Genomic DNA, 65,404 nt, shown 5'->3' on the forward strand with positions numbered 1-65,404 from the left:
ATGGTCCCTTCCAACTCTACAATTCCATGTTTCTAAGATCAACCCTGCTGGATCAAGCCAAGGGCCCAACTCATCCCACATGCTGTTCTTCTGGGATTGTGCCCTTGAAGTCACTCAATTGGTTTTTAAAACAATTTTTAAACTTAGTTTGTTTTTTAAAAAACCAAATTACAATTTAAAAAATTACAATAAAAAAACCCACAACCAGAAAAATAGAGTGGGGCTTGTAAATATACATCTCAGGTGTGAAAGGCCAGGCTAAAGAGGAGCGTCTTCAACATTTGCCCAGAACTGTATATTGAAGTTGCCTGTGTGAAGTGAGTGCTACAACTTAGGGGCTGCCACAGAGAATGCCCTCTCCCAGGACGACTACCCAGCTTCTGAGGGCAGTGAACCACCAAGAGCTGAAAAGGCCTGAGGAGAGGTAGTTTTTTCAGACAGTTGTGACCTGAGTCATTCAGGGCCCTAAAACAAGCACCTTGAACTGGGCCCAGCAGTGCACATTCCCTTTTGTTAGAATAACTTCCCTTCCCATCAACCCGCCCACCTTGTGTTATCAAAACCAAATTACAGGGAAATCTTAACATTACTCCTGCTGGAGAAATGATGTCACTTACCCTGATCCTTAGTATGCCCTCAATCAGCTCTCCCTGTCAGTACACTATTATGGAATATTTCCTCTAATCCCATCATTTACTGCTGATGTGAATCACAGCAGGACTGCTGGCAAATCCACCTGCAGCCCTTTTCATTCTATAGATGGGGCTGCCTTGCAGGACACAATCAAAGGAGCTCCTGTGTGCTGCAAGGGCCAAGGACGGTGTGCCAGCAACACTCATGCCTAAAGCAAGTATGGATTAAATTGCACCCTGCTAACACAGTGTGCACATTGTGCTCCTTTGTTATGCAAGTTATACCAGTCGCATTCTCTTGCAGAGGGCATGCACTAGCTCAAATAAGGGGTCTTTGTTTTTTCTCCCCCCTTAAAAAACAAAAAAAACAACCCTCAAACAGTGACTGAATTGGAATGTGCTTCAGGTTGTAATCTAAACCTCTAGTCATAAGGCTCAGAGAGGAGGCGAGAGGATTAATTTAATCTACATGAGATATTGCTCGTAAAGACTTTGGTGCATGCAAAGTTAAAGCCCTCAAAAGGTTCCACAACAAAGGAGAAATGTTAACTGTGCTTAACCCATCTCAGACACTGAAATATCCTTCTTCACCAGCTCATATAAAATTTGCCCCTACAAAAGGCACTGATGGCCATCGACTTGGATGGTTTAAAAGAGGAGACCAATTCATGGTGGATAAGCCCATGGATGGCTACTGGCCACAATGGTTGTGTTGTCCCTCCTCTTTCAAAGGCAGTATACTTTTGAATACAAGTTGCTTGGGAATTGTTTCAGACATGCAAGGCACCATTTGATGTTACTGTTATGTACAGGCAAGCATGAATTCCTTATGGGATTGTACTTGTTTGCTCAGAGTTTCATAAGAGCCCCATAACTGTGTGCATCTATGAATGATATGCAAGCAGATCTGCTGCAATAGTCCTCAAATTATTGGCATCTTACAACCCTACTATTCTATGATTCTACATGCTACTGTAGGAAGGGTCTTCAGACACTTTGGGACTCCTATGTAGATCTTCTCACGGGATATACTTGTTTAAACAAAGGCGCCTGGGGCAAGACTTGTGAAGACTGCTGTCACGAGTTCCACAGAGATGGCTGAGTTGGTCACAGTGGGGAGGGAGGAATGGGCCAAGAGTTCAGAAATGGTACCTAGAAAGGGGCCTAGGAGCTACTGATCTATATGCTGGGGAGCAGGTGGTCAGAGGAGAGGCCCACCTCAGTGACAAGAAATACCCAGTTTCAGTTAGTACAACTAAAAGTTGTTAGGTGAGTGCACCTGCTCCCTGGCAGAGCCTTCCATTTAAAGTGATGTAATGTGTGCTCAAGGAGACCAGGCTGTGCATTACACCAGTTCTGTTACTATTTAGTACAAAATTTTCTCATTAACTGCATTGCTTTTGTATGACAATGATTTATGCGCAGACACGGGTCCTCTTCTGTTTCTAGTTGAGAAAAGCAGTTAAAGGCCACAAGCTGAAGAAATGGGAACACAGGATTGTTTCAAATGTTCACCCAAAGTGGCAACACAGGAAACTAAATGACTTACTTATCTATCGTCACTTCCAGTTTGTGGGTGCGCATATGCGCAGATAGGTTGTTATATTTGAGGGAGAGTGTGCATCTTGACGCAGAAGATACAAGCATCTCCCTCTCCCCTCCTTGCTTTGCTCCAAATTTGGAAGCAGCAACAAAGGAAGCATGGATCAGTCTTATAGCCTAAAGAAATAAAAACGGACTAAACGAAGGCAGAATCATACTGAGATGGTTTGACATGTTTCTAAAATATAACAATTATTTAGGTGAAGATCTATGTTTGAAACACACATATATACAAATAGTATTTAAATGACTATTTATTAACAAATAGAAAAATATATAAACATATACACAGTTGTAATTTACAGTCTTCGTCCACCCCTTTGAATTCCTGCATGTAAAAGAATATTGGGAAAGCATTTTTGTTTGAAAGCAAATAGTATAAAAAATTCAGTGTATGTTTTCTATTGGCATATACAAAATTGCTTGCCATAGGCAACATAATCAAGACCAATTTGGTTGAATCAAACATTTTGTAAACTGCATTTACACAATATGCACATTTTAAAATCCTGTTCTTGCTTCAAATTTTTGATCTTCATTACAATGGGGCACATACCACAGGCCTTTTGAAAGCAGTTTTTAGAGGTAAACAGTAGTCTCCACGCATAGTCTTAACCATTTTGCAGAATACTGAAATGCACATTGGATTATTTTATTTACAAAGTTTACACACATAAATGGTTCTTCATGCAAAAAGTATACGTATTATTTGCAGGTTTTCACTATCGTATAAAAAAACGTGAATTTTGTAACATTAGTTTTCTAACATAGTATAATTCCATTGGATGTTTGCTTGAAACTTGAAACAACACGTATTTTTTAAGCAGAGATTGAATGGCCTTCTGTCATGGATGCTTAGTTGGAAGGGATTTGACTAGATGATCCTCAAGGTCCCTTCCAACTCTGATTCTATGATTCAATGAGGCTTGCTTCCCACATTGGTGTGTATACAGGAATACAGCCTTATTTTTTCAATGATACTAAAGGATTCTCCACTAAATATAACACAAAAGTCTCGGTTCTTTGTTTCAAAGTTTAAAAAATATACAGGATATAGTTTAGCCAAAAGCAAACACTTCAAGTCCTCCTGGTATTATTGTGAGAGTCAGCACTACTCAAAAGCATTCCAAATGAAATCAATAGGACTTAAAAGTATTTAGCTTTCCTGCCAAAGTACCCACAGTTTTAGCACACCATCATAGAAATGCAAAAAAATTATGGGAGAAATATCTGGCTGGGAGTTAACATCTTTTGGTAAGCAAAGTTGCTGCCACATTAGAACTGCACATGTATCTGGGATTATTCATCACTGAATACAGTGGGACTTAGAATTCTAAGTAAACATGCATAGGACTGCACTGTAAATAGCTGTGAAAAAAGCACTTTAGTATAGTCTTGCAGTTTTCACAGCATGTTTTCTCCACACAAGTATTTATGCATTCTGTACTGTAACAGGCAGATCCCAAAGTTCCCAAGTTCCCAAGGAAGTTTCATTTTATTATTTTTAGGTTCTTTTTACTGTTGTATATTTGGCCTATTATGTATTGACTCAGTACAGCTTGTTGAAAATCCTGTTAAATGCTTCCTTTTGCCAACAGAAAAATGGACAAACAAACACCTGCTATTAGTAGCCACACACACACACACACACACACACACACACACACACATTCTATTGCTCTTTATATTTACATAATCTGCTTAGCAGTAAGATCAGTCCACCAAACTTTCCTTGTGTCAATGAGACACAGAAGCTTGCTGTTCAGAAAAGAGACAGAGTAGCATGGATCAGCCTTTGGTCTTTTACCAAGCTGCTCCTTGAAGTTTTCTCATACAGCTGCTGTATTTCAAATGCAACTGCCTGAGAGAGCTTTGAAATGCTGCCAATTTAGTTCAGCTGTTTCTGAAACCTTGTAACATCGAGATCCAGGCCACATTCCATCCACAAGCATTCAAAGAGAAGCACGTTGGGAAGCATTCAGTTTAAAGGCTGCCAAGAAAGGTCGTTTAGATTCCTAAAAGAGAGCAAGATAGCAGGGGTTAGCCATATGCACAGAACCTACAACTAACCACATTCTAGATGTCACTGTCGTAAGAAGATGCCTTTGTCATTTTTATTATTTACTGCTGAACACAAGCTTTTGTATACTAATTATATTCTAATTAAGAGGAAAAGTACTTTCAGTCGGTCAATTCCAATCAGAAACATTGGGAAGAAAAATATTTTCAGCCCACAGAGCAAGTCTATACTGCTTCCCCAGCTCCCTCTGGGGACATTCAAAGTGTCTTATGACAACCGCACCCCGTCTCTGTCCTGCTGTCCCCTGCTGGTGGGATTGTCCAGGAATCAGCCTAATCCCTGCAGCAGCCTTCCTAAGTCCGCCATCTTGTCACTATCTTATTTAATTTCAGGTCCTATACATTATAAGCCTGCAAATGTATTATACAGTCACATTCTTTTTAAAGTTATAATAAATATAATATTGATATAAAGGGCTTAAGTATTATTCAAAAATAATACAATATAACAATTCAAAACAGGAATATGGACCAGTGTTCATCCAGATGAGATGCGTTCAATTTCAGATGCACAGAAATGATCCATGCCCTCCTCGGGAGCTCTTAGTTGTGAACACGTGATTGGAGCTGGGGTCACAGACTAATAGGAATGGCTACGCAAATCTGAGTAAGATTTTAAAAGCGTTAGGAATTTGCATAAATCTGCTTTTATAAAGCATGCAAATTATATACAAGAGGAGGCAGAATTATTAGTGAAGGATCATTGAGACACCAATTGCAACCAGACAATTTACAAACTATCCTAGATAGTATTAGTAAAAGTTTAATTGATACTACATAGTACTTCACCTGGTAGACAACTAATGTTTTGTTCTTACCTGGCCATCAGTTTATAGAATCACTAACTGTTTTGTCAAGCTCTGTTGTTGACAGTGGTTCAGCAGTTAAGAACTGGTTTAATGAAGCAGTGATACTGGAAGGACTCTTACTGGAAAGTTCAGTTGATTCTGTCAAGCTTCCAAAATGAGATGTTGTAGACATGAATACCCTTAAATCCTGTTCGTTATCTGAATCCACAATGGCTGTTTTTTCGGTCTCTAGGCTGAAAGAATTTTCATCTTCTCCCGTTAGCTCAGGGTATGACTCACAGAAAGAAATACTATCACAGCAAGCTGGATTTTGGATAAGAGGCCAGGCATCTGAAAGATCTCCACAGGTTGAATGTGAAAGAGAACCGAGGAATGCTGGAATCATTTCCCCAACAGAATTAGAATTCCTGTAAGAAGTCATAGGAAATAAAGGACGACTTTAATAAGGTTCAAAAAGTAACACTGCAAATCAAGAACTAGTGTTCTTATGTTACTCGTTATTCACAGGTGTCAACTCTATGGGATGTTGATCCCTTCAGCTCCCCCAAATTAGGGTGGGCAGCCCCCTCCAATATTTTATGCAAGTTAGCACCTCCCTCTCTCCCTTGGGCAGCCACCAAGTGTCACCCTCTTTTCCCAGCTTTCCTCCTGACTTTTGCCGCCATTTCCAAGTGCGTCTGAACCAGGGCAGCTGGGGAGAGACAGGTAGGCAAGACGGTAAGAGAGGCAAGCCCGGAGGAGAGGCAAGCAGGTGAGTAGGGGTATGGGGCAGGCGAGGCAGGCAGAAATGTATTGTGAACAGGTGGAGGGGAAGGGGAGGCCTGCACCCAGTTGCATGTAATGGAAGAAGGTGTGCTCCACAGAAGTGTGGGTAGGGGGAAGAAGGGCAGGTGGGGCCCAGCAATATTTTGTTCAAAAATGGCAGAATCTGTGATATGCAACCTTGTTTCATGCAGCACTCTCGGCTGCAAATGTCTGCAAACCACGGTGAGCAAGAGATTTGTATTTTCTCACATGACAAAATCATGTAGCTTTAGTGGTGCAAATATGTAATAGACTTGCAACAGAAGTGCTACATTGAGCTAAGATGTCTGCAACAGTCAGCAAGCAATTCTGAAAATTATTGTTTGGAAACACTCTTAGAACTTCAGTTACCGGCAATAACATTTTTTCAAGCAAGGTGCCTGTTAGAATGAGTATGCATAGTACTTTATGGATCAAGTACTAAGAAATCACCTCAGGGTCTTCAAAGGGGTCTATGGATACCAACCCAGAAACAGATAATTAACTTATTTTAACTTGCTAGCATTCACACCACAGAAAGTGGCCCACAACCAGTTTTTATTTAGTGAGCAAAAGTAATATTGATATTGCCATGAATATGAATTTTCCACGAAGCTGGCAGCAAACATGTGTCAATTCAAAGTTTTTCACTTCACTCTTTTAGTTCATTTAATATTTATTACAGGATATAAGAACAGAATAGTTAGCAGCAGACACAAAGAAAGGTCCTGAATTACCTTTCATGAAGTGTATTCCGAGAGTGAAAAGGGCAGCTATGGCAGCTGTGTTCCAGGCTACATGTCTCATCACAGCACAGGGATGGAATCAAATGCACTGGTCCTAAAAATAAATAAAACTTTTATCTTAACAGTTATAAGATCTTTTGGGAACATGTGTTGGAACACAATGTGCAACAATATTCATATGCACAAGCAGAGCCACTGCTTATAACAGCTCTACACTTTTTGTGGGGGCGGGGGGAGCAGGATACTGTTAGCATGAGTTACATAAAATTGGTCACCTATGACAAGCCAAAGCTCACAACTGCCCCTGACAATGTGTAGGTCTTTGATGCCAGTTACAGCCCTATGTGTGCTTAAAAGTAGTACCTTAACATTTTAAAATTTCATATTGGATTTTCTGTTTAAAAGGTCATTCAGTGTTATTCTATCTACAACCATGAAGGATGACACCTAGCCATTTCTAGATGAAAGACCACATGAGCCATGTACACAACTATTTAAAGGTTCTCTTTAGCCACACTTAGGGAATATGATTGTAAAGCATAACCATAGCCAGGTCATAGCTAAAGTGGCAGCACTAACCAGATAACCCGGAACAAAATGATGTAGTATATCCTATAAGTTTACAGAAGTACAAAAACTCCCTTGCCCTGCCACTGGCAAAGCAATAACAACAGTCCAATGAGGGCTAAGCATGTTTGATGGGCATGGAATGTTGGTGTGGGAGGACTGAAAATCAGGGGACAGGAGGAAATAATGGAGTAACTGGAAACCTGTGCAGGAGAACCACACGCTACAATATTTTGCTGCAGGTTCCACTTGTAGCATATAACGTAACAGCTGTCTCAACATGGCAAACTTTGAGTTTCATTTTAATCAGACACCAGAGACCCAATTTCTTCTTTAATTAAGAGAAGCTGAATTCCAATCCTTAACTGCTAGAAGAAAATCTAATGCACAGTCTCTTAAAGTGCTTGCCAGTAACTTACGTAGTACTATGTCAGGGAACTGCCATCAGAGCATCAGGTGGTGGAGGGACTCAGGCAGGATGAAAGAGACTCAACTGCTGAAGCAGGGACCAGCAGGGGGAGGAGTGGGTCTCTGAGGGAATGCGAGCAGGAGGGAGGGCTCAGGGAGGCTTCCAGCGAGAACAGTGGGGAGGTATCGGAGTCTCCCATAGGCAAACCCACACCTCGCAGGAAACTGTCACGCCGTGAGTCCAGGAGACGCGTTTCCGTTAAGGAACTTCTTTGCTGGAAACGCTTCCGCAGACAGCCACTGTCGGACTCTACTAGTGACTAGAGCAGACATGTCTGAGGAGCTCCGTCACACACGGAGTTTTGTGGGGTCGCACAAACTCTGAGGGAGCACGTTTTCACGCACAAGCAGCTAATCAAACCCTCACAGCAGTCCGACAGTCTTTGTACGCTGCCTGTGCAAGAGAAGGCATCATGAGCGAACCAACCGGAACCGGAGGAGCAGGGGCTGGAGCTGGTCCAAGCTTGGAAGATAGATACCGAGCGTTGGAGGTTCAACTGGCCCTGCAGACGGCGAGGTTGGAGGAGAGAAGGGCTCAGGATGCAGACAAGAAGGGGAGAGCCACGCAATTCCCCAGAAAGGTACCAGGATTGGTGCAGAAATTTGGGGGGGACCCCAAGGACTACCATGCTTTTAGGACAGAGATGCAATATGCCCTTAATGTGCAGTTCGATGAGTTCCCTGATGAGGAATCGCGAGTTGCTTTTGTAATTGGGCATCTTGAGAAAGGGGCTAGAGACTGGGTTCGACCCCTAATGGCAACGCACAATGACATACTAAAGGACACAATGAAGTTCTTTCGTGCAATGGATCTCATGTTTTCCAGCGATATTGAGGAAGGGGTGGTGCGCAGACAGCTAATGGCTTGTAAGCAGGGAAGTCGATCTGTCCGTGAATATTGGACTGAGTTTACCATGCTGATTCACAGACTGAGTTGGGATTTATCGGCGGCTCCCGTTCAAATGCTATTTGAAGAAGGTCTTTCTTCGGGGGTGAAAGACGAGCTGGCACGGAGCCCCAGGGCGGAGTCTATGGATCAGCTGACCAAATCTGCGCTGACCATAGGAGCGCGGCAGGAGGCAAGAGCCTTGGAGAGGCGGGAAGGGAGAGGGGAACGTTGGAAGGAGTTCCGCATTCCAGACATTCCTGAGCCAGCTTTCCCGCCGGCAGAGCCGATGGAAATCGGAACAGCGCGCGCGCGCGCATTTTCAAAAACCAGCGAGGGAGCTAAGAAGGAGGGAAAGGGCCCCCGGAAATGCTATCTCTGCCAACAGCCAGGCCACTTTGCCAGAGTCTGCCCCCAGAGGAAGGAATGGCAAGGGATGGTGGGAGCTGTTGAGGGGGGAGAAGAAGGGGGAGCGGAGCAGGTAAAAGCCAACGCCTGGTTGCCACAATTGGGGCACTGCAGCCAGGCCAAAGAGCAGTGAAAGTGCCCGTGCCAGAAGCTCCTCGACCTGCTCTAGTGATTGAAGTGTCGCTAGAGCTGCAGAATGGGCACCCCCTAAAAATAAAGGCGCTATTGGACTCAGGCAGCTCCTGCAATTTTATGAGCAAGGAGTTTGCTGCTGAACACCAGATACAGACCATCCCTTTAAGCAACCCCCTGCAGGTGACCACGATTGATGGCAGGGAGTTGTTGGGAGGAGGAGTCCGCTTGCAGACTGTCCCAATGATAATGAGGGTGGCAAGGCACACAGAACTGATAGCGTTTAATGTGGCCACCCTGGGAGGCGCTCCCATTATTTTGGGAATGAGCTGGCTAGCTCTACATGATCCGCTGGTTGGCTGGCATCAAAGAGTGGTGTCCTTTGGTTCAGCACATTGCCTAGAACACTGCAAAGGGGAGAAGGGTTCAGCAGGGGCCCAAGCCACCCTAGCAGGGACTGAAGTAATGGAGAAGGTGAAGGTACCACCACAGTATGCAGATCTCAGCGACGTGTTCAGCGAGAAGGAAGCTGACCAACTACCACCTCATAGACCCTTTGATTGTCAGATCAATTTACTCCCAGGAGCACAGCTTCCCGTGGGCAAGTTGTATGCCATGTCAGACAGGGAAATGCAGGAGTTGCGAGGGTTCATTGACAAGAACCTGAAGAGAGGCTTCATCAGAGAGTCCAAAGCAGCAGGGGGGAGCCCAGTGTTCTTTGTGGACAAAAAAAATGCGGACAAGCCGAGACTTGTATGTGATTTTAGGCGGCTGAATGCAGTGACTGAACCGGTGGCGTTCCCTATGCCCAGAATTGATGATATTTTGACCAGGGTGAGGAAGGGAAAGATTTTCACAAAGCTGGATCTAAGGGGGGCGTACAACCTGATACGCATAAGGAAAGGGGATGAATGGAAAACCACCATGTTTACCCCTTTGGGGGCGTTTGAATACCTCGTTATGCCATTTGGATTACAAGCAGGCTCCGCGTGTTTTCAATCTTTTATGAACCACGTGCTGGGCCCTTTGCTCTACAAGAATTGCGTTGCCTTTCTAGATGATGTGTTGGTGTATTCTGAGAATGAGGAGCAACATGTGAGAGACGTCAGAGAAGTGTTGAGCAGACTGCAAGCCAACAGGCTGTGGGTCAAACTGGAGAAGTGTCGGTTCCATACCAAGGAGGTGGAATTCCTGGGGTACCGCCTGTCAGACAAGGGATTGGCCATGGATCCCGGCAAGGTACAGGCAGTGCTGGAATGGAAAACACCCAAAACCAAGAAGGATGTGCAGAGGTTCCTAGGGTTTGGAAACTTTTATCGTAAGTTCATCCGCAACTTCGCCCATCTGACGGCGCCCATCACTGACTGTCTCAGCAGTAAAAAGAAGTTTGTATGGACGGCGGAGGCGGAGCGAGCGTTTGAGGAACTGAAAAGGGCCTTCGCCTCTGAAGAACAACTTCTGCATGTGGATTTACGAAAGAAGCTAAGGGTTGAAACAGACGCATCTGACAGAGCCATAGGGGCGGTGCTTCTTCTGCAGCCGGGGAAGGAGGAGTCAGAGTGGCGTCCGTGTGCCTTCTTCTCGCGGAAGCTGAACAAATCCGAGAGGAACTACACGGTGTACGACCGAGAACTGCTTGCTATTCATGAGGCGTTCCGGAGATGGAGGCATCTGCTAGTTGGTGCACAACATAAAGTGCAAGTGTGCACGGACCATAAAAATCTAGAGTACTGGAGAACGGCGCGAGTGCTCAACCAAAGGCAGTTGAGATGGGCCCAAGAGTTCTCCAAATTTAACTTTGAGATTTGTTATGTGCCAGGCCCAGAGAATGTTAGGGCGGACGCTCTCTCACGCAAACCTGAATATTTGGAGGGGGAGGGAGCACCCGAAGAAACCCATATCATTCCAGAGGACCGCTGGGTGTGTGGGGCGACTTTGGTGGGGCAAAGGGAATTGGTAGAGGGTACGGTGCAGGATGCATACGCCCAGGGGAAACTCAGGGATCTCAGAGGGGAGGAAGACAAATCCGGTGGTTTTGAGGAGAGAAATGGGGCATTGTTTTATAAGGGAGCGTTATATATACCTGAAGGGGAATTGAGGGAGAAGGTACTCAAGCAGCTGCACGATAGCCCCACAGCAGGGCACTTTGGGCAACACAAAACCATGTGGCTGGTTACCAGGGAATTTTGGTGGCCCAAGGTCAGGGAAGATGTGCGGGAGTATGTGAGAGGGTGTGAACAATGCCAAAGAGCCAAGGGGGAGAGGCGGGCGCCGGCTGGTTTATTAGAACCACTGCCCACACCTGAGAGACCGTGGGAAGCAGTGGCAATAGATTTCATGACTGATCTGCCAAGGTCTAGAGGGAAAACAGCCATCATGGTTGTAGTAGACCTGTTAACTAAAATGGCCCACTTCATAGCCTGCTCACATGCGGTTACAGCAGAAGAAACCGCCAAATTGTTTGTAGAGAATGTGTTTAGGTTGCATGGCGCCCCCTTGAGGGTGGTTTCAGACCGAGGGAAACAATTTACTTCCAGGTTCTGGAGGAAGCTCATGAGCTTACTGCATGTAGAGGTTAATTTCTCGACGGCCCGTCATCCTGAAACCAACGGGCAGGCGGAAAGAGCAAATGGGGTTCTCCAACAATATTTGAGGTGTTATGTTAATGACAGAGAGAATGATTGGGTGGAGAAGTTGGCGTTGGCAGAATTTGCCTACAACAATGCAGAGAACGTGTCCACGGGGATGAGCCCCTTTTTGGCTAATCACGGGTGCCATCCCAGAGCCTTCCCAGGGGGGGAGGGGGAGAACTGGAGCGTTCCAGCTGCAGAACAGTTCGTGGAAGAAATGGAAGCGATCCATCGCCAGCTCCAACTCAATTTAAACAGGGCTAAGGAGGAATATAAGAGGCAGGCAGACAAAAACAGAAGGGAAGGCGAAAGCATCAGGGTGGGGGACCAGGTGTGGCTGTCAACCCAAGGGTTGCCATTCAAAGGAGGTTGTAAGAAATTAAGACCCAAAAGGCTGGGTCCGTTTGAAGTCATACAGCAGGTCAATCCAGTGGCTTTCAGGCTCCGGTTACCGAACCACATGAAGCTGCACCCAGTTTTTCACAGGTCGTTGCTGTCACCGTATAGAGGAGACAGTGAGGGGAGGGTCACTAGGGGACCAGCAATGGAGGAGAAGGAACACAGCTACCATGTAGCGGAGATCCTCGATTCCAGGTGGAAGGGAGATCAAGTAGAGTATTTGGTAATGTGGGAAGGGGAACCGGAGTCGGAAAACACCTGGGTTAGGGCAGAGGATGTCAATGACGAGGTTTTAATAGAGACTTTTCATCAGAGGTTCCCACGTAAACCTCAGCCGGTAGCGAGGTTCCGAAGGGAATACTTTGCCACCACCGACGAGGAAGAGGAGTTGGAGGGGTTCCCAGATTCTGAAGAGGAAGAGGATTCAGCTGGCCAGGACGACGATCGATGGAGAGAATTGTTCGAGACGTCAGAAGATGAGGAAGATTCGTTTCGGGGTTTTAGCCCTTCACCTCCCAGGGGGGAGGAATTGGGAGGGGGTGAGGGGGGCCCTGGAGGGGAGGTGGATGTCAGGGAACTGCCATCAGAGCATCAGGTGGTGGAGGGACTCAGGCAGGATGAAAGAGACTCAACTGCTGAAGCAGGGACCAGCAGGGGGAGGAGTGGGTCTCTGAGGGAATGCGAGCAGGAGGGAGGGCTCAGGGAGGCTTCCAGCGAGAACAGTGGGGAGGTATCGGAGTCTCCCATAGGCAAACCCACACCTCGCAGGAAACTGTCACGCCGTGAGTCCAGGAGACGCGTTTCCGTTAAGGAACTTCTTTGCTGGAAACGCTTCCGCAGACAGCCACTGTCGGACTCTACTAGTGACTAGAGCAGACATGTCTGAGGAGCTCCGTCACACACGGAGTTTTGTGGGGTCGCACAAACTCTGAGGGAGCACGTTTTCACGCACAAGCAGCTAATCAAACCCTCACATACTATTATATGCTACAATTTTATTATGATTTCTTTGCCAGATACAGTTTGAAATTACAGCATTCTCCACTACCCTCAGAAGAAATGTGTTAATATTTTTCTTTTTTCCATTCCCTATATTCATATAGAATGTAACTGCTAGGAAAGTTTAAGATGTAAGGCAGGTAAAAATATGCTCCTGAGGATCTACACAGCGAACTGTACTCAGAAGTATAATGCCAATTGTTTTTGTTATGTTAGAATATTAAGATCCATGTAGCAATGTTTGGTTACAGAGATTCAAACTCCTATGAAGAGTATTATTTCAGAATTTGATCATTTAAGTTTTCTCTTTATCTCTTATGTCCCTGCTGCTTGCACTGGTCCTTTCCCCATAAACTTCACCCAAAATGAATGTACTTACGACATATCTGTGATGGGTCCTGCTGACATTGGCAGCATGTTCTATGAGCATACACGTTAAGTTGTGGTCTGTCAAAACATGAAAGCTCAGAGCCTTCATAGTGAATATCCTGTGATCGCACAGACCCTTAAAAATAGAAAAGACATTTCAAATGGTTAAACTGTCTCAGTTTTGTTTACAGTTTTTTCTAATCATAACCAGCATAATTTCACACTCATGTACAAAATTTATTCAGTGACGAAGCACTTCATTATGAATCATTTAGATCTCTCTGCTTTTGGGTCCACAGTTAAGATTCGAAAGCATTGTGAAGTAACTATCTAGGTTGAGTATGCACTATACCTTTAAAGCACATTCAAAGCGCATTTTGCTCCTCAAAGAATTCTGAGTATTGTACATTACCCCTCACAGAGTTACAATTCACAGCAACTCTTAACAGTCTTAAACCAGAATTCTTTAAATGTGCTTTAAAGGTATAGCGTGTACCCAGCCCTAGTCTGGCAGAAGTGTAATAGAAACCATTTGCAGAGGAAGAAAGCTGAAGTTCTTTCCAATCAGAAGTACAGGGTAGACCCCAATTCTAGTGTAGAGCTGAAAGTAATCAAAAGTTGCTGAATAAGAAGTGGTTTTTGTCTGCTTTTTCCCCTATAAGAAAAATCCAGGCATGGATCACTTTTGGTTGTCTGATAGGAAATTATGGTCCACCTGCTGCTATTTGAAATTGCTAATTTAAAGAACATCTTTCACACATGATTTTGGTTTGGGTCATTTTTTGATGCATGTTTAGTCTTGTGAATGGGTTCACCATGTGCCAGGCAAGACTAACAAGCATCTAGACATGCGGTGGTTGGGCGTATGTTCATCAGATTCACACAACAACCTTTCAATCAATTATTGTCTATGATGTAATCACTCAAGGTGAAGGAAATGCTTTGAGAATCAGCTCCAAAGTGTAATAAGATGCTCATTATGAAAATTCAGGTGAAAAAGTTATTGGTTTTAAAGGCAAAGAAAACAAAGGCAACGTTATTAAACATATATTATGGAAAACTTACAGCTTGGCTTCTTTTCCATGAATTGCCTCTTACAATAGATAACACAAAGGATGAGGAGAGCTAACAGTACAGTTGCCAGTGCACTGCATATCACAGCAGCTAAAGCAGTGTCTCGTGGACTGGAAGCAGTTGATGGGATTTTCACCAGATTCACTTTTGTAGTGCCTAAATAAAGATAAGTACATATACTTTTTAGCTATATGAAATCAGATGCAAGGAACATCCAAGAAGCACTTGGTTGCTTAGAGGAACAACATCCTCAACAACAAATATAACATGAGCATATTTAATACAGCTTATTCATAAATGTAATGCCAGACATAAGTTGTTTTGACATAACTGTTTTCCATACAGCTTGGGGGTGCTCCTGGATTTAACCTTGTTACTTCAGAAATTCAAGTGGTCCAAAATATAGTGGTCCAATTACTGATTTGAGTTGTATTTAGAACTCATATGACCCCTGTATTATAACAGCCGCACTGGCTGCCAGTTCAAAGCCCTAAATTGCTTAGGCCCCCAAATACCTGAAAGCCTACCTCTTTCCCTAAAGACCCTCTTAAGATTCACCAGAGTAGGACCCTCTTGGTAGTTCCACTGTTCTCAGAGGTCTGGGGTGTGGGGACCCAGGGGAAGGAATTTTTCTGGCAGATCCTAAGTTGTGGAATTCCCTTCTCAAAGAGGTGTACTTTCATTGTAGTTTTCATCACATGCTTTAGACACACCTCTTTACTCTGGCCTTTGATACTTATTAGGACTCAAACTAGTTGTGACTGTAATTTATTTTAAACTGGTTTTAATGCTGTATTTTATATATTGCTGTAACTCTTCCCCTGGGACTTTCTGGTGAAGGACGGGTAATAATAATAAGAGACGGGTAATAACAACAACGTTATGAGAAATACAGTTCTATAGTGGTATACGAAATGCATGTTCTATTGTGGAATCAACTTATATGAAAATTCATGTCATAGAATCTATCCACTGATTTATATTGCTTAAATGAAGAATCAGCCAAGCCACAAAGCAACTACTTAAATATCAAATACAATGGAAACAAACCTTTGAGCACAAATTCTATTGAGTGAGCAGAACTGAAAATATATATTTGCTTTCTTCTCTACTTTTCTGATGTAATAAGAATTTTTAAACATGTTTTCACAGCAACACTGTAGCAGACAAAGCCTCCTAGCAGCTTTGCCCAATTTACACCATCATAGAACTAAAGAGTATTTAGTGATGGTTCAGATGTATCAAGTATGAACCCTGTTCTCCTTCCTCTCATGTGCTTAGCTTAAAAAAAAGGTAACTTCTTGGGTTGATCAAACCATAGCCTGCTGCTACATCCAAGACAACAAGCCTTATTGTTTGCACAGATTTTCCAGGATCAGGTTACTGATTGCATCACTGGTTTGGATTAAGTAATTAATGGTTATAAATGAAAAATAAAATATTTCAGCAATTAGAACAGTATATCTGCTAAAGGTTTTCTACATCTGGCATATTAAGTAGAGTCTGCCACAGTATGTTTTCCACAGCTTTTCTTTATCACAAATCACTATTTATTAAAACTTAAAAGTTTCATTTTTAAAATGTTCAGATATTTTGCCACAAAGTTAACCCTGAAGAAGAAACAGCATAGAAAAGTTCAGAAAAAGAATCTAAGACAGAAAATGTATTTGCTTTGAAAGCCTGTATGCACAGATACTTAACAACTAGAAGGATTCATAAGCCACATAGCTGATGAGTGTAACATACATATTTTCCATGCTAAGGAAACTTATTAAAATACTTGGGATGTTCCAAGAGTCATTTTGTCTTAAGCTGCAAATAGAGATCAATGTCCTCAGAAGGAATTCATCCAAGGACCTTTTGCCAACTTTGAATACTAATGATCTGGGCCATTCAGGGAGTGGCCAGAAATAAAGGGGGTTATTATTTTCAGCGTGCCACAAACAACAGGGGCTGAAAATGTTTAAAGCTGGGAACAGAGCTTAGATCTGAAGTTGTTCCTCAATTCATGTAAGGGAGCGGCAATAATCTGCCTGCATCCCATACCATTCCCAAAGCTCTTTCAAGACCCAGCATCAGATTTTCAGGGCATGCAAGGGTCTGCAAAGGGAAGGAGCTGGAAAGCTCCATTCTGCAAACGTGAACTCTTCTTGTTGTTGTCAATTAAAATGTTACAGTGTTAAAACACAAAATAGTGTTTTTTAAGAGATCAGTGAAAGTAGTTTGAAAAGCATTCTCTCTCATAATAGATAAACTAGTATACTTGAGAGCTGCAGGCAATGAATCAGACCGAAAAATGGCTTGAATATAAATAGCAAAGGACTTGCTGCAAAGATGACTGAATGTGTGCTAGAGCACGCACACACACACACACACGCACACACATACACACACACAATCATTGCATGCTACTGCAGACTGAAAAGGTCTACTTTTTAGTTTCCTTTGCTTTGTTAAGTAGTCCAATAGAGCTTTTCCAGGTGTAAAGCAATGGACATTGATTTGGTACGTGAGGGTTTACAGACCTCAGAGGCATGAGTGACGAATCCGCAGAGGCACTTTCAAAGGCAAAATTGTTTGTCTCTGTAATGACTTCAATGCCACAGTTGTGACAGGCCATTGAGAGGTGTCCAATGCCCCATTTGCTCAGACACTGTAGAATTATTTTCATTGATTGAGGCTTGAGGCTGTGGATAAGGCTGTGCTTGTATCTGTTCAGCCAACTTGATGTCTTGATCCTTCATTGCTTATTTGTACTTGCTGGGGGGTATTATCCAGGTAGGTCCAGGGAGTTATGAAGGTGTCATTTAATGAGGAAGCAGCCATCTTGAAAAGGTAGTGCAATGACGCCTGCTTAAAAACTCCAACTCTGGACCACTTGTGAGAGTGGTGACAGCGCAGCTCCAGGCACAGGCTTAGGCCTGCTTTTGGGACTGAATTGGCCTTGGTCACTTAGATGAGCTTTACCAGGAGAGGGACAGAGGGAGTTCAACCCCGTAAACTCTTGCTGGCTCTCTCATCAGCTTTTGATATCATTGACCAAGGTATACTCCTTGACTGGTTAAAATAAAAAAATTCCTTCCAGTAGCACCTTAAAGACCAACTAAGTTAGTTCTTGGTATGAGCTTTCGTGCATGCACACTTCTTCAGATGCACTGAAACAGAAGTTGCCAGATCCTTCTATATAGTGAGAAGGTGGGGAGGGGTATTACTCAGAAGGGTGGTGGGAATGGGTGATTGGCAGGTAGCTGAGATGAGCCTGTTGACGACTCTTAACGACTGCAATAGGTCTTACAGGAAAAGGTCTTACACAACCTTGACTGGTTGTGTAACATGGGAGTTGGGCACACTGTGTTACAGAGGTTTGACTCTTATCCACTAGACTGGTATCAAAGAACATTAAGTGACTGCACCTCAGGCCCCTGCCACTTGTATTATGGGGTGCCACAGGGGACTATACTGTCCTCCATGCTACTTAATGTTCATATGTAGTTGCTGGTAATGATCCCTATGGAAGTTTGAAGCATAGAGTCCGCATTATGCTGATGATACCCAGCTTTATTTGTCTGTTATACACTGTGTACTGGCTTTCAGTAATGGGTTGAGTGAGGGTCAATAAGTTGAAAATGAATCCTGGCTAGACTGAGTTCCTGTGGGTGGGTGGTTTCCAGGTTTGGGGGTTGGGTAATGTGCATGTTTTAGATTACACAGGTACATAGCTTGAGAGTTTTCAGTTCTTATTTGTTCCTGGAAGCCAAAGTGGCTTTAGTGGCTGGTATACCAACTATGTGAAGGAGCGTCTCCACCCCCAACGTTCCGCCCGGACACTGAGGTCCAGCGCTGAGGGACTTCTGGTGGTTCCCTCACTGCGAGAAGCCAAGTTACAGGGAACCAGGCAGAGGGTCTTCTCGGAAGTGGCACCAGCCCTGTGGAACGCCCTCCCACCAGATGTCAAAGAGAAAAACAACTACCAGACTTTTAGAAGGCATCTGAAGGCAGCCCTATTTAGGGAAGCTTTTAGTGTTTGACGCACTACTGTATTTTAATATTTTGCTGGAAGCCGCCCAGAGTGGCTGGGGAAACCCAGCCAGATGGGCAGGGTATAAATATTATTATTATTATTATTATTATTATTATTATTATTATTATTATTATTATTTCTCAACCTTTAATAATCTTTAATAATCTAGCCATTGTGTCTGATGCATTCGTAATCTCTAGAAAGGGCTACCTTAAAGTGCTCTATATGGGGCTTCCTCAGAGCTGGGTCCATAAACTGAAGTTGGTGCAGAATGCTGTAGCAAGGTTACTTGGAGGTGTTCTATCAAAAACACATTGAACTGCACCTAAAGGACCTGTACTGGTTGCCAATAAGTTACCAGATCAAGTTCACATTTTGGTTTAAACCTATAAAGTCTTGAACAACTTGGAACCAAATGGCCAGGGAAACCAAGCCAGATGGGTGGGATATAAATAATAAATTATTATTATTATTATTATTATTATTAACCAGGATGCCTGCAGGAGTGCCTTGCTTCCTACTGTCCTGTCAGAGCATTGTGCGCTGCTGAAGAGACCCTCTTACTGGGCTAAACTTGATTGGCAGCAATTGGGGTGGGGGGCCTTCTCTCTGGTGGCCTCCTTTCTACTGAATCACTTGACTTTGGAGTGCTGAAATGTGCAAGGGAGGATATTTTGGCACTTGTTATAAATGTACCTCTGAACGCAAGCCTTTCTGGCATTTCATATCAATAATTAATTAAGCCTTTGGCTTAGGGCTGCAATTTATTATTATTGGGATATTAATGTATTGTTCATTTTCTGTTCATTTATGCATTCATTGTTATTTGTACAGTGTCTTGCTGGTATAAGGTGGTATATAAATACTTTGGGTAGATGTAGATCCACTGAAATTAACAAATGTGACTAGGTTAGGTCCATTAACTTCAGTTGCGTCTCCTCTGAGAACTTAGTTGGATACAACATTTTTGCGAATAGATAAAAAACATTTTTCTTTTGTTCATTAGCCTTCATCAGATATTTAACAGATTCTATAATGTGTGTAGAGGTGCAGTGTCTTGTCCAACCTACACATGTTTATATTTAGGCGTACAGACCACTTCTTCATATGTACAGTTGGTCTCTATACATGTTATAATGAACATTGGTCAAGGGCAGATCCTATTGCCATAATGCCACCCTGTGAATGATGGATGATTGAAGTAGGCTAGCTATTATTACCGCTGTTCACAGAGGTTTCCATAAAAATATGCAAAACCTGTTCACCAGTGGCAGATTAGGATGACTGTGCACACAACAACCATTGCTTCCTCTTTCAGACTGCCTTCAGTTCTCTGGAAGCAAGCTATAATCTGTCTCCAGCCCAAATGGGTTCACTCATTGCAGTAAAAGACATGAGGAGGCTTATTTCTTGCAACTGACATGAATTGCAGTGCTTACAGAAGCCCACATCAGTACAGCAACTTCACAGGCAAAAAACAACAAAGATTTCATGAGACAAAAGATCAGAAGAAAGCAACCCAAACGTATTAGCTTCTGAAAACATGTAAAATCTGCCTGTTCCCACAAGCATGCCTGGACAAGACTGAAAGTCTATAATTTCCTGAAAAATGATCTTTGTAGTCATAATGGCTAGTTAGGAGACCAAGCACTGCCAAAATATGGTAAAATAACTATAAAACTCTTACATGTAAAAAAACAAGCTGCTATGCCAAGCCTACAAAATGTACTGAATTGAAGTGAGGAGTCATTTTCATGCGATGACCTCTATTATGAGCTCCTACATTCCCTGTGCAACCTGGCAGCAAGAGAATAAAAATATATGTTTGGGGAAAATAAGGGTGAAGGAATGACCGGGGTACATGGAAAGGGCAGGCAAGAAAAGGAAGTAACCAGACAACTGCGGGATGTGAAAGGCGGCTCAGGTTAATAACAGAGCATGCCTGGTTCCATCCACACTTATATTGTTCGGATATGTTAAAAGGGATGATTCATGAGTCCTCATTCATCTTGCTCTGTTCATACTTTTAAAATGTTTTTAACACATATACTTCCCAATTCCTTATTTCTTCATAAACTTCTAGCTGTAACTACAAAGTTTACAGCCTCCACAAACCAGCGGACCAGAACTCAAGATAATTTCGTTGCCTGAAACTAATGGAATGATCTCATTAGTGTTAGTAGACTGGAGTGAGCTTTATCAATGCAAAAAAATAAAAACAAAAAAGTGCTGGACTGGATCGAACAGACAGCTGGATCAAATAGGTGCTCCTTCCACTCAGGGAAAGAAATATTCCGTGAGTGGAAGTGCAACTGTGGATCCAAGTCAATGCTACTCCAGCACGAAAGGGATGATAAAATACACTGACAGGGACAAGTAGTTCAGACTGGGGTATAATTGGGAAGACAGTTATGATTATTTTAGTTTATTACAAATGCATGTTTAGTAAATGTATCATTAAAAAAAGGAAAGAAAGCACAGTTTTAGTGAAGGGGACTCATGGAGGAGCCTTTAGAGCATGGTATTCCCATAGCCTGAGTACATACCATACTTTTCTGTGTATAAGACTATGTTATTTTCCTTAAAAATCAAGGTAAAAAATTGGGGTCATCTTATACATGGGTAGTGAATAGGGTGGACGTTTGATTGGTTGCCGCTGCGGCTGTTAGCGGCTATTGTGCATGTTATTGGTTGCTGTGTCAATGGGTGGTGTTGATTAGCTGACGCTGCGGCAACTGGTTGTGCGACTGGCAGCTTTTGCCAGCAAGGGGACAGATGTGAGGTGGATTTTGTGACGTGTGCAGGTGAGCGATTTTCGGCAATCCCCCCCCCCCCCAAGAAAAGCTCTACAACACTGGGTAATCAGCTCAACAACTCTGTGCCATCTCCACATTTTCTGAAATTTGAGTCCCCCAAAATAGGGGGCATCTTATATATTGAAAAGTACGGTATGTTCATGCAAGATGTATACTCTTCTTTGCCCTTTTATTCCCAAAGATGATAACTTTGCAGATTATCTCTTTTGTATTGTGGTCCATGCCTGATTCTGGAACTTTAAGATATAATTTTTATGAATAGTTTATCAATTTGAGTCAATAATAAAAGTGGTATGATTCAATATTACTTTTTTATTTAGGTTCATAAAGGGAACAGAAAAAAAATATGACCAATGGAACACTGGAAAGCTTTTCTCTTTAAGCAAATATATGAGTTGTTATTTCATTATAAAATGAAACTAAGTGAAATTGTGGCTGTAGTGAAATAGATTTATTATTGATGGGAAACATTTTATTTTTCTTTGTATATACATGATATTAGTAATAAATATTTTTCAGACTGTTTCTTGGATTATTTCAAGTAAAAATTCTTTATTCTGTAAGTCAATAATGTTTTTGCAATCTCGATGTAAACTCAAATGCAGGGTGTTCTTTAAACAAAAAAACCTGAGCAATATTTGTGGTTATACTAAGTAATCCCAGCTGCATAATATAAGCAGTTGCCAATATACAGAACTGTTGACATTTCCCCAGCTTTTTTTTTTAAATACAGTATTCATATATTGGATTAGAAATAAAACACACACAAATCCTTAATTTATCTTATTTTCTCTTTCTTTCCCCTCCACTCCTTTGTGACCATGTGCTTTCCAGTATACATAACTTTACACACAAAGCCATTCAAGGAACACAGCCAACTGCTTATTACATCAGGCTATGCTTTCCACTGTCTACTATGTTTGTTTAGAAGTCTTATTTCTAAATTAATTTTTAAAATGTTTTTCATTAATAAAGGGAATTGTAATAATGTTCATAAGAAAATAAAAATGTATTGTGTGTTTGCAAACCCTAAAACACACACACACACACACACACACATATATATATACCGTACTTTTCCATGTATAAGACTATTTTTTTTACTCTAAAATAATGTTCAAAATCTGGGCTCGTCTTGTACACAGATAGTATCTCGCGCCCCCCCCCCCCATTTTCTTAAATCGGAGTCCCTAAAAATAGGGGGCAAAAAGCACTGAACATTTTATATGATTAAATAGAATGAACACAGATGAATATTGAATAACTTAACACAAAAATATTAGAGCCCTGGGTGTAATCCTGCTGGCTCCTCAGACACAATATCCTATAGAATTTAGTACAACTGCTACTTCCCTGCTGTGTTGCCTCTCTGCTTACAGCATACTGTTAGATGTTTCTCACTGTCTGCTAGTCTCCACACACCAAGTTGAGGCCTTCTGCACCTGCCTTAAAGCACCTAGAAAACTTGTTCTTCTTCAAGGATCTGCGTGTTTGTTCCAGGACTAGCCAACGCACTGGGCTCCTGAGGCAGAACAAGCTGCTGCATGCTCCCAAGTGAAGTGCTGAAAGTTTACTTTGGATTCTACTGACTTGCTGCACACCTGGCAGCATATTAGCAGCTAAAGATGAATACAACACATTGCTAAACTAGCTCCTAAGGGTTGATGCCACGTTTGTTCAATGCACATGAAGCCAGTAAGGTTTTACCTTGTCCTACAACTTCTGGAAGGAAAGACTTGAGAAACTAAACAATTTGAAATGTACAGCCTGAGCAAAATAAAATAGATAGATATTAGCTTCTCATGCAAACAAAAATGAAATGCCACTGAAAAATTATGCTCCTTTACTGAGATGGACAATACAGTAAATTCAGAGAACAAACCCAACAGAATGGATGTAGATAAGATCTATGCAATCTAGTTGTTCAATGAGCTGCATCTAGCAGATTAGTCACTACTTAGCCTTCAATACTGCTTTCTAAATTCAAAGCATGAATACTGTAAGTCGCCTTAAGGGTCAGCCTACTGATAAATATACAAGGCCGACCGCAAAGAGCATCCACACAGTATAGGTCAATCATTATCCCATTTTCTCTGAGGAATTTCAAGTTCACTTAAATCTGATAACTGAGCAGCTAGCTCTTTGTTAATAAAAAGTAATGATTAAGTTAAATATCTTGCAGACATATTATACCTAAAACAAACACTCACTCAGCCTCTGGCAAAGAATGATGCTAATTATAGGATTGACTCAAGAGATGAAAGGTTGCTTCTAGTACTAACTTGTGCAGAAGGCTGGTTAAGAGAAATACTGACATTCTCAATCCCTGTAGTTCAAATTAACACCTTCTTCACCCTTTCCACATCATAAAGTTAAAACATTACAGACTATTGGTATAATCCTTTTAGTTCATAAAACTCATGTTTCTACCCTTGCTATATGCCCGAAGATGTGCCTGTTAGGGGAAATGGAAGGACTGTGTATGCATCCCGTATCTCCTTCCAGTTTGACCATGAAATAGTGTGGCTCTACGGTCTTACAGCAGAATGGAGAAAGTTGAGCTGGGATATCAGAGACATGCACAGACCTCCTTTTAGACAGAATTAGGCTCCCTCAGAGGTCTAAAGAGGCCCAGGCTTCTTCCCCCTTTGAAGTCCATATCCGTAATAAAAATAAAAATAAAAATGACAAGTCAACACATAAAAACAAAACAAGGTACCCCCACCATTTCAACAACCAGAACAAGAAATAAAAATGATATGTATGACAGCAAGTCTGAGAACAAAACTCACAGGTAGGATGGGAAAAATTTGGACAACTGAAACTCCTTGGATTCTCACAACTTTAGGCTGCAAAACTAACACATATACCTGTGAGGAAGCCCCACTGAATTCAAAAGAACTTACTTCTGAGTAGACATGGTTAGGATTTCACTAATCATACTGTGAGGGAAGAGGTTAAATCATACCCCACACCCTGTGATAGGCCACAATAGCCGTAAGTGCTTTATGAGAGAGGAGCAATAAGACAGGTATTTGTTGTGGCCTATATGTATCCTCTGGGCTCCATATATGTATCTAAGTAATTAATATGGATAAACAGGAATTCTAACATAACTGAATTTATATGTCAATGGATAGCTATTCAAACACAAGAGGAGTTCAGTTTTCAGTTTAAATATTCCTAAAGAAACTGGAAATTAGCCAGCTTAATGTACGTTGTAAGATATTTGAATACCACACAAAATACCTAGTTTTTAGGGGGTGAAATAAAGGGGGGGAAAGCACGAGCTTCCCCCGACCCCAGCCCCCAGAACAGGTCCGGGAGCGGAGGCAAGGTTGCGCAGCCTTGCTGCCGCTCCCAGAGCTTGCGGGCTGGGGGAGCGCTCCTAAGGTTTGCGGATAGCTTCCTGAAGCCTGGAGGGCTCTCAGCGAAAGCCTGCATTAGCTCCATAGGACGCACACACATTTCCCCTTCATTTTTGGAGGGGAAAAAGTGCGTCCTATAGAGCGAAAAATACGGTATCCATCAGAAAAAGGCATTTTTTACAGATTGAGCAGGAATAATATATTCTATCTTTAAAGCGTTGATATACAAACGACCTTTCTTTTTTCTCCATCAAGTAGTGTGAATAACCATGTACAGAGCTGACTTGCAAAACACTGAGTATGCAACCTGCTTGATAAACACAATGGGACATCCCTGGGGTGCACTGTTTTCAGTCATCTGGAGTCTCCTCAGGAGGGTGAGGCCTAGTCAGAGAATAAAATACTGAGACAGCACTTTTAAAGGTAATTTTAAGAAAAGCTGGAGGTAAAGAAGTCAAGTCAGTAAGCCAAAAGCATGAGTGGCAAAAATATGTTAGCTGATTGTCTTAGAGGTGCTTCAGAGGACTTCTGAGCTCCAGGGAAGGAGCAGTCTAGACACAAAATTTGGGGGTGGGGGTGGGGAGGCAACTCAGTATGATGCATGATAAATAAAGACCTCAGTTGTCAAAAGAAAAGCACTGACTTGTGTTTTTCAGCCTCCATACATGGCTACTTATTAACAAGGGAGTTTGGTGGAAATAATGGGGACAAAAAGACTTGGGCAGCACATTTATTTCAAAGTGTGTCCAGCTGAAATCAACGTGGATGTATTTTTAAAAAAGAAAATAGAATTAAGAAACTAGTAGGAATGGGTAGTATTCAACTTAGTTTGACTCAGAGCATACCCAGTGAAATTAATGAACCTAATTTAGGCATGCTTATTAATTTCAATGGGTCTGTGAGTAAAACATCATCCAATGTTTTGAACATGTTTTTGTTATACAGACACAAACATTTTATTTCTGCCTAATGCTCTCTCACACCTCTTTCTGCCTGATAGCTCTGAGAGGCCAGGCAGATGAACTAGCTGTAATCTAGGCATTACAAGCTTCTGAAGTGTGTACCAACTGATATGGAGAAAGCAACTAGCTACAAACTGCTTATAACAAAACACAGGGATGAAAAAGCAAACGGAAAATTCGCTTCCTGCTTTTGTTATTAATTGTGCACAATTAAGTACAACAACAACAATTTATTATTTGTACCCTGCCCATCTGACTTCTTGTTTCTCTATTTCCTTAATGCATTGAGCTACTCATTTTCCTCCCTTCCTTTACTGGTAATATTAGTTTTGCTTTTTTTCTTTCTCGACTCTTGATACAAAAGGATTAATGCTAATGCAGAAGTCTCTAAGAATACCTTTTACCTTTTTAAGCCCTGAGACAATAGGCCGCGTCTTTGGCTTTTGTAGACCTTTTGAGGAAAACACTAGCAGGAAGGGAGGTTTGTACAGTGAACAAACTAGCCATTCATTGTGCCTTATTTCCTTGAGAAAAATATAAAGCCACCAGTGACTGGCAGGTCACAGGAGAAAGTAAAAAGGAATACTAATGTCACCTAAAAGATAACATCTCAATCTCTACTACCTGCAATTAGTAAAATGAATTCTAATCAAATACAAACCTGCTTCCTAACCCCCATAGTACAATCAGATGGATCCAAAAGGAAGATGGAGAAAAATGCAACATAAATGAGCATCATCCATGAACAGCCAGCATGGAAAGTCTACAGCTCTGTGACAAAGGACATGCTATGTAAGCAGAAGGACCCATGGCGCAGTTCACAGCATTGCTAGTTCAATTTATTTATTCAGTTTCACATTTTAAAAACCCCTCTAAAAATAAACATTTAAAAGCCCATTCCACAAGCTTTTAAAAGCCCTTGAAATAAATACACTTTTCACTTTGCACCACACACCATCCCACTATCACCTTGTAATCTGGCTAATAGCATGAGGAAGCCATGATGGAGCATGATCCTCTAGTGCACTGCATTTTGACACTTAGATGACAAGTGATTGAGGGAAATGAGAAGAGAGGCTTGAAAAAATGCCACATTTTTCTCCTTTGCTGCTACTACACTCAGCCAATTCATCAGGTAAGTAGATGGAAGGGGGAATATTTGAGGCACATGGCTCAGCCATGGGCCCGGTGGAGGTAAGCAAACCTGCTCCAAGGCAATCAAATTTTATTTTGGGAAACCTGGAAAATTCTGAGCCAAACCAAGGGGAGACTTGGAAGATTTGTCCTTCACACACCCACACACCCAGTATGTTGCTTACATTTCATGACATCTAAGCTTTCTTTTCATTTCTGACTTGCAGTCACTGTGAACAAAAATTACAGAATGAAACAAAACTATAAACTTGTGAAGCAATTTCCATAAACCTCGATTCCAGAATATGCCTTTGTCAAATGACACTATTTACATTATCTTGTTTTGCCACCCACCCAAGGTTTCTCCCCAGTAAGTGGCAAAGTTGTGGAAAAACTAGTTGAAGTCAGCTAGGTGCATGCTGTGCTTTTGGCTAGCATAGGATAGGCCTTAGGGAAGGAGCGTACAGAAATTTTGGCAACACTGCAATGAATAGTGAAACTGTACCGTGTATATCAGTGTTGCAAGTGTTGGGTCAAGCAGAGAGCCTCTGAACAGAGAGCCTCAAGCAGAGAGCCTACAGAATTCAGTTCTAGTTTTGCCACTCTTTTTAAAGCATAATAAGAGCCATATTGATTGATTTTATAAGCTGGGATTAAAAGGTCTATGGCCCTTTATATGACTCTTCCAAAATTCAGTGCAGCCCAAATATAAGACTACTGCTACTCCATTCCAGGCATCTTACTAAATACAGACCTATGCAATCCTACCTGAATGTGATAGAACAGCAGAGTAACCGACATAAAATGCTGTGAAAACTCTCTTCTAATCAGACTGATATAAAGCAATATTTATTTTCCACCTTCCCTCCAAGGTGCCGTAGAGGCTCCCTCTCCCCATTTTATCCTCACAACATTTCTGTGAGGTAGGTTAGACTGAAATATGGTGAAATGGGAATTAGAAACTTGATCTCCCAGGTTCTTGTCCTAGTACTAGAACTCTAGGGTTACTGCAGTTGGAAGCAGTGTCCAGGCAGAAATGGGAAAATCTGGATGAATGGCAACAGATATGTTGTCAACTTTGCCAAAAAGAGCTCAAAGCTCAACAACTTTTGTGTCCATATTTTCACTTTTTGAAATATGGCAACCCTAGCTACAACATCACACAAAGGGCAAATATGATTACAATATCTGAGGTGACATTTATTCCTCGTATAACTAAACACTAATGATGTATAATTAAACTATTAGTGATGACAAGGCATGCTTTTAAAATTCAATTTAGTTGCAACTGATTGTATTTATGATACTTTTGCAAATGACCTTCATTTATAAAAGATATAATCACTGTAAGGTAACAAAGAAGGATGTGATAAAATCAGAGAAAACCTGTAGTTAAATTCATTTATAGGATGTTTGTATTAAACTAAGTTATCAAACTGATTTCACTTGTTTAACATTCTTATTTCATAGTTTAATAAGCAAAAGATCTGAAGCTAACACCACACTATTAAACTGCTTAATATTGTTATTTCAACTTTCTAAAAACTCTCTTGCATGCCAAGCTTACCTTCACTAAGACCGCTATATATACTTAATATCTGGCAAAACATTTGTTTACAAGATGATACATATCAACCTCAGAATTCAAAATGCTGGGAAAAATAAACATCACTGCTTCATATAAAAATAGTATTATGAAACTGTATGTCTTGCAAACACATTATGTGAAGATAAAAGGCTTTATCACCAGCAGTCAAAAGCAATGGAATAGAGAAACACACAATGTCTTGATGTCGTGAAAACAGGGAAACTGTACTAGAAGTTACAGGGAGCCAGGAAACTAGACATGCAGCTGCTGTTTTTGGCAAGAGCCATGTGTTAGGAAAACATCTTCTGGCCTAAAGTTCAAAACATTGCTATAGTTTAGTCAGAAAATCTTGCAGAAAATCAATGCTTTTTTATTTCAGACACTGAAACATGAAGCAATCCAGAATGATGGCTCCCCGCATTAACTGAGGGACGGCTTTTGCATGGTCACACGCAGCTCCCCCCCCCGGAGACTACTAGACCCCCAGCAGGGTGGCTGGCTTCACCGCCCCCCCCCCCAAGGTGGATACCTGGAGGTTCCCGCCTAGCCTCATCAATCAGCCAATCCCGGCTGGGGGGGGGGGATGTTGCCAAGGGAATTGGCCAGGTAGAGTTAGGACTACCCACACTCACAATAGAGGGTGTAACTTATCTGTTGGTCCTCAGTCGGCTGCTGAACTTCCCCCACCCTGCCCTCCCTCAGTTTATACCTTCTTTCGCAGTTTAACCTTCTTCCTTACAGCTATGCAGGTGCTGCTGCGGTCCTAGATGGTCGTCATTGAGGGATCGGGAAGGAATTTCCCTGCATTGGCAGGTTCCGCCTTCCCCGTAGCAAACTGTCACAACTTTGGCGGTTTGTAGGCCTTGGGCGGAATCCTTTTGTCTATCTTCTCTCAATGGGGGGGGCATGAAGCAGTGACCCACCCACCCCCTGCGGCGGCAATCCCAGGGTTCCCCGTTAAAGGAGTTATTTTGAGGGGAGGCACTGGCCAAACGCCAATGGGTTGTTAGTACTCTCCCCTACAATGCGGCAAAATGGGGGGCGGGCTTTCTGCTTGGACAGATGTTCTCCAGAGTCAGCCCAATCCCCACACACTTTGGATAACCCTGATGTTGCCCAGATCCCTGGCTGGGGACTGGGAGGGAAAAACGCCCAATGCCTAAGCCAAGGTCTTCCTACATCTGAGAATTTAATAAAGTTGTGGCCAATTTTAATCCTGTAACACATTGTCAGGTGTCATTATCGCAAATGTGGAAGAGCAAACGTTTTATACAGCTTTGGACAATCGGTGGTGAAAATAAGATTAGCCCATATCTTGACTAAAAGAAGCTATGTAAAATAGGTACTGCCAGTGAAATTGTTCAGCTCTCATTCTCAATGAGCTTAATGTTTGCTATTTTTTAAACATTCTGCAACCAGTCTTGGAGAGCCAAGACTTAACAAGGGCTTGATTATTATTTGTTGTAATGAATTCCATCTGATTTTTAAAAGTTTTAAATAAATAATAAAACCCATCAGAAGATAACTGAGTAAAATTTAATGTAAGGTTTTTTTTGCACACTTTCCTACCTTTATTAAAAGTTTTTTTCTTCTCCTCAATACAGAAATAATTGAATATACTGTACATTAATTTAGTATTGTTTTAATTTCTGCTTAAAATCTTGCACTGCCATTGTACAATCAAATTTCTCTGTAAGTAAATGCAAATATTTGGACTTGCTATTTTAAATGAATTTATGCATAGGCTTCAGTTGCTATTATCATATGACACAGAATTTTTTGTTTACCCTATAAAGTTTACCCAAGAACGATAACAATTCTCTTGGCCTTTTACACCCCTTACTTGATCATTACAAAATCCTTTCAACTTTCTGATGGTCTTTTAACAACTCACAAGCAGCTTTTCCATGAGTAAATATTTAAACCATGTTTTAAAGAGGTCTACAGAGAGAGTGAAGATGAAAGCTAGCCCTGAAATTTATAGCCAGCTGGGTAATAATCAACTGCTTCCAGCATTCTGTAGTCCTCATTAATGCCCCACCATATGATGGGACTTTAACTCTGGAAGTGTAGCCTCAACTTGTATTCAAGAGCAAACAAAAATTTGCCAAAGCATACACATTGTGATTAATTTATATAGCCACATAACCTTAATATTTGCAACTTTTATCTACTGAGATAAAGAATTAGCAGTGTACAAATGTATGCTTAATACTTGAATGAATTTGAAGCATTATGCAAAACATTATATGTTCTTACTAAAAATGCATTATGTTATTCACACATTACTATTTTATTTATTATTTATACTGCACCTATGTATACTGTTCTTCGCACAAATAAAAACAAATTAGAAAACTGCACCATGAATGGCATCAAAATACTAGAAAGATAGTTTGATACCAGAACTCATTATTAAACAGAACTACAGGCACTGTCGATTCATGTCAATATTAAAACATAACACGTGACCCATAGCAAAATGTTAGTGTGGGACACAGCCATTCACAGTTCCAGTTGGTTAGCCATGCCCTTCTGCACAGTGCTTCATTTCATTCCTCCTCTTGCCATAAAGAGAAGGCTTCCATTAAAACCACAAGGAAGCAAGGGCATACAAACAACTCCAGGATTATCCCCACAGCCAGGCTCAGCTTCAAATCTGGGATTGTTCTGCTCAGAAGTGAAGAGGAGCCAAGGTCAACAAGAACAAGGGCTGGGAAACCACTCAGAGAAACAATTACTGGTTAACATGCTTGTACACTATTCATCCATTTGTGGCTGAAGCTTGCGCCTCATTCTGCAAGGGACAAAGCTCTCGAGTACCAGTTCTGCCTGGAGAAGGGCTGCCTAGTGCTTGTCCCATGTTAGAACCTGGGACAGTGCACTGGGAAATCAGCAGGGCCTAGGCTAGACAGCCTCTTTTAAAAGGCTAGGATTATCAAGCAGTTTTATTTTAGTGGTATGCCATTTGCTTTTCCAGGCGAGGTATTTGTGGCAACATATCAGTTTCAATTATCAAATTCAATTCAGCTGTACATGTTAAAAAAAAACACCCCCAAACAAACCTGAATTCAATATCATACTATTTTACTGTCAGGAGCACTTACAGTGAGGTTCATAAGGAGGTGGAGGGTCACCACAAGGAACACATTCCATATCCTGAAAGCCCCCAAGCTTGGTTTTTCTATAGAATCTGAAAGACAGAGGAACAGATCACACATTCCTCATGTTGTCTACAAAATTTTAACAGCAGGACATACAGACATCTTTCATAGACATGGAAGAGTGTACCTAGAGAACAGCTCTGAAAAAATGTGAGATCATGCAGTAAATCACTGACTAAGTTAGAGGATAAAATCCAATGTCTATTAATACCAAGGACAGATATTAAAGTTCTTAATGGGAGGGGGAAGGGAGCAATGAAGCCAGCTTTCCTTTTAGCTATTTCCCCACCACCACTTGTTTCACAGTAGTAACAGTCAATTTCCAAGATCACATCACCAAAGAGCAGCATTTTGAGAAAGGTTCTGATGAGTGTGGGGACCTGTACAACATTCCAAACAGCTTATGTATGGAATTTCTGCCCATTCCCCCCCCCACCCGACAACAGTCTGTACATAATGATAAACAATGGTTTGCTGTGTTGTGTGGATGAGCCTCTATAAGACCGTGTGAAGCACTAGGCTAGCATACTCTCCCATCTGTCCTCCCATGCAGCTGGGAAGAGCACTTCTACCAAGTTTCGATTCAAAGAATCTTGGCTAACTGTTATGTATAAGCTGGGAACCGTGATTCATGGCAAATGGTTAGTTAAACAACCATATTAATAAATTCATGGTTTGAAGTTTGCTTGTTTAGCAACTAACCATTACAGTGGTACCTTGGTTTACAACCAAATGGAGGTCCGTTTGTAAACCAAAACAGGTTGTAACCCAAGGCGTGTTTTCGCTAATGTGGCCTCCAAATTTTTTTGGGTATGTAATAAAAAAAAGGGTTGTAATCCAAAAAAAAGGTTGCAAACGGACATACACTTCCGGGTTTGACGTGTTTGTAATCCAAAACATATGCAAACCAAGACGTATGCAAACCAAGGTACCACTGTATATGATTTAATGTTTTTAAAGTAATGCTAAACTGAGATTCTTTGAAACCAAACCTGGGAAAAGTCCTTCTAGCCATGGAACAGGAGTGGAAAGGAATAAATAACAGAGTTTGAAACTTTGTTTAAGGGCTCATGGAGGCTCATCCACATAGTGTTAAACCATGGTTTTGTGTATATGCAAATATAAGACCAAGTCTTATATTTAACCATATATGAGAATATTTTAAGCTCTTGTTCCACAACTGTGGTCACTGAAATAAAAGAGAACTCTATCTTTTTAGAGGTAGTGCCATCTTTCTGATAAAATTCTATGTGTTGTGCTGTGAAATAAACCAACTCTTCAGCACTAGCTTAAGCACGGTAGCATGAAAATTAGAATTTTTCATGTCAGAGTGATATTATGTTTACAACTTTTTTAAAATGACCAGAAACGCATGTGGAATACAGTAAGCCTGCAATTTACATTGGGTTATGTTCTAGGGATCGTGCCTAAAGCCAAAATAGTGTCTAGTCAAAACACATTGGGTTCAATGGCAGGTGGGATTGCCAAAGTCTTTTTTTCCTGGATGCCCACCCTCTATTTATTTGTTAAGTGTAAAGCTGAATGTGCACAAGCTAAATATACGTAATTTGAGGGGTTATTGTACATGTGGTTAACGGATTTCATAGTGCTGGAATAACGTAATGTTTCTCATTGAAGCACTGAAGTATTCATCAAGGACATGAAATCAGTCCTGAAGATATAATCAGCAAAACAAAAAGGTAGAGTCATCAGTCTATGATGGGAAAGCCAGCCAAGTCTCAGATTGTAGGGCTTTCTAAATCTGAAGTGTGTTGTACTAACCCTGCAGACAAGTTATTTCTAGTTTCCTTATGATTCCTTAACTCACCCTGGCAAGCAGTCTCCACAAACAGCATTGCTGGTAGCAGAACAATTGGCTTTCTGAAATCGATTTATTAGAGCGCAGTCCAAACATGGTTTGCACTTCTGAAAGCCCCTGTCCTCCTTAAATCTGTTTGGTCTGCATGTCATGCACTGGGCATCCTCCCCATATCCAAAGCCGCATTCCTGTAGGGATTAACAAGCAAGAACACACTATTCAGAAATTTAGAAGCGTGAATAAAGGGAGATTGCAAGGATGAAGCAAAGACTCAGTGTAATTATTTCCGAGAATAAGACTTTCTAGAGACAAAAGCAATCCTTTCAGCAAGTTCAAATGTGTCTTCCACTACTAATAATCTCCCTTACTTCTATAAGCAATACTTATTCATCTACTTTATTTGAGAAATGGCTAAGCATTAGAATGATAAAGGACTCCATGGTCTCCCACAGCTACATTATTACAGGCTTATGGGAATTATTGAGCTGTCCATTATTAATTAAGCTAGGTTTGTGAAAATGCAGAAGCTCTAAGTTCTTAGACACTTACACCAAAACAGGAAAAATAAAAGCATATCAAATGATAGTAGCTAAACTAAGTAAGTAAATAACCATTTGCAACTGTTTGAAATATGCATCTTTCATCTTTATAATAAAGTACAAAACTCTGCTTTTCACTAAAAAACAAGGCATCATGGATCCAATTTTTTTTAAAACCCAAATATTAACTACCAATATTAACATGTTTTCAATGTTTATTAGCAACACTGAGAACATAGTGAGGAGCTGGTGCTATGTATTTAAAATAGCTAGAATATGATAGTAATTTATTTAGCAAAATTGGAGTGCAAATTACTTTATTTAAGGAATGTGTGCACCTTCCTTCAATATTTCCAAGGTGGTTCACACAAATGATATAATACAATAAAACAGCATCAATGATATTAATAAAATAGTAAAGCAAAACTGAATAAAAACAGCAACATAAAATATACCATTAAGTTAAAATTCTTGAGAAAATAAAAAGGGTATTTGACTGATGTGGAGGATACATTACCTATAGCGCTCTGAGAAGTGAATTATTTAATCAAGGTGCCACTATGAAGAAGGCCTTCTCCCCAGTCACCACCACGTGACTCATTTTAGACGGCTGGGGAGGGCTTCTGAAAATAACCTCCGTGCATAGGCAGGTTTATGTGGGAGTCCACCATGTTGCTATTTTAGAGTGCTCATGATAAAGCCTTACCTTACCCTCTTCCTTGCATATTTTTGTGGCAGTTTACAGCTACTGTTTCAGTACAAATTTAAAATGAATTGGTTTCTTCACTGTGTGGTACCAAATGTTTAGGAGTCATACAGTAAGCATGATGACATCAAGTGCTATGTAGTCAACCAGATAAAAAGGGAGTGCAGGTGTATCCCACACTTTCCTATTTCTTTGGGAAACCCTTTCCCTCCTTGTAATTTTCTATTGCCAAAACCAGCCAAGTGGTGTCTTTCTTGCAAAAGCTAACTCTACAAAAGCCCTCTGCTAGACAAAATGATTAGCTTTGCCTTTAGGAAGCAGCTGAAAGACTCTCTCATTTGGCTTTAGGGAGGTTAAAGTTATGCCTGTTGTTGAAAAAAAAATCACTAAGATCAAATTTTTATTCAGAGTCATAAGAGTGGGTTACAATGTTCATAGTAGTCCCTTTTTGATAATAATAAGCACCAGTATGGCATTACTGCAAATATATTCCATAAACAAACTGCAAGGGATATCTGCATTTATATTGTTCTGGCAATTGGTAGTATATAGGGGTGATATCAGGAACAAGAGTTTTAGAAACACACTTCTCCCACACCCTTCCCTTAAATACTAGATAAACTAAAAACACAGCATTTTTATATGAAGTAATTTGTTTCTTTTTAAAAAGCATATTCTGAAATGTGCATACTGTAGTTAGAGTTGCAAAGCATATTGTTTGAAAGAGCTAATTTTGAAGGACAAAATGTTATCCAGTAACTGCTTCAAAATAGTTCCTTTGAAAGACTTGCCAAAGATATGGAAGATATGTTTTAAATAGCACATACAATAGACCAGTTTCCTGATTACTATGTTAAAAGCAAGCAAGATGATCTAACGTGTATCTAATTTAATGGACAGAGAATTGGACAAAGTAAAATAATTTATTTAGAAATTATCTATAAGCCTTCAGACTGATGCAAGCAATGAGCTTTAAATAGGGTTAAACCCAAATGGCCCCTCAAATTTCACAGACATATTTGACAAGGCATTAAAGGCAATGTATTTTAAGTGGGCATTATTTTTTGGGTTTAAGAAAACACTCACTGGCGCTCTTGAAGTTCTGTCAGGCTGGTGGCTGCCATTCCTCCCCCAACCTCCATATCACTATAAAAAAGGGGCACTGTATTAAGGGAAGGAAACAAAAACAGTGGCTGCCACCTTGATGGCTCTTCAAGAGCTCACATTTCATCAACCACTCCCAAAATGAAGCCTGCTAAAAACAGTGGGAGGGACATGAATCTGACCTTTAGACAGTTTGTAAGTAAACCAATTCTTAACTTACCAAGCCTCTGGTCTTTTCCTATGCTGGGGGTAGAGAGATGTTTTGGAACTCACAAGGGCATATTTTAAAGGTCTAACAGTCCTTATTTCCACGCTTTATTTTGTTGCATATTTTGTGATTTTAAATCTCTGCTAAGGGTTCTCTCATCAAAGAGTACTTGCCCCAAACTTAAGATCTTGGCAACCAGGAATTTTTACCTGTATTTTCTTGAACCAACAGATACAAGCTGTGTATTGCTAACAGTGTACTGCTAACAGTGACTCCATTGAACAAGGGGAAGTATAGTGAATTCCATAGCCATGAGTTAATAGTACAAACACACATGAAGTTTATTTCCTCTTCTTCCCTCACCCCCCATCTCCCAAACAGCCAAACAGCCCTGTCTCTCTTCTCACTACCCCACTTTACTGGCTTCTCTATCAGGGCTTGGTCTAGTCATTTCATTGCTGGGACAAGGGTCCACCCTGGAATATGCCATCTACCAACTGGAGACAGCAGTAGAGGAAGCCACGCAGGGGTGGGGTGAGCCACCCCATTCCTTTCTCTCTGCAACCACATTCTGCCCCTTATCAGTGCTTCATGTGACAAAGTAAAAGAAAACATAAAACCCTGTGTATTCCTAAGCATTTGAGTATTTTACTTGGGGCTATCATGCCCCCCCAAGACTTTCAGATATATTAATCCAACAGAGTGACAGAACTGGAGTAGAGGCATAACCTTTAAGTCAGTCGGCCTCACTGACTCAATCTTCTGCTGCTCTCTTACCAAAATATCCCAGGCCACAGAGGGCTAGCAGAAGGAGGGGGGGGGGATATGATAAGAATATGAAGGACCAAATGTGATATTCCCAGAAGAAGCTCCAGCAAGGAAGCTGGGCAGAGAATGAGAAGTCTTTTCCTGTGAGAACCAAGGCAACAGCCCCCTCCTCATTCTGCCTCCCCAAATCTCTGTTCTCTAGTGAGCTTCCACCTGAGCCCATAGGAGAGGAGAGGAGCAGCAAATCAGCTGAGAAAGGAGAAAGCTGCAGCCTGAATGAAACTCCTGTTCTGCCCCAGCAGGAAAGGGAAGGTATGTTACAAGAACAGCCAATGTTTTGATTTATACTTGCATGTGAACATGTATCTTACATGTGTATTCACTGTAAGATACATGTTCACATGCAAGTATAAATAAAATGTGGTTTTGGAGATCTTTAATATGGAGGCAGTTGTGTACCACAGGAGTCTGGATAATGCAATGGTAGAAAGATTTGGAAATTAGACAAGGTAGAAATTGGAAGGGCAGGTAAAACAGCAATAGTTATCTATTCTGAAGAAGTAGGGAGAGCAGAAAGACACCATTCCATGAGTTCCACCATAGCCTGCAGGTGTGAAGTAATGACTTTATATTTGGGTGATCCTGTTTTGCTTCCAAACGTACAGGCACTTGGCCACCCAAGCAAATGGGAGGAGAAGACTCTGCCCCTGGAAATCTAAGTATCATAGGTTGTCGGACAAAAATCAGGTAAGAGTTTAATGAGCAACGTTGCTCTAAGGTGTCAGAAACTGAAGAGCTAATATTTACCATCTATCTAAAGATAAAAGATGAAAAGAAGCAGTTAACCAAGGGAGAGGCTTTCACAAAAGATGGTTATACAACCCTAAATAAATCTAATCTGAGTCACCACCAGAATATCTCAACTCTCCTGAACTCTCAGTGTACACTGCTTTCTATGGGAAACTTCTTGTCTAAAGGACTATTACCAGAATTCATCCACATTTGGATTTGTTGTTGTTGAGCTCAAATTAGGCAAACCAACCATGGTTAAGAAAAATCCACTGGGTTTGACCACAACCCTAAACTTTAGTTTTAAAAAGACACAATTTGTAAGCTAACAACAAACCATGGATTCACTTATTGGTTTGTTGTTAACAGCAAGCTGCCTGGAGTGGGTTCCGATGTTCAAGCAAGTCACAACAAATAATAATTTAGCTTTACATGCAAATACAACCACTCCATAGCATGAAAATACTTTCTGCTCCTCCAAGTGGCAAAAAGCCCATAGTAGCAGTATTAAATGTTATTTATGACACTCATAAGATGCACAGCTTTTCATTTAACTAAAAGCAGTGAAAAAAGGGTGTAATGTTCTTTAAGAATAAAATCTCCTACTAAATTTTAAGCTTGTGGATGCTCTGAGAAAATCAGTTCAAAGAAAGCAGAAACCACAAAGCTTCTGTTTTAACATTTTTACTCCAGAACCAAATATGGCTAAGAATCTAATCACATGTTTTTGTATATAAAGGAATGGCCTAAAAGTTATGAATAGCCTCATAACTATGACTCTGCCAAAGTGTATCACAGAATATTGGTTGCTGTGAATACCAACTGCTGTGGAACACAAATGTGAGGGTGCTATTGTGCACGTGTCATCTTTGTGGGCTTCCCATAGACATCTGGTAGGCCTCTATGGGAAAGCAATGCTGGATTAGATGGGCCTTTGGGTCTAACCTAGCAGAACTGTTCTTAAGTTCTTAATACTGGGAATCTAAATATTTTTAACAAAACACTTGCTTGTCATTTCTAAGTGCCATTTCACAACCCTCAGAGACTCAATACATAAAACTCAAGTTAATCTCAATAACTGGGAAACATAGGATCAAAAGAAAAAATGGTTTAGAGAATGTGAATATACATGCATACCTTAGACAGTTCCATGCCAGGTCCACATTGTTTGCATAGCATACAGTTTCCATCATGATCCCTGAACTCTTGCTCTCTACAGTCTCCAGTTTCACAAATTACAGTGTTTGTCTAAAAATGAAAATATAAAATTAATTAATAGTGCTTCAGTTAATCTGTTTCTATTGGTGTAATCCTACATGTTTTGCTCCTCCTTCCTGGTGCTTTCAAGGTATTGAGATTGCACTCCCTGGCTGCAGTCCTGTATGCACTTATTTAGGATCAGGTAAATACCATTGAACATTTGGCATGTGGCCCTTCTTAGGATCCAGAGCCTCTGGCACCCCACCCTGAAACACTCCATTTCAGGCCTTTTTGCAGGCTATAGTCAGTGAGAGGACCATTGGCAGTAGCTTCCAATCTTGCTGGTTGAAACAGTAGCCTTACAGTATTGGAGCTCTCTTTACTGGTGGATAAACCTATGCTTTATCCTAATCATCTCCAGTAGGAAAAATCTTTGAAAGCAAATTTCTGATGCAACATATGTGCTTAGATTCATTTTATCATTAAGACATGTAACTGAAATAGTTTTAACTTTTATCTATCTAATTAAATTGGTTTAGAAGCAAAGTCAAATTGGTGATATGTATCTGTGGTACCTTAAAATATAGTTAACATTTGTATTTTTGAAGTGTTTTCCTGGAAGTAGAAGCTATTAACAGAAATGCACCACTCCTCACTGAAGCAAGTTGGATCTATTAGGCACAGCTAGGGAATCCTTAAACTAATTTTTTTAAGTATACAAATATCAAAATTCTATTGACAAACTACGTAAACTAAAATTACAAAAATCTTTAAAAATCACTAAAACAAAAATAATATGCTACATCTTAGTATTTGAAATTGTGCAAAATAGGTCTTTAGTCAGAAATAAGTCTCACTGTATTCACTAAGGCTTACTCACTGTATTCACTAAGGCTTGCTCACAGAGAAATCTATTTAGAATTACAGCCTTACACACAAAACTGCCATTTAAAATCAGTGGTACTTAAATTAACTACGTGTTTAAGTTCTACACACATTTGTGAGACAAATACACATAATTTTCAATATTACTTCATTATTATTATTCAAGAGCGTGGGTGGTGACTTCTAAGTATTGTTATTCTGCCAGTATGAGCTAGAGGTTTGCTAATCTTAACTAAGCTTGTAACAACACCACATTCATGAACTGCTTTGGGATAATTCACAATATCTTAATCAGCTGAATTTTATCAATAATCTTATAGAGCCTTCCCAACCTGTTGACCTTCAGATGTTTTAAACAACAGCCCCAACCAGCATGGCCAACGATTAGGGATGCTTGTTCTGGCCAGTTATTCTGCAATTGCCACTGATTACTAAGAAAAAATATCTCCAATATATTCCAAGAGGACATGAACACTTCCTCTCAAGCTTCCCAGTATTTCCACACTGTTGATCAGTTCCTCCCTGTTGGTGAGGACCATGTCCAAGATAGATGATCCTCATGTTGCTTCTTCCATTTTCTGGGAAATAAACTTGTCAGAAAGCAATGGAGGAATTTGTTGGAATTTGTTGGATCATACATTCTTGGTGGAGTTTTGAGTTCCAACAAATATCAGAGAAGCCTAAGTCTCCCATGACTACTGTGTATCTCTTTGTTGAATGTTTGGTAATCTACTCTAGGAAGGCATCCAAGTCTTTAGTCTTCAGTCTTGCTTGGCTGTCTTTAGCAGACTCCTCCTCCTTTCTTGTTTGGTCTATTCCTTTTGAACAGGTTATATGCTTCAGTTTCTACATTCCAGTCATCAGTCTCTTCCCACCAGATTTCAATAATGCCTATTAGGTCATATTTGCCATCCTGTTTTAAGAGCTCAAATTTGTCTTGCTTGTTTCCCATATAGTGAGCATTAGTATAGGAATAACTGAAATCATGAGTCAATCCCTCCAGCTGCTTCCATCTTGTAGTTTCTTGTCTTTTAAGCAGTTTCTGGACCACCACCTCAGTTACCTATGCATCAATGAAGCTATTATACCCAATACCAGGTGTTCCCCTGCTATTTGTAAAATTGTCTCCCACCCCATAAGGATTTAGTTTAAAGTTCTCCTGATCAGGTTTGCAAGACTCTTAAGCAAATATATTCTTGCCAACCGCTGTGAGGTGCAACCCATATCTTGCCAGATGTCCTTCCTCAAAACAGAGGAGATCATAGTCCAAGAAGCCAAACTCTTCCTGACAACGCCACTTGCACAGCCAGTGGTTTACTTTGAGTATTTTCCTCTCTCTTCCTAGGCCACAAATGTCATCAGGAAAGAGTGTTCAAAAAGCCACCTTTGCCCCAAGGCTCTTCAACTTCCTGCCCAGAGTTTCATACCCCATGCTATATGTCAAAGGCTGTGTCTGGCAGTATTGTTCGTACCCACACAAATCAGAAGGGTTGTGGTCAGTGGGGTTTATAAAATTTGACGACAACTCCGTCACACTGTAAATCTATGCACCTGGAAGACAGCAAACCTCCCAGGACATCTTGTTACTTCTGAACACTGTTGTCTCTGATTCCCTCAGTAGGGAGTCATCTACTACCACCACTTGTGCAACCCACTGGAGCATAAATTCACAGCACACATCAAGAAATTGTCTACTTACAAAACATATTAGAAGTATCAGCAACTTCAGCATGCTAGAATGCCACTGTGACCTTTTTGTATCCATTTCTGAAGTCTTTCCTTTGATGAAGTACTAAATCTGAAAAAAGAAAATAATTTTAAAACTTCAGGGTGGATGAACTAGCAGTGTTGCATCTAGGTTTGAGGCCTGCACAATGGTGAGTAATCACATATGGGAAAACTGGTAACTCCTGAAAATCTGACCTAGTCCTTACAGAACTGTTTGGGCTGTGCTGCTTTAGTCTTCCACGTGCTCCATAGAGAAATAGATTCCTCCACATATATACTAAATGACAGAATGAAGGGTTTTTAGCCTAGCATTCTCCCTGCCCTCCAATATAGTTTTCTACATGCAGTAAATGTTTTCGTACAAAGGAACATTCAGTCATTTGTTCACTCTCACCTGGGATCCAAAGTGGTACATCCTAATCAGCATTACTATTTAAGTTACTGCAACTCTGAACTGTAGCAAAGTCTCCAATAATCCAGTCACAGCCACTGGCTCATCAAAAGTAAATCTCTACTGGCAATGAACAAGAGAATTTGTTTGGAGCTAAGAATCAAGCTAAACATAAACTTGAACCAAACTCAGCACAGAACCTTTCTCTTTCCTGATTTAGAACCCCAATTCTAATCTGAAAACCTACGGTATGTTGGACATAAACTTAGATAGAAAATCTGCCTGATGCACAAGGAACATAGCTAAAGGCCCACACATGCACTTGGTTTGGGAAGCAACTCATTGAGCCAGCATTTGGCTAGACTGGCATGCAAATCTCTCTAATATGTAAAATCTTAAGGATGTTGTCACATTGCAGTTTGGCTACACAGACAAGTGGCACTGCAAATGACAGTGTGCTGAGCTGCTGAGCTGGTGGATGGGAGGATCAAAAGGACAGAGATAAAGACCCAGGAAATGTGAGCAGGAGGGTGATCTAGGCAAGGTGAGGAGGAGGGATCTGGAGGATGGAGATATGGATGGGCAAGCAGCCAAGACAAAATTAGAAGGAGAAGGAAAGAAGAGAAAGGGAGCTATGTGCAAGCAAGTGGCTAAGGCAAGCAATGGCAAGAGCTAAGTTTTTGTTTTGTTTTTGTTTTGCCAAGGTGTAAAGAGGAAGGACAGATCCTGAAGCTGAGACTCCAATACTTTGGCCACCTCATGAGAAGAGAAGACTCCCTGGAAAAGATCCTGATGTTGGGAAAGATGGAGGGCACAAGGAGAAGGGGACGACAGAGGACGAGATGGTTGGATAGTGTTCTCGAAGCTACCAGCATGAGTTTGACTAAACTGCGGGAGTGCCTGGCATGCTCTGGTCCATGGGGTCACGAAGAGTCGGACACGACTAAATGACTAAACAACAACAAAAGAGGAATAGGTGAGGTTGGTGAGCAAAAAGGAGCGGGTCTTGTCATCTGGGCAGCCCTGGCCCTCCATACACACTGTCTTAGCTTGCGCCCTGGGTAGGTCATTTTGGTGCTGCAAAAACTATGTGGGAAGAAGCAAAGGAGGGACAACAAATTTGATACAGCTTTTCTTATATATAATGGGCCATACACTTTAAAAGCTGGGTATGCCAGCTTTTTATTATGATCCAGATATATTACTTTTATATTTTATATATTACTTTTCTAAGGCTGAAAAAGAGCAGCCATATAAATAATGTCTGAATACTAGGTACCCATCCCATTCTTCAGTCACTTATCTCTTCCTCATTCTCAGACTTAGGGCTCTTGGGTTCAAGGTGAGCTGCAGCAGTCACTTCCAATGACTCAACCACAAGTGCATATAACTTCAGATGTGCAAAATAGCCCCCACAAGGCCTTCTAAAAAAAATCTTCATCTCATTTGTGCCCGAAGAGCTATGTGCACAGCTCACATGATTATGTGCTTGATTTCTGGGTCTGCTGATCCCAAGGGCTAGATGACAATTAATGTTACTGTTGGTAACAAGGCAACTGGCAGACTGTAATGCAAAATAAAACAAATCACTATTATAATGTCCAAGTGCACTCCTTTTTTTCTAGGTTTCCAGTTTCAAGAGGCCTTTCATAAAATCCTCATAGCACAGCACGCTGGTGATGCATGCTTACAACTTATATGCTTAATTATGGTGTTTGAAATTTCAAAAGCTGGTAATGATAAACTAAACTAAATAGGAACAATTGTGATATATGGCAATACTATGATAATAAACAACAAATACAACAAATACAACAAATACAACAAAATACAACAAAACAAGAGGTAACCAACTTTTTGGTGCCCATTTGCAGTTATAACTGTCAGTTATTATCTGATCCCATCCAAAGGCTTGGACTAACAAATATATTAAAAGAATCAGAAATTAAACTAGTATAGAAAAAACATCATAGCAAGTATTCTATCAGGTACTTTCTGGAGAGCAGAAAGGATAGGGTATAAATTTAATAAACAATAATCATGCTAAGATAATGGAATGAGTCTTACTGTATTTACCTGAAAAAGACTCATTCCATTGCTGATCCACAGTGCCCCTCCCAATTGGCTAGTCACTTCTCAGGTAGTGGGACAGACAGAAAGGCTCCTTCCACTGGCCTGCTTTGACACATTTGTACTTTTTGTTCCATCTGCTCTAAATTTTTCCAATCAATAACTAAGGGAAAGATCTAAATATAATAAAATTAAAATCTGCCTCTGTACCCAATTATCTCTGGTTAACAAATGCCAGCAAAATAATACAAAAAAATATGTGTACATATTATTTTATATTATTTTATGAAGCTTTCTGCAGAGATATTCTTTTCTTATGCAATTCTTTGAGTATTTTTATATTGAATAGCAAATATAACATTTTCCTATGAACATTGCCAAACCCAATACCAGTGTCAGGAATTTCACATGCAGAAACTAAGTCGTACACTTCAAAAGCCAAACATTTCACATCGCATAATTCTACTACTAGCCTAGTACATCTGCTCATCTTGCTGTGAACTCTAAGTCGATTGCCTCATCTATATATTGAAGAATTACTCAGCCTCCAAAATAGAGCAATTCATCAAAAGGCTCTGAGTTGAAGTTTACAACTGCTGGAACTTCCAAAAAGAAGTCTGAGAACATCTGGATATTAAATTTCAGAGAACTCATTTAGCCTCAAAAGTTGCAAATTCTCTTCAGTACTTTACAGCAAATATGTCTGAACTTTCTAATCACACAAGTTTTATAGGCACTTTTCAATTCACAGAAACATCTCAGGAGACGGCTCAGCTAATATACGTAGGAAGAGTATTCAATGTAGCATGCAGTATGATCCCTGATTTGGAATATGCAGCAATAACATAGTGCTTTTCACAAAGAAAATTAGATTAAAAAATAAAAGGACTGGAACATACAAATAACTGACTGACTTGCCTGGAAGCAAGTCTTGAAAGGAATGAAACTGTGCCAACTGCGTGTTTCCTGTTTCTGTCTCCAGTTCAAACATTTCTGGTTTAAAAACAGACATTACTGCACTTAATAATAGGCTGCTATTGGGCAAATTTGTTCTCTACTGCTATCAAGTGGCACTGTACTGATGTCAGTTGGACACAAGCCATTCAGTCTATCCTTTTCCTGTGTATACAGAGAGCAAAATATGTCCAGAAATGTTGTATCCCAAATCCAACTAATATAGACATTTTGTTTCTACTTATTAATATTAATAATGAGTTTTAATTAACAATATAAAAACTTTTTCTCCTACCAAGGGATAGCCACATCAACATAAAACATTCATTAGAAAATACTGTTTTGCAAAGGAAATGAATGTTTCTGCTAAATTGTCCAAATCCTAACTTAAGTTGTGATCTGTCCCCATCCACATCTGATAGCAGCCAGTAATATACGCACATGGATGCCTAAAGAGAAGTATCTCCCAAGTTTGTTTTAAGTATAACAAGAGAATAATTTTAATGTGAATGTAGCTATATATCTGGGATACATAATCCTTCATAACTTTTAAACCAAGTTCCAAAACATACATCAGTCTGCATGTTGTGGTGGGCAGCATTATATTTTGTTTTTCCATATGTAAACATGCAACAGTTTAAAACTACAACACCTATTGTTTCATCCAGTCAGACTCCATGAAGTTGGACCTCTATTTCTCATTTTCATTCTGTATGGTTTAGAATAACTAAAAACTGTTATTCCATTACATTGCTTTAGAAAAAATGGTCACTAAGTATTTTAAAAACTTTGTACATCCCATATTACTAACAGTATTAACACAGGATGTGAACTGCCCCGAGACCTCCGGGTATAGGGCGGGATATAAATTCAATAAATAATAATAACATTATTTTGCAGTGCATGCAGAAAATTAATAGGCAAACAAATAGGCTGTAAGGTTTTTATAATTATTTTCATAGCGCTGTCAACATGCGTAGTACTTTTCAAAGTTGAAGCAAAGACAGATCTCTTCCTCAAGGAACTAACAGTGCAGTCCTATGCAATACATTCACAAGCCCCACAAGTTCAATGGAACTTTGTCCCAGGTATGTCACATATAGTTTGCTGCCTTACAAACTAGGTTTCTTTTTGGTAACTGGGTAGGGAAGACAAAGAGAGAGAGCAGTGTAGAGGGTGGTAGTATTAAGTTGACATGTTCAATCCCCCTGCCTCTATTCATCTCCCCACAAAGCTGAAGTACCACATGCCATGCCAGTGTGGTGTTTATTGGTCTAAGACCAGGGAGACCAGGATTCAAAACCCCACTCAACCATGAAGCTCACCTTGGAACAGTCACTGCCTGTCAGGCTAACCTACTTCACAGGGTTGTTGGCATCCATCTATCTCAATAGACAATGGAGTATGCCTCCAGGGATGAAGTCAAACTGTGTTAGCAGCACTGAAGTGACCTTTCCAGAGCACAAGCCTGGGCAGTATGTATGGAAGTCCTGGATTGACGACAAGACACCTCCTCCCCTGCCTCGCTGATGTGGTCCAAAGGAAAGCAGAGCAATACATTTGGCACCAGCTTGGCTGCAGGAGTTGCTGGAAGGAGGCACCATCCAACCATCTTAGGGACTCCACTCCAGATTTGTGTAGGGTTTACTTCTTAGCCTTTTGTTCTTCTGAAGTTATCCTGCAAGGTTTAGGATCATTGTTTTCCTTCTCCTAGATGGGCTACCTTCCCAGGGTGACAAACCCCATCTGCCCCTCACTTCCCTCTACAGAAAGTGCAGAAACCACCTTATTGACCACTGGACCCACTATTGGGCTTGTCTGCTCAATCTGCCAGAGACTGTCTTCATAAACAGGAGAAGTCCCTAACTCACCAAGGGTTTGAGATCCATCAGCTACCCCCACCTGGTTTGATGGGATTAAAGAATGGGCAGAACTATGTACTCTACCTTGAGCTCCTTGGATAAAAGGTGGGGTATAAATGCAATAAATAAGTAAAAATAATACGACTAACTATTCAAGCTAACTACTCTTTGTTGCTTTACTATTACTGCATTTCTATTTGTAAGTGGTGCAGTGCTTAGACTATTGGACAGGACAGGGGAAATCAGGGCTCAAACCCCTAAGCCGTGAAACTGACTTGGGCCAGTCACAGTCTCTCAGCCTTACCTACCTCACCAAGTTGGTGTGATAGATATATAAGAACATTCAGGGGTAAGTAGTTTCAAAAGCAGCAACTAAGCTTAAAATATAGCTTACATATAAGTTGTGTGTATGCCAACCCTAATTTCTTAAAATCAAAAGCATCTGTAGGAGTCTGAAATCTTATTTGGAGAATCAGATTTGGGAGAAGAGAAGAGTCTGTTTTTCCACTTAGCATTGTCCTCAGGCTACCCAGGAGTTCTAAATGAACAGATGGGGATGCAAAACCCCCACTCCACCCCAAGTTTAAGCAGTGCATAATAGCTAGGATAAAAAGGAAAAGGTAAAGGTAAAGGACCTTTAAGGACCGGACAGTTAAGTTCAGTCGTGAATGACTCTGGGGTTGCGGCATGCATCTCGCTTTACTGGCCAAGGGAGCCGACATTTGTCTGCAGACAGTTTTTCCAGGTCATGTGGCCAGCATGAGTAAGCTGCTTCTGGCGAAACCAGAGCAGCGCACAGAAATGCCATTTACCTTCCCACCAGAGTGGTACATATTTACTTGCACTTTGACATGCTTTCAAACTGCTAGGTTGACAGGAGCTGGGACCGAGCAATGGGAACTCACCCCGTCGCGGGGATTCGAACTGCTGACCTTCCGATTGGCAAGCCCTAGGCTCAGTGGTTTAGATCTCAAGAAAGAGCTATTTTAGGGATGCCCAAACGCTTTGGCATTCCCAGTGGGATTGCAATTTTTTATTATTATTTATTAGACCCTTATACCATATCACAAAATATTTTTTTTTAAAGTCCCCCTAGTTCTGAAAACCCTGGGCTAAATAACAGGGAATAGGTTTCACTGTTGAGGAAACAGTAAATATGAGCAACTTCAAATGTATTGGAAGTTTGTTATGGCTGTACTGTTTCTTGATTAGTGTTCTGGATAGGCTTAACTACACTGAAATCATAAATTGAAATGGTTGAAATTACTGTACTGTCACTCTAAAATGTTCCTGCTATCATCTAATTTCAGGTATTCATGTTTGGTAATTTGGTATAATTTCACTGTATGCATTTCCTGATCTTACTTTACAGCAAATATATTTTGTATTTATGTCAATTACATACAGTTAACACAAAGAAAACACTATGGATCTAATAAGCCAGACAACACAACACAACACAAACAGCTCAGGTGGATAACATAATACGTATTTATGTAGCTACAAGAAAATATAAACAGATGTCATGGAGATTAGCTTCTGCAATTAGCAAAATACAACGTGTAATAAATCAATAAAGCATTAATCTATCCCACTCAGCACCTCCTATCTGCTTCCCCCAGCCTCCTCAACTTATAAACCTAGTTGCACAAACTTGACATCAATAAAGGCTCCTACATTCATATCACCAATGTATTTTCTTTAGATTTCACATGCAAAGAGAAGAGGAACAATGTATAATAAAAAGATACTTGACTATTGAGTCCTGGCCTCCTTGACACATAAGCTTTTGATAAACCTCTCACACTTTCCCCAGGCAATCCTTATGTTTGAGAAAAGATTAGAACCTCCACTTATCCATACTATTTGAGCACCACGGGGGAAAAGAATACCATAAGACGGCTAAACAACAACAACAATGCAAGTGCAGAAGATGGCCAGTGTCAATAATATAGAATTGCATGAATCTACACTCTTTATAAACAAAAGACTTCAAAATTTTCCCATTTTGCCAATTCTAAATCCATTTTTTTTAAAAAACATTCCCAGCACATCTGGAAGAACATGTCTACCCTACCACATGTTTCCTACACTTTGGGATGGTAGATCTCAAGTAGCCTGAGCTCTGATATGGGGTCACATGAAAAATATATTAATGGGTTATATTGATAGATTGGCAAAAGACTTCTGCTCCTCTTTTTGTTATGCTAAAAAGTATAAAGGTCTTTTGAACAAATAAAGTTTTTTAGGTAGTTAATGAATTACTCCCCCATATTTCCAAATTCCAATAAACTAGGTTAAATATGAGAACCCATTCCAGAAATGAAAGGTAAATGAATGGGTGACTTGGCAAATATGAGGTCTGTCTTTTCTCCCTAACCACACCAACACATCCAAAGGCAAAGAGTCAATTGCAGATTGTTGAATCAACTTCTAATAAATCTGCAATTAAGGGTAATGCCAAGCAGCATATTGAGCCAAAAAAGGAACATCAAGATCCCACACAGCCACAGACCTTTAGAACTTACTTCTATGTAGTCTGATTTATTTTTTTTACCAGCACAGACAAAATAGCTAACCAAGCACTACTATTTTGTTAAGGCTTTTCCTGACAACTTAAGGGCAAAGGAAAAAACTCAGCAGCCTTGGCAACACGTGTACTTACTATTACGTAAATCCATGCCAGCAGATTTTTTTTTTCAAAGGCCAGTGCTTCAAATCCCTTTCTGACATAGTGTATAATGGGCTACAGTTCAACTGGTAAAGTTCTTGCCAGTTAACATACACTCCCAGCTGTTATCATGATTTATCATACCACGAAATAAGGTATAAACCTTGCGCATTGGCCTGATCCAGCAAGCTCTTCTTTTGTTTTTATATTCAAACAATTCTTTCTTACTTTTGAAGTAGTAACATTTATTACTGCTGATTTACTAAAGGCTACTTTATAATTAGAGATACTTTTGAATTTGTCAAATTCAACATTCAAAGTAAGGGAGGTTGCACATGTATATCAGCAACATCTATGTGCATATTTGAGCTTATTTTAAATGTCAACTATTTTGAACCCTTCAATTTAAGGCACAGGGCAGAGGAACAGAAGGCACCCATGTCTGTTATCTTTGTTAAGCTCAAACCATGGGTTTGTTGTTGCCATCGCCATAGCTCTGGTATACCATACCTATGGAAGTTTTGGTAAAATTTCTTCTGTACAGGCATATATTCCTGGTCTCTCTATTCCACTAAGTTAAAGGTCTTCTCCGCATCCACCAACACCATTCCCAGTGGACATCTGGCATGGGAGAAACTGCCCGATTTGAAGCCACCTGTTTGGGAGGCTATGTGCTACAAAATCTCCAACTGGATCGGTTGTTGTTACCCCTCGACACAATTTTGCTAATTTGCACTATTTGAGGGCTATCTGCTATCTGGTTGCAACACTGTCCCATTTGGAAAGCCAAATAATGCTTCATGTATCTGAACCTGCCTGAAGTAATTTTGCCACTTCTGGTCTCCATCCAGGCATTTGGGTTTAAATTAAAGTTCTGAAGTTATCTGTTCTTAAGCATCTATCTTGTTTGATAGCATAGTTATACCCATACTCCAATATTCTGTATTTAAGACCTGCCTTTTCATCTGTGAATTGACAGCCATGGTTTGAGTGGGTATAATTCTGTAAGTACAATTTATATTTTCCTCTTTAGGCTTGTTTGTTACGGGCAGAAGAGACACATAGCATAGTAAAAAGAAGAAAGGACAATTCCACTCAGAGTCTCTTGACTGGAAAGAGAGCAACTTTAAGTGAGAATTCAGCAGGCAGCACCAGCAAACTCCATTGACACACCAGGGTTTCAACTATTTAAGAGCTACACACTGAAATCCTTATCCAGAAGCAAGCCCCACTGGGCACATTGATACTTAATACCAAGAAAACACACACAGGATTGTACCCACATATAACTGAAAGGTGGGGGCATAAGAACCCACAGAGCATCTTACAATTACAGATTGCTGTGGGGGGGTTGGGGTTAAACATTAACACATCCCCAAAAACAAAACCACGCAGCAGAACAATAGTAAGGCCATAGCACTACAATAGCAAAGCCATATAAAAACATTGTCGGAAATTAAAAGTTCATAATAAGAGGAGGAAGTCAAGTATAACTAAGGAAACATCCCTAGGGAGGGGACTTCTCAAGTCAGGGCGCCACCACAAACAAGGCTTTCACTAGGTGACCTTAACAGATTTGAAACAACCCTGGGGTACTGAAACCATCCCTCCCCTGGCTGGCATAACACAATCAGAAAGCATGGTCTGACGACCACCCACCACCTTCTAGGGGGCTAAGCGGGACGAGGTACCGCCAGCGCCCGGGCGGGAGAACTGGACACCGCGTGCATTCCGCCTTGGGTTGCGCAGCGGGAGAAAGGCGGCATACAAAAGTTGGGAAATAAATCCCAATATCGAGCAGCTAGCCACGTTCTCGGCGCTGACTGCTCCCTCAGCCTCCCAGCCAAGGCAAACCCTTCCTATAAAACCCTCCCTCCCGCCTCCGTCTTTCCCTCAGCCCCGCTGCAGCCGACGCCTTTCTGGCCACCTCGCGAAAGCAAAAGGGCTCATCCCTCTCCCTCAGCTCCAGGGCGGCGGGTGCCTCACCGTCATCGTGGCTCGGCGAACTTGGCTCGGCGAACGAAGCAAAACACACCAGGAAAAAAAAAAAAGCTTAGAGGCGGCGGGGTGTCCGTGACCGTTAAAAGTTACGCCAGCCGCCCGCCACCGGCTGCTGCTGCCGCCGCCGCTGCGCGAGGCTCCCATCCAGCCCCACAGCGGCTCCTCCGCCTCCGCCAGCCAACCAGCCCACCCGCCGCCTCTCTTTCTGCCCCGCAGCTCCCTCTCGTAGCCTAGGCAACCACCCGCCGCTCCACCTCCCTCTCAGCGCTGGGAAGCACGGGCCAATCGCAGGCCGTCGCGCCACGTGACCCTCCCGGGAGGCGGCAACGCTTAAAACTCGAGGCGGACGCGGTGACGGTTGAGGGGGAAAAGCCGTTGGGGCCTGCCCCCCACGCGCCGCTTGGCCAGAGGAGGGAGTTTTAATAGCCGGGTATGTGGTGGGGTATGATTTCTACTGAGTGCGGCTGATAAGGGTCCCCTGCTCTCTTCCCCCACCCCCGCCACGAAATTAAAAGCCAAAGGGGAGCGGGGAGCCGTTTCTGTGCTGTGGGCTGCATGAAGCATCGGTCGTTTGTGCGTCGCCACCCTTCACCCCTTGCCTACCACTTTTATATTCGGTATTTCTGATCTTGCAACGCAGCCTTGCGAATTTCATTTCGAAAAGGTCATCTTCCTGGGGCAGGTGATAATTAAAAGCAATATAAAGATATAATTCTTGCCGCAATGATAATCCTATGTAAGTGCACCTGAGAGTAAGCCCATTGTATACAGAGTCAGATTTACTTCTGAGTAGTGCGGGAGGAAGGGATGGGATATAGGAGGGGATGTCTATCTCTCTTCTCTCACTGCTACCTCCCCCCCCCCACCTCCAGTTTTATCTATCTATGCCAGTTGAAAGAAAGCTGGTGCAAATCATGCCAGTGTAAACAGACAAAAAGGGGCATGTGGATGGTGGGAAGTGGGGTTATTATTATTATTATTAATTGAATTTATATACAACCCTATACCCCGACTTCTTGGGGCACTTAACGGAATAAAATCAAAATATAAAACCACAAAATACATCATCAAAATAAAAACAACAACCCTAATAACCCCCCACTACCCAAAACCATATTTTAAAAAGGCATAGGATCATCACAACATTTAAAGTAAGACAATTAACAAAGCTACTGGTTGGAAAGACCATGATCTCAAAAATGTCTTCAGGAATATTTATTGGCAACCAAATTGGCTGGGTGCTTTTCTGATACAGTTAAGCTGCATCGTAATTGTTTACTGGTTCTTCCTGTGGTGCTTGGGATAACCTAACTACCAAAAATGCAGGTGTAACTAGAATTCACCATATAGGAGACAATGGAAAGGAACAAAATGAAAGTCCACATTGCACCTGCTCTACAAACTCTGAATAGTTAGGATGCAAGTGAATTTACACAGGTGATACTGGCATATCTGCCTGGTTGGCATTGCTGTATAAGACTTGCATAGGATTGTGCAGTAATATATTTAAACTGAAAATGCACCTGGGACCATCAGTACGACTGTTGTGCTTTGAACAAGAGTATTGCTCACTGCTGCATGTATCGCTAAAGCTAGTGAACTAGCCATAGTGCATAAATACAGGGCCATCTACAAAGTTTTTGTGCTAGTGCAAATTTGCATTTGGATTTCTAGGACAGAAACGCCATCACTGACTCTCTTTGGTAATATTATATCTTTCATTGTGGAGTAGCAAAGAGAAATTGACTCCGATTGCCGTGTTGTTTTCTATCAGTCTTTGGGATTAAAGTGTCAGTCACTTGCTACTACTGAAATACCTTGCATATGCCCGACTCTTCATGTGATGCAGTGGTTTTCAGATATTCTGCCTTCAGGAAATCCTTTTCATTTCAACTTGTTTCTTAGGGAAAGCTATGTGCTTGCTATGTAACCCCTGCAGAAGACAATGTATCCTTGAACATGACTCTTGCCTTCACCCTCCCAATCCCTTTTGTACTTTCTATTTACCCTATGTGAATGAAGAATGTACCCTACATAGAACATACATAATATTCCATAGGCTTCATTTCAAAGGTTGCTCAGGGTTCTCTGAGTGTTTTGCATATTCAGATCCATTTAGGGCACCCACTCTTACTTCAGACCAGACCTGATGTGATTACTTCAAGGCTTCTCTGTCAATTTTTGTACTCTGAACACTTTAGCTACATGTTACATATGGCATTTGCACAGGTGAGGCCTGAATCAACTATAATTGCACTGAATATGTGTTTCATCTCCCACATTAACAGGCTGGTCCTCTGCAGATTTTCCATTGCACTACTCAAAGAGACAAGGTGTGCTAGAGGTGTACCTTTTTAGAGGGAGATAACTTGAAGAACTATCAGAAGCAGTGACAACCATTGCTTGCCTAATCCCTGCAGCCATCCTATGGAAGCAGCAGCTGTTTCTACCAGGAAACATTGGATGTTCCCTTCTGTTGGTGTAGTGCGTTCTTGCCTACATGAGTAAGGGCTAGTCACCCATGAGCTTAGGAAAAAGGGAATGATTCCTTGAGATTCTAAAAAGTATATTGATAGACCAGTGGATTGATAGTCCTGTATGAGTTGTAGAAAACAAACCAGCTCTTTGTTATATCTGGTGAAGAGTTCAGTGTAACAGCAAAGCTTACTCGCCTGTTATTGTTCCACTTTATTGCCTAATTTTAATCACTTGTGGAAAAGCAAGAATGATCTATTTGAGATGTTAACTGAACTGACCCTTACGAGAAAGCAGAAGTATATAGAATATTATCTGTGTAGCTCAATGGCGGAGACAGCTCTAAATGTTAGAGTCTAAAGACAGATCTGTACTTGTTATGACAGCTGTTGGAAACTGATGTCAATATTATATTACAGAGTGTTTTAGTAATCTTTACTTCTACTAGTCCTAAAATATGTTTATGGTGTTATTTGAGACAGTTTGATTGTAGGAAGGAATCAATAATTGCTCCCATCTGTTGAGTAAATAAATAGTATATGTACATGTGGCTTTTGAAGTCAGTTTTGTTGAAAACATTGTGCAAAGGATTAAAGAATGTTTGTGTAGTGCTTTGGAAGTCTAAAGTATTATAAGTGCCAGGTATTATTATTAAATCCTGTATGAATCAGGCCCATGAAAGACTAAACCACCAGCGGGTTTTTTAAAGTGGCAGAATGCTGCACTGTGTTTCTTTATGTTATGCTTTTGCTTTTTACATTGCTTCTGGTTATTCTGCCTACATATCTAGTTATTTATACCTTTCACATTTGTATCCTGCACTTTGAGGAGTTCTAAGTATGCAGTGACTTTATTTAAACCATTTGTAGTCCGCCTTTCATTATCAAATGCTCAAGGCAGCTGACAACAAAATCAAACAACAATTAAAAATATCAGTTAGAAGCAACACAAAAACCCCTCCAATAATACCAACAGCAATGGTAAAAGTTATTCCATAGCAGTAGGTTAAAACCAATACAACAGAACCACCATATAAAAACCAAAATTCTTCTTTAAACTGAAGTTTTGTTGTGGTTCATGTTGCTAGTTTCTATAAGGCCAGTGGCAGGTGGGGATAGGGTGAGACATATTTTCCACAGGAGGGAATTCCAGATTTTCAGGGGTAGCCATGAAAAAGGTCCTATTCCTCTCCCAACCAAGCATTTTAGGGGATGCTGGGACCACAGAAGGGCTTTGAATATGATCTCAACAGACTGGCAGAATTTATCCCATTTTGTTTTCTTCTTACAACTCATGTGATTTCACAGCCAGTTACCCATCCAAGCACTGAACAGACCCAGGCCTGCTTAGCTTCAGCAAGATGGTGGGCTCATGTTCTTTCAGATCTGGAGCAACATTTGTCTCCAGACCCAATTCAAAGTGCTTGACATAAGGCATTTTCTGGCTTGGGATCAGGGTACCTGACCAGCACATTGGCATAACTGAACCTTAAGATATTGTTTTGGGGTTCTTTGGGATGCCCTGTAGGGTGAAGTGTGACAGAGGCCTTCTATGGCCTTCTCAGAAGTGACAACATCCCCAGTTATCAGCTTTCCTAGCTTGCTATCAAGTTGGGCGTAGGCTTATTTTCCCAGGATTTATTTTAACTGGTTTACATTTTTTAACTTGTTCTTATATGTTGACACCGATTGGAGGTTTTTTCCTAATAATTAATTGTCACACAGGAGGTTTTTTGTTTTTTAAAAAACCAAACAAACCAAAGATTGTTGCTGGTGATGGAAGAATAATTCTAGAGTGGGTTCTAGAATTTTGCTGGAACTCTGTTTAGCTACCATTACAAATGTTTTTGGTGGCTGTGGTGAGATTATTACTTGGTGTGTGAAAGTTGTAGGTATCAATTCAATAGACAAGTTCACTTATGCCTGTTAAAATCAATAGAAAGGGGTGTCTAACTTTGTATTAGATAGTGTCTGGTATGTTTCCAGAGTGACTGTGTTTCTAGAATGTGAAATATTGGAAGGGATATTAATTGCAGCAAAGACAGGGCATGCTTATTTCACACCTGGCTTCTTAGATTGTCCACCTGTTTCATATATCTTCAGAAATTCAAGTGTAATTTATAATAAAATGAGGGCATCCCACTGACATGACCTAATGACAATTTACTACTTTTTCACTTTAAAAATTCCATGCCAGCTGCATTTCAAAAAAGGAAAATATGGCATATAAAATTGTTTATGTCATTAATGGTCACTATATTAACATGTGGTTGCACTAACCTAGTTATCAATATTGCTGATGTGCCAAGAGTTAGAGAATTTGATAATCCACCACTATCTTCTAAATATACTGAATAAATTAAAACTGATGACAGGAATTTTGGCTATTTTAAACAGTCCTTTTAAAGTGAAAAGTTGTTGAAGGAAGAAAAGACGGAGCAAGAGACCTCTATTAGATAAAATTAGAAGTCTTTGAAATATTTATATAATAACCTACAGACCCAAAAGAAGAGGTTGTGAGAAAAAGTTGCTAGACGTATACTCTTAGACAAATCTTATAACAGTCAATTAGGGCAGATTATTGATTATTGATGTAAAATTAAACCCTGGAAAAGCTCAATACTGTATGTATTGCCCTGATAATAGCCAAAAGCAGCCTTGTGGAAAAATAGATTTCATGAATGGATTGTGGGTGGGTGGATTGAAAATTAGTTTGTAATAGCAAGTGACTCCAATAGGTTAGTAAATAAGAAAGAAGATCCCAGAGGCACTGAATTTACCACAGCACATCTTCTGTATCTGATTATACTGTTGCTTCAATATATAATTTAGTAAAATTAAGAGAGCAATATTGATGTTGATCACAATGTGCCTGTGACAATAAAATTAGTGTAAGAAGATGAAAAAATTATTTTTTTTTGAATTTTTGGAGATTGAATACTAATCTGTTATAAAATAAGGATATAAAAGAAATTGAAATGGGGAAATACTGTAAACTTGTTCTAAAAAAAATAAGTTGGGTAACTGTACAGAATCTGTTTAAAGCCTCATGGGAGTCATGTCTTTAAGTTGTAGCTCTAAAAGCAGGAAGAAAAGACATTTAAAATATTGACAGACTTTACATTAGGGTTCTTAAACAACTATCTGGAGACCTAAATTGATCCCAGTTTACTGTATGGGATGAGTTCTTTAAAATTCTCATCTATCCGGTTTTCAGGCATGCAGAGCACCAGCAATTGAGGACCATATTTTCAGAAAGTCTTCCATTTAAGTTAATAAAAGAACTAATATTCTTCAAAGTATATAAATGTTTAGCCAGAGGTCATGGTATAGATTATCAGTCCTAAAAAATATGGTCATGATCTCATGTTGAGAGGCTGGGTTTTCAAACATAACATCCAAAACCCTTTAACAGATGTTCAAGACTAAAATATGTTAAGAGCAGTTAATCCTCAGTTAGCATGTTTTAGGTATTAGCTGCTTTTCTTTTTAAGCAGGAGTTAGTGATCTGCTTTATATTTCATTTCTTTTACTCTCATGTTGAAAAATACTGGGATTTGTTAATTCTCTTTATTTAAAAAAATCCACACCCTGAAATTGTTTGAAGTATGCAGTGTCTGATTAAGATACGGAGATATGAACAAGCATATAATATAGCCTACATTGTTTTTCCTGTTTAAAATTCAAAATAGAATAGAGTGGATTTTTAAGAGTGATCATCAGATGAAAGGCAATAGATAAAATAAATGAAGTGTGTGTTAATCTTATTTACAAATAAAAGTAACATTTATGATATTCCTTTTATGATTAGTAGGCCCTTAGTCTGTAATCCTAAACATAGGGAGTAATGCCTATTGGATGCAGTGGGACTTACTGAGTAAACATGCTTAGGACTGTGCTGTTACTACTAAAACGTAAAACTTTTAATGAATATATAAACATGGCCATAAATTGCCATGATAATTATGCATTGCATCCCAGAGACATGCATGCGTTGTTTCTTGAATGGATAGGATTGCAACTGTGCACACTGATTTTGTGCCAATGCAAGGGTTAGCCCATTGAGTGCTTCCAGCATCTCCATCTGTATATGGAGCTGTCCTGACAATGTACCGTAGTCAGTTGGAGAACCTGACAGCTGGAGAACCTGGAGAACACACAGACACGTGGATTGAAGCCAGAATCTTCAATGCTACGACAAGATACAACATATAATAACTTCTTGGAAGTGTATCATTGAGTTCAACAGGACTTACTCCCAGGTAAATGCGTAAACATGCTTATTAGCGAATAAGCTACACTGAATTATGTGGGACTTCATTCAGAGTAAACATGCAAAGTTAAAGTAGTTGTGCTCTTCATTTAACACATACAGTTTATAATTCAGTGTTTTCACTTCATGGACAACTCCATTTTTTAAACACATTTGTTTAGAGGTGAGCCCCCCGATTGCAATGGAACCCTAAGCATATATAGCATGAGGGTAACTAGGCATGGAGTTACAAGTACAGATCATGATCCTCAAATAATTTCAATATACATTCCATTTATTTTCTGAAATTGTGAGAATGCATACGTGTAAAGATTTCAGCTGCTTATGTACTCACTAAGCGAACCTGAACAACTCTTAAGATTTACATATGTAACTTTTTTATGTATTCCAACTGTGTATTGAAAAACACAGAGTGTACCAAGAACACTAGTTACTATCAGTGCTTTGAATTTCTTTTCTGAACCATGTTTTGAGGTTTATTCTTATTAAAATATCGCACAATAAATTCCCCAAACAAGACTGTTGTTAAAATATTTCCTACATTCAACCATATGCCTTTCTCAAACTGTAATTATCTGCATGGATGTTTAATATCATTTATGCAACTTTCAAGCTAGCTTTTGTTTCATTAAAAAAATCAAAACCAACAGCCTGCCATTTCATTGTAAGATTAATATGAAATTAAAAAATACAGTACCTGATGTATGCTGTTGTTTATCCAATAGCCACCCTTTCTGCAACTGAATTTCACTCTGCCAGAGCTTCTGCATTAAATGCCTTCATCTCCTTTAAAAAAAAAAAAGTATGTCAGCACAAGCCCAGGCAAAATTCAAATCCAGGAAAATAAAATTAAGCACGCAGATCAAAGGGAGACGAGCAGTGCCTGTAATCTGATCAGTGATCTGTTGCCATACATCAAAGGCAGTGCTTGGGAGACTGGAGAGAAGGAACTTTCTTTATAGCAGGTAGTTGTGCTCCATTCTCTGCCTTTCTCTTGTCTCAAATACGGTTAATAAAAAGTCATCGCTATAAGCCCACCTACCCTCCTTTTTTGTTGTGAGGAGGGGAAAAACATGATTCTTGGAGCTGAATGGCTGGATCTGTAGTCCTCTCTCTCTCTCGCTCTCTCTCTTTTCTTTTTGTTCCCAAGCTGTGCTCGTTGTGGATTGTGTGTTGGAAGCTTTCCCCAGTGCCAGCGGGTTCCGCTTTATGCCTTTCATCTTGCTGAGCTGATCCCATGACATCATTCAATGCTGTGGGACTGGTTGGAGAGCTATAATACAGCCTGTGGGGAAACACAGCTGAACTGCAACAAGAGTCTGTGCAGTTTTTAATTGAGTTAGCTGTCGTAAACAGTGCAAGAATGTCCTTCAAAAGTTTCTGTTATTTGGAATTTTCATATGAAGTCACGAAAGAGGCAGTGCATTTTACATGTCCTTGTGTAATAAAGTTATCGGATAATCTTCAAGTAAGGGTATCTTCCAGCATTGTGACTGACCAAAATCAAAATTTCCCACACGGGCTTAAATGATAAACTTGTAGGATGATTTGTAACAGCTGCCAATAAATTACCATTGAAACCACCAAAAGAAAGAACAGATTCCCACACTCAATTCCAGTACCAAAGAGGCTTTAGAGAAAAATGTCCTAATAAGTCTACAAATTTTTAAGCAACTTGAATTCAGTTGGACACCAGTGTGTTCTGAATGGGGGGAGGAAAAACATAGTCCAAGCCTGTGCACGTTTACTCAGAAGTTAGTTCCGCTGATTTAAATGGGACTTCCTGATAAGTAAATCTGCATACTCTCACAGGATTAATGTGAACTGGATGAACTATGACAGTAAGAGGGAGCCTTTGGAGACAATTGCATTGCTTTGCTCATCATGGCTACTGGTACCTTGTGCAACACTGTTAAGTACTTCTGTATCCCTTAATCTGTTCTTCTTTCTTCTGGTCTTGCTGGATGCTGATTTCTTTCCTCTGTTGTCTGGAGTAGAAATTTCACACCTCTTCTGGCTTGGAGAGCTGCAAAGTCTTCCTTTGCATCAGGAGTGGTGCATTGATGGGAAAATACTAGTATGCTTATGAGAAAGCACAGGGACAGGAAGCACATGTCGTCACCAAAGTTACTCAAAGCTCCACCTTCTCAACCACCAACACCACCACACACCTGTGCCCATTTTTCATTACTGGGGGAAATAAATTATGTGAGCAATGCACCTCTACTCACACAGTGAACATGTGAGGGTCTAGATTTACCTTGTGCAACCTAATCCACCCCCAGATGTGTTGGACTACAACTCCCATCAACCAAGCCAGTACAACTGGGCTAGCTGTGGTGAATGGGAGTCGTAGACCAAAACACCCAGAAGGAACCAAGTTGGAGAAGGCTGATCCAGCTAAACAAAGCATTGTCATTAGCAAGGCACAGGTCCTGGTACAAATCTATGGTCCTGTTGACTAGGTGATTTGAATGTGGGGCTCTCTTCACTGAACTGCAGTCCGTGTCATCTTGTAAGTAGGAGAACAAAAGGCCAAGAGCTAGTCTTGGTCTGGAGCTGGAAGCTGGAAAGAGACAGAGGCTAAACTTTACTCCCCCCCCCCAAAAAAAAACAACAACAACGACAACAGCAGGGAGCAAGCAAGATCTGTTAGTTAGTTAGTTAGTTAGTTAATTAATTAATTAATTAATTCGGTCAGTCCTTCCATTTTATTCTCACATTATATATGTGTGTAAATAAAGCCATATATCCTAAAGATGCCCCAGTCTCCAGTGACCTTTATTCCAAGGAAATCAAACCCTGAGTAAGTGCTGGCAACCCTGGAATCTCTCACAGCTCAGGGATTGGGGTGCATGCAACAATACTATATCTTGGAACCACTCAATGAAAGTCACTGGCAATAGATTCAGGACAGACATAAGAAAGTACTTCTTTACTCAACACATAATGACTTTATGGAATTTGCTGCCACAAAATGTGATGATGGCCACTGGCTTAGATGGCTTTAAAGGGGAACTAGACACATTCTTGAAGGATTTGTCTACCACTGGCTATGAGTCATGTCAATATGTAGCCTCTAAGTTCAGCAGTATGCCACTACAAATTAGCTTCTGGGGAGCAGCCATGGGAGCATTGTGAGCTTCCTAGTTGGCCATTTGGACTAGGATCTTTGGTTTGGTTCAGTGGAATTCTTATTGTGTTCTGATCTACTTGCAGGGAGGGTCGGATAGATAAGAGCCAGTGTGGTGTAGTGGTTAAGAGCGGTGGACTCGTAATCTGGTGAACCGGGTTCGAGTCTCTGCTCCTCCACATGCAGCTGCTGGGTGACCTTGGGCCAGTCACACTTCTCTGAAGTCTCTCAGCCCCACTCACCTCACAGAGTGATTGTTGTGGGGGAGGAAAAAAGAGCCAGTGTGGTGTAGTGGTTAAGAGCGGTGGACTCGTAATCTGGGGAACCGGGTTCGCGTCTCTGCTCCTCCACATGCAGCTGCTGGGTGACCTTGGGCCAGTCACACTTCTTTGAAGTCTCTCAGCCCCACTCACCTCACAGAGTGTTTGTTGTGGGGGAGGAAGGGAAAGGAGACTGTTAGCCGCTTTGAGACTCCTTGAAGGGAGTGAAAGGCGGGATATCAAATCCAAACTCTTCTTCTTCATATTCAGAACTTTTATATTTTGCACTAATAATGCACAAATAAAACACACAAACATATATAGTGCAAAACATGCTTTATCTGACCGTGATATCTGAGTGGTTATATAATTGGGATTTTGATTTTGAAAAGGATATGATCGTAGGAAGAAATAACTTTGTAAGTATGAGATGGGGAACTTGTGGTTTTTCAGATATTGATGAGCTCCAAGTCCCATCAGCCCCAACCAACACTTCAAATGATCAGGAATGGTGTGAGTTGTAATCCAATACCGCTACAGTGGGAAGGTAAATGACATTTCTGTGTGCTCTGGCTTCCATCACGGTGCACCGTTGTGCCAGAAGTGGTTTAGTCATGCTGGCCACATGCCCCAGAAAGCTGTCTGTGGACAAACGCCAGCTCCCTCAGCCTGAAGTGAGATGAGCGCTGCACCCCATAGTCGCCTTTGGCTAGACTTAACCATCCAGGGTCCTTTACCTTTACCTTAATCCAATAACATCTGGAGAGCCAAAGGCTCCCCAATAATTGTAAGCAAAAACCATATGTATAAGTAGGTGTGGTTATGAGCCTAGTAAGGACAGTAATTTCACCCCGTTGATAATGTTGCATTTCGCAGCTTTATTTTATTTTATTTATTAATTTTTTCAGTCACTTTATCTTGCCAAGGTTAATCCAAAGTGACTTACAACCATCCAAACAGACCACAAACCCCACATAAATACATTAAAACCAAGAGGAAAGAGAAATACATTAAAAACACCCACTTCTAAAAGGCCACATATAGTTAAAGGCCAGAGGCCTGGTTATAAATGTAGGGCTTTGCCTGTGTGAATCTGTTCTAGGTTTTTTTTAACTGGCTGTGGATAAGTATTTGTTCTTGTGAACTGGGATATGCTAATAAAACACCACCATGATGTGGATGAGCTGCCATGTGGGTGAAGAGGGAATGGGAAAACCTGGGCACTAATTCTTGAAGTTCAAAGTTCTTATAACAACCAGCTTGAATGGAAAGGGAGAGCAAGAGTACAGTGGTACCTCGGGTTACAGACGCTTCAGGTTACAGATGCTTTAGGTTACAGACTCCGCTAACCCAGCTATAGTACCTTGGGTTAAGAACTTTGCTTCAGGATGAGAACAGAAATCGCACAGCGGCGGCAGCGGGAGGCCCCATTAGCTAAAGTGGTACCTCAGGTTAAGGACAGTTTGAGGTTAAGAACGGACCTCTGGAACGAATTAAGTTCTTAACCTGAGGTACCACTGTAAAATGGAGCTGGTCTTTCAGCAGTGATAATACTGTTGCTGCTACTGCTGCTGCTACTACTACTAATATCCCCACACATCTGGCTGGGTTTCCCCAGCCACTTTGGGCAGCTTCCAGCACTTTCCCCTTATCCCATTCTCATGGCCAACTGGTTGGAATGGCTGCATCTAGGTGTCAGCTGAGGGAGAAATGAGCCCAATGGAGCTGGTTGCCCAGCAGAGCCAATGCAGCGGTCCTCCTCCTGCTCCCCATTTCTCTGTCTAGTGCAGCCTGACTGAGATCTTCTGGAGTCAAAAGACCATAAACGACGTTGATTGTTTCCAGCCTCCTGGTGGCCTAGCCTTGACTCCTGTGTTGTGTGAACTTTTATATGACCTCAAAAGTCTCCCCCACCCCCCGTTATGAATTCTTTATACAGAGGAGTGGCTTTAATATAACTCTTGATAGAGGCTCATAAAATTTTTATATGCTTTATTTTTTCCATGTGTGTATCAATGGAAACACTATATATTTTAGAATTAATATGGTCTCTATTAAACTTAGATTGTAAACAGGCTTATTTTTAAATAGCTTGAACTAAAATGTAATCAGTATCTCATTTATTTTCTTTTTAAAAACTGGGGCACGATCCTGCCAGAGATAAGCACTGTTAAGATACAACGACTTTAGCGGATGTGCTAAGAATCTTCTTAGATCTCTCCCACTGAAATAATAGACTTCAACGTGGTATATTTTTGTCAGTTTTTTGTTTTGTTTTTGTACGCTTTGCACTTGACTTGCTCCTATCTATTTTTGTCTAAATGTGCTTGTACCTAATTCCACACAGTACAGCTATGAGAAACCTGCGATTGACTACATGAAGTATAATAATACAACTGAGAAAATTACAATTTGCCAGAGGTAATAATCTTGGAATTAAGTAAAAATCAAAGACCAGAACATTTCAAGTATTTTAATCTAAAACTTTAAGAGGGAAGGTGAAAATTACAATTTGAAAATTGTTAGTATTCCTAATAATACTGCACGCTTACAGAATGGTTTAAAAAGTATACATCTGGAGCCTGGTAGTCTAGCCAGCCCAGTTCCTTGTTATCCTGTTTCTGTCCACTTGGCTTAAAGGTTATTAAATAATAAAAGGTTACTTTGCAGCTATATTTTTTGTCCAAACATCTATGAATACTTTCCAAAATGGGTCATGGCTATTTGTAACACATAGAGAAAGCTGTAACACACACAGAGAGAAATCTGAGATTACATGGTTTCCTGTAGATCTACATGCAGCTTGTAACATAGGCTGAAACAAAATTGCAGGCGTTCGGAATCTTTCCCAGGATCTTTCTACCCAGTCATTCAAATCATATGCTGAGTGCATTTTAGCCTTTGCACAATTCTCCTGCAAAAGACAGTAAAGCGATAGTAGCACATTGTCCTCTCCTATCTAACTATCAAAGCCATTTATGGTCCTTTGATACTGTAACACAACATTTTGTATTTCTTCAGGCACATTAGTAAGATTACTGAGGTGGTCTTACTGAGTAATCTTATACTCCAATTATGCCAGCCCCCGGGAGGGAAGGGGCAGTGAAAGAAGATATGCTGGTGCATCAGCTGCCATATTCAGTACTCATCCAGTTTAGAAGGGGGAAACACAGCACGTGGAAAAGTCCCAAACAGTGCCCCATTCTGCTGGTTTGTCTTTACCGGTGGAACCAACTGCACTGATAGGGTGTTCCACTGGCACATCTAGGATGTTCACCAGCATATCTGTCATGGTAGAAGCTTAACTGGCATCCTGCAGATGTTGTGGGACTTCTACCATATACCATTAACATTCAATTGGATTATCCTGATCATTTGGCTGCTGTGTTATCTATTCGTTTTTATACAGTAATAGCATAGGATCACAGCAAAGTGCCTTATACCAATTCAGACCATTGGTCTGTCTAGGTCAGTGTTGTCTACACTGCCTGGAATGCAGCTCTCCTGGGTTTAATACTGGGTACATTCTCAGTCCTTCCTGGAGATGCTGGGGATTGAAGCCTGGGACCTTCAGAATGCAAAGCAGATGCTCTACTACTGAGCTTATGGCCTTTTTGCTATTCTCTGCAAAGCAGAGAATTTAGAAAATCAAAGAAAAATCAGTGTAACCATTAAAAGTAAAGAACAAACAACAGAAGAGCAGACAGTGGAATCCCCTTCCACAAGAGGCATTTATGACCACCAACTTGGATAAGCTTTAAAAGAGGATTAGATAAATTCATGGATGATAGAGCTATCAATGGCTACTTTTACTTTTTGCCCCACTCTTTCTAGGCAGAGGTCCATGCTATTACGCTCCATGTCTGAGCGTTGAGGTTTGGTTTCCCCCAAGCTTTCTCTATGAAAGCCCATTCTTTAAAGCTGAATCAGAGC

General features: G+C 40.8%; 1 protein-coding gene across 9 annotated transcripts; it reads right to left on the reverse strand.

Moving 5' to 3' along the window:
• Window positions 1–2,470: 2,470 nt before the first annotated feature.
• Window positions 2,471–59,267, reverse strand: TNFRSF19 (TNF receptor superfamily member 19). 9 transcript variants are annotated; one of them, XM_083498955.1, is made up of 11 exons: window positions 59,121–59,267; window positions 58,776–58,864; window positions 41,354–41,452; window positions 38,707–38,817; window positions 33,465–33,643; window positions 31,580–31,665; window positions 14,575–14,739; window positions 13,520–13,645; window positions 6,643–6,745; window positions 5,132–5,529; window positions 2,471–4,249 (listed from the first exon to the last, which is right to left on the reverse strand). In XM_083498955.1, exons 3-10 carry the CDS (start codon window positions 41,417–41,419, stop codon window positions 5,139–5,141), a joined length of 1,227 nt encoding a protein of 408 aa, XP_083355081.1. In that variant the 5' UTR covers window positions 41,420–41,452; window positions 58,776–58,864; window positions 59,121–59,267; the 3' UTR covers window positions 2,471–4,249; window positions 5,132–5,138. The 9 variants fall into 9 exon arrangements, with proteins under 9 accessions (XP_083355081.1, XP_083355087.1, XP_083355088.1 ...); XM_083498961.1 differs by having other exon boundaries at window positions 5,243–5,529; window positions 59,121–59,263; XM_083498962.1 differs by lacking the exon at window positions 59,121–59,267 and adding an exon at window positions 58,993–59,098 and having other exon boundaries at window positions 5,243–5,529.
• Between the last annotated feature and the right edge of the window lie 6,137 nt (window positions 59,268–65,404).

This window comes from Podarcis liolepis (genome assembly GCF_965112155.1).
Source record: "Podarcis liolepis genome assembly, chromosome: 4".
Classification (NCBI taxonomy): domain Eukaryota; kingdom Metazoa; phylum Chordata; class Lepidosauria; order Squamata; family Lacertidae; genus Podarcis; species Podarcis liolepis.

Bases quoted from the DNA above. Each gene is read 5' to 3' on its own strand.
- TNFRSF19 (XM_083498955.1), bottom strand. From the start codon at position 41,419: ATGGATACAAAAAGGTCACAGTGGCATTCTAGCATGCTGAAGTTGCTG. The intron at 31,666-33,464 runs GTGAGTTAAGGA...TCTGTCTTTCAG, and splicing joins TGTGGAGACTGCTTGCCAGG to ATTCTATAGAAAAACCAAGC. The intron at 5,530-6,642 runs GTAATTCAGGAC...GACTTCTTACAG, and splicing joins CGGAATACACTTCATGAAAG to GAATTCTAATTCTGTTGGGG.